The sequence below is a fragment of the Tamandua tetradactyla genome, chromosome 8, assembly GCF_023851605.1.
Source record: "Tamandua tetradactyla isolate mTamTet1 chromosome 8, mTamTet1.pri, whole genome shotgun sequence".
In the NCBI taxonomy this organism is placed as follows: Eukaryota; Metazoa; Chordata; class Mammalia; order Pilosa; family Myrmecophagidae; genus Tamandua; species Tamandua tetradactyla.
Window position 1 is genome coordinate 78,591,205 of NC_135334.1, and position 67,197 is coordinate 78,658,401.

Below are 67,197 nucleotides of genomic sequence, written 5' to 3' on the forward strand. Positions count from 1 at the left end.
AAGTGTGCCAGCGTCAATTAGTTTGTGGCCATATACTGTTAGCCAGGCATGGCTTATTACATCTTTGTGCAGCCAATGCCAGCAAGTTAGAATTTTTTCCAGTCTCCTGAGTAAACTGAAAATCAGTTAGTATAAAGGATTGGTGCTAATTCCTACAAGTTTCATGCAACCAGCATAGTCCAGCACCACTCTTCCAGCCCCTGCATCAGCAATTCTGACCATCCAGGTAATTAATGGCTCACCAGTTTTCTGAGTAAAATGTCTAAGAATGTCAGTTATTTTTGTTCTTTTATAGTGGTTTTGAAAGTAATCTGATTGTCCTTTTTCTTTTCTTTTTGCCTTTATATTGGGCAAGCCTTATTTCTGGAGGCTATTTACTCTTTTCTTTCTGACAAACTTTCTCATCCAAAATATTCCCATCTTTTCATTATCTACTTCATCCCACACATCACCACCCCACTGAGCAGGGTCCCAATCAGCAGTGGCTGTGGCTAATACCATATGTACCTTCCCTTTGTTTACTTTACTTTGTCTCTTTTTTATATTTATATTGGGCCAATAGACTGCAACCCTCTCAGCTACTGACTAATAATTACAATTTTGATTTTCCAAAACAAAATTTTGATTCTGCAGTATACACAGTTTTTCCTGTAATTCTGCCAATTTTTCACAATTCACAATTTTTTCAGAGATTGCTTGATCTTTCTGTTCACACATTTTTAACATTCCATTAGCAAAGCTCATCCTCTTCTACACACCCCAATTATTTCTTTCCCTTTTTTTCTAATGGAATGTTTTCTAGACACAGAGCAACCTGAATGAGCTCTCCAGTTTAATTCTATTTCCCCAACCTTCACAGGGTTGTGTGCATTTTGCCCGTCACTTTGCAAGTGAGGAGTGAGGTAAATCATCCCATCCTGAGATTTCTTGGTTCGTTACTTTGAGCTTAGAGGTCTTTTCCAATAATTACATTATCATCTAATCTATTAGGTGATTATTAGGCTCACTATTAATCTATTTCAAATAAAGTTAGAAGAGAGGTTACTGACTTAAAAATTCCTGAATGTCTTATAGCATTATAAAGTACAAACCAGAGAGACAAACCATTTAAATCCAAAACATTCTGCATACAAGAAGGAAAAGAAACCAGCAACTTTAAATTTATCAAGAATGGTCCTAATAAAGCATTACAATATTCAGAAGAATATAGTCCATATTTTCTGTACAAATTTTTTTACGGCTTGTCTTACTGATCTTCACCACTAGAAGCCATGGTGAAATGCGAATCCTGCTCACAGCACCAATTTTGTCACATGAAATGCAATGTGATATTTGTGGCTGTTTAATTTATAGGTTCAGATTTGTGAACAAACAGACTTCAGTGATATAAAAACAAATTTTATTATCAAAATAATTAAAGAAAATAATAAAAAGATAATAATTAAAAAGGTCCTAAAAAATAAAGCATAGTTACATCACCAAATAAGACGGCAACAACACCTGAAGAGAAGTGCTGGAGAGTTTCAGAAGCAGCATTTCAACTCTCATTAGTTAAAAATTCACAGCAATCTTGGAGACAGCATTCAGTCTCCTTAGTTAAAATCCCTAGCAGAGGGTGGGCCATGGTGGCTCAGCAAGCAAGGATGCTTGCCTGCCATGCCAGAGGACCCAGGTTCGATTCCCAGTGCCTGCCCATGTAAAATAACTAACTAAATAAAAATCCTTAGCAGAGCATAAGATTCTGATGAGGTGCTCTCCCTCGCTCATAAGATTCTTTTCTGTCTTCTTCTCCTAAGTTTCTCCTCTTTCTTTCTCTGACTGCTTGCATGCAGGGTTTTTTTGTTTTATTTTATTTTATTTTTTTTTTAATGATATCTTCACATAATAGTGGCCAAATTCCAATTAGCTTATGTGACCAGGCCCAGTTTGGTCCTCTGGGAACTGGCTAGGGACCAAGAAGAGCTTCCTGGAACCTAGATATTTCTATTAAAGTACACATCCTTCCAGGAGGATAGCCAGTCCACCCAGCTCGAGTGCACATTTCAACTGTTTTTTTTAACCAAGGTCATGCAATGGCAACATCAGTTGTACAGAGTGGACTCTCTTAATGAGATAAATTTTAAAACCCCTACACATATGTTCTCTTCTTACTCTGAAATGTGAAAATTTTAATTTATAAGACAGAGTAATGATAAGCTGTAACCCAAGAGAATTTCTTTTTATCCTCCCTAAAAGTGGCCCACTTTAATTCACACAGTTTCCTAAGTTGGCTGGGAAGCTTCACTCCCCAGTCACCAGTAAAAGCTTTCTTAATGTTAGACATCATGCGCGGCAGTAGTGTCTTACTCACTTCCCTTCTCACATCTGTGGCACCAATGATTAGGGAGAGGGCTTACAGTCAAGCAACAAAGGGTTTTGAATAAACTGTCACTTTGTTCAGTCTGGCCGCTCTCCTAGTGGGGAAGTTGGGCACCTCTTGGCTTTGGTGGTCTGGTATAAACCCCTGGTTGGCCTCCCTTTTGGAGTTGCCCACCCTGAGTCATATGAGGATCACCACGAACTCACAGAATCCAAACTCACTCGTGGCCTGGTGCATGGCTCCTGTGGCCCAGGACTTCCTCTCATTCATGCAATTAAATGCACACATGCCAATACCCCTCCCACACTGCCCTTCCCAAATCCAGACCTGAAGATTTCCATTTCCCCTGGTCCTCCAACTGGAGACCGGTACTCACAGAATCTCTGGGAGGTGATCAAGCTCCCCTTCCACTCAGGGCCCCCTAGCCTTTTACAAATGGGCTGAAACAGGTGCATCTGGGTGCTTACCTGTCAGACAGGTGGTGCTCCTAGGAACTTGATTCCAAAAACTGTCCCAGATCCATCGCCACTCTGGCAGTGACAAGTGCCCTGGCTGGGGAGGTTAGGAATCCGAACGATGGGGAAAAGCCCCATTGCCGGCACTGTCAGGTCTCTGGTCTGGGTGATGCTGCCGCTGCAGGCGAGGGAGGTGATAATGTCACTAGCCTCTCAATCTTGGATGAGAAATGGGCAAAACCAGGGACAAGGCTGCAAGCCTCCAGGAATGTTACATGGAAATAGAACAAACTGGGGCCAAGGCTCCCAAGTTTCAGGAAGTAGGTTTTATTGTCTATGGCCATAGGGCTCAGTCGTGTAGCCCCTGAACTTCTGCGCCCTGAACATCAGTTAACATCAGTTTTTACAGACAGGATGACAAATTAAAGATAAGGTGAACGATTGGCTGATTTAGATCGGGAAGGGCATGAAGCTGGGTTTACAGAAGAAGATGAGTGGTTAGCGGGGAGGGGGCTTCACAGGGACCTCTCTTATCCTGCCTATTGACTGTCCTAAGGTTCTGGAAGATTTTTCAGAAATGGAATGGCCCGAGAAAACAGGGTCCTGCCTGCTGCAACAGGAAGTGGCTTTATCAAACAGGGGCTGCCTGCAACAATAGCCCATCTAGTACAATAGTGGCAATTGGAACTACTACTGTTAAGTTTACTCTCATCCTCAAGGGTCAGTACCATTTTTGTAGGGGTCAGACTGATGAAATAAATGGAAGATGGAAGCAATCAACTTTGAATACTTTTGGCCTTTATGGGTATCATTAACCTCTGTTATTATCTTTCCCTCCCCTCAATGTAATGTTGTATTTGGCCAGTGAGGGAAAATGAAGCAGATGCATAGCAAAAGGCAAGAGAGACTATAAAACACAAATGTGAAGGGAAAATTTGGGTGCCTGATGATGATGCAGTTCCCAGTTCTAGAGGGCACATTTTCTCTTTTGACATTAAGCAACACTATTTTTTTTTTACTAGATTTCAAATTTTGTTTTAAGTGATTTTGAGTGAGTCTATGTTTCCTACAATGAAGAAGATTTATTGGTTTCCAGGCTTGGTATTAAATATTTAGATAGAGCAAATGCTTTTAAATTTATTTCTTCAATGAACATTTGTAGCTGAGAAATTGGGATTTAAGAGATGATTTTGAATACTGAATCATTATATGGATATTCTTTCTTGCTTCCTAGTTTATTGCAGTAGACACAGGAGAATACCTGAAATCCCTAAACTATAATTCAGCTGCCCTGAATTCTGAAATGATTGCAAAAGCCCTGATTTTGTGCTTTTGTGACTGTAAGAGCTGCTACCCCCTTTATATGGCCATTTACTTGTAGGGCAAAGGCCATAATGCTAATGAAGAGTTAGAAGTCAGCCACTAACGAGTTTCAGCTCCAGATATCTGTAAATCATAGTGGCTAGAATCTGCTAGTGAAAGATAACTTGTCTCCCTTCCATTCAACTTACAACTTTAGTAATGAAGTGATAGCTCTGCCTCCCCTCCTTTCAGCTTATGTTTTCCTATTGAAATGTAACACTGTCTCTTCTTTTCTGCTTAGAACTTGCTTTTTGAGATTGTAATGACCTCATGGCCCCTTGGGAAAATCCTTAAAAACATTGAACCCTTTTAGTTAATAAGCTGCCAGAATGTAATATACCAGAACTGGAATGGCTTTTACAAAGAGAGTTTAATAGATTACAAGTTTACAATTCTAAAGACATGAAAGCATCCAGGTTAAGTAAGGCACCACCAAGAGGTTACCTTCACTCAAGAAAGGCCGATGGTCAGGAACTCTTCTGTCATCTGGGAAGTCATAAGGATGACATCTGCTACTTCCTTGCACTTGGGCTCTGTTGCTTTCAGACTCTGTTCCTGTGGCAGGTCCTCACTTTACTTCTCTAGGGCTGGCTTTCATCTCTTGGCTTCTATCACATGGCAATGTCTGCTAGGATCCAAGCATTCCCAAGCATCCACATCTCTGTTTTCCAAGTGTCCACATCTGTGTCAGCTCTGCTGTGAAACTTCTTTTGGCTCTGAGTTTTCTGTCATTTCTGACTCTCTCCAAAATATTTCCTCTTTTAAAGGATTCCAGTAAATGAATCAAGACCCACCTGGAATGGGTGAGTCACAACGCCATCTAATCAAAGGTCATACCCACAATTTAGTGTGTCACATCTCCGTGGAGATCATCTAATCAAGTTTCCAACCTATAGGGATGAATCAGGATTAAAAGAAACAGCTGCCTCCACAAGATTGAATCAGGATTAAAACATGACCTTTCTGAGGTATATAATACTTTCAAACTGGTGCACTTGGGAGATAGATTTTGGGCTGATAGGCCATCTGCTCTCTTACCACCCACCTAGTAATAAACTCTTCTCTCTGGGAAGCCCCAGTATCTCAAAAATTGGTCATGAGTGTGCCAGGCAAAAGAATCCAGGGCCTTTGTCTGGTAATACATTTCCATTTTGTTTTCTTCTCTGTAATGACTTATATTGGGTTTATTTCTGCTTAATCTTCCTTCATTGTTCTCCACATTTACATTTCTTTTTTTTAATTTCATAACTGTTTTAAAAATTCTTTTTTGAGGATGGCATAGATTGTTGGCACTTTTAATTCTGCTTAATGTCATTGTATAAGTTTCAGTATTCCACTTTCCTCTTAACAGAATCTATTTGTATCATATAAAAATATTTTCCTCCTGCATGTTTTTAAAGAAATACATTAGGTAATTTATTAAATTATTTTCTATTTACTGAAATATTTTGTTGTCAATTTTTTCCTTATAAGTTCACAGGGCATTGATGTATTCTCTTTGTGAAGTAAATGAAAATAAACTAGTCATAACAACAGATTCAAAATCTAGAATTTTGTCATTTGATCAGGTACAGATCCTATTTCTCTATTCTATTTGATCAGGAGATCTATAACCCAAGAAAAAAGTTATCTGACCCACACATACCCAATTTATGGAAGGATAACTACAACAACAGTTCTTATTTGACAAGGGGAAAATTAGAGTCACATAGCCTGAGGGCAACAATTCTGAACTCCTACTGGGCAAATGTGGTCCAGTTATTCCCACTGTAGGATTGAAAACTACACCTTATGAGACCCCATCTCTGATCCCTGAGAGTGGCTACCCAGTACTTACTTGGCTTTTGTTCTGTCCTCTGAGATAACTTCCTTCTCTCATCATTCTTTCTGGCTACTTCTGAAGAAGGCACTGAAAGATATGCCCTTAGGGAATAATTCTCTCAGCCTCTTATTCTAGGCTGGCAGCACTTTTCTTACACAAATTCCTTAAAAGATTTTGGACTACGTGTGTGAGTGCAATGAATTCCCTACATCAAAATCCATACTCATCTAATCGCTGCTGCTTTAGGCACATCCAGCTGCTGAGAGACAATACTCTTAATATTTCTTGAAGCCCTGGGGAAGAATTCAGAGAATCTACTAGGTAAAATCTTCATCCCCACAGAGGTCTTTAAAAAAGTATCTTATTCCAAGCTGGAGACATGGGTTCGATTCCCAGAGCCTGCCCATGCAAAAAAAAAGAGTATCTTATTGCCTCACCTGGCCTGTGATATGTATTTGACTTTTGTTCCCCTGATACCCACTTAGGGTTAAGAAAGTGTTTTCTAGTGGGAGAAACTGGTAATAAAACACAATAAAACAAAATTTTTATATTCCAACCCAGCAAATTCTATCCTCTATATTCCTCCTTACAATCTACTTGTAAATTGGATGTTTCTTTAAAAAAGTATCTCTTTTTGTAATACCTTAACATATGCAGCCTAAAACTGATAAATTAAATTTGACACTCTCAACATTATCCTGAAACTTTATCTGCTCTTATACAACTGCTCATTGAATGCACTTCGTACTTCTGAAGTGCTGCAGGTGACATTTACCAAATAGGCCATCATATTTAGGAGCTCCTATAGAAATTTCCTAGCCATTTTCCCAAGCTTTACCTACCAAAACCAATGCCATAATTTTTTAGCTTTATTACAACAGCCCCTAGTACTAGTGAATTTCTGTATTAGTTACCTGTAACCACAATAACTATGAATTGTAAATTACTCCAAAATAATTGTTTTAAAAACAATAAAAAACATGTATTTAGCTCAAAATACTTTGGGTCCATTGCTTTGACTGGGCTATTCTATTATTTTTTTGCATAAAAGTCACAGATCTGGAGGTCAGTCAGGATGCTTCTGAAGTTGCATTAAATATGATACTCGTTTGAATTTTAATTTGAATTTTTAAGCTGCTTAATTTTTATTATGACTAGTTGAGATTTTTTTTTATTATTCTTAAGAATGGTTGTTGAATTTTTAAATGTGATATTTCTAAATGTTCTAGAAAGCATTTTATTTCTATAATCAGTTAGTGATGTAGGAAAAATCATTTTCTAAATGCTGGAACAATATCTTATTCCAAGGATACACTCAACTTGTTCAGATGTATTTATATGGAGATAAACTTATTTAGGATTTGGTTTTCTAATATTTTATTTAAGAGTTTGTGTTACATATATTCTTAAGTCGTGTTTTATTATTGTCATGTTTTCTTGTACTGACCTTATCCATTTTGGCTATTTTATGATTCCAGTTTTATAAAATGAATTCTAAAGTTTTTCTTATTTTCTTCTTCTTGTTATTATTTTGCATTTCCTGAAGTTGTAAGAGAATGGTAGAGTTAATGTGCCTTGAATGCTAGAATTTTAAGAATGATCTGGGGAAGTGATAGTAATGGTTGAATAGGAGTGACTTAGCTTTAACAGGTCTGAGAAAAGAGATAAAGCAAAAGAGAGTTACTATGGCAAAGAGATTTAAAATACAGTCAAGATACTATTTAGGAAATCACTCTTATGTTCATCTCAGCCAGATATAATAGCAGCCATGACTAACCAGCAGAATTCTGAAAATATATTCCTGCTACAACAGAAATCTAAAACCTACTCCTGTTGCAGCCCAATTAATGATGCCTCTGCCTAGCTCAAAGCAAGTTTTCCTTCCCCAACTCCACCCCTTTGACAGCTGGAAGTAGCCAAAAAGAGAACATGACATCCCTCTGAAAACTGCTTCAAGCTAAGCTAAGGCATCCACCCAAATCTAATCCCAGCTCCAGTCAATTTTATTAAAATAAAAAGGTAGGAATGTCAGTTCTCAGAAAATAAAACAACACACAAAATGAATTCTGTGGCATAGGGACCCCTTCAGTTTCTCTCCTTCAGCAGCTCTTCTGACAGGACCTGATGTGACAGCAAGATAGTAAGCACAAATGTGCCAATGCTCCGCCCACCAGAGGCCAAACTAGATAACTATGAGCATGAAGTCATGATTTGCACCAGCCTGATATCTCCTGGTGATGCCTGCAGCCATACATCTTGGGGCAGTTTTTCCTTTAAAATCACAAGCTGTCAGAAACAGAGTTGGAACCATTTTTCTTTTCTCTTTCCCTAGCATTTTTTGTTGGCCTGCTCTTCCTCTGCTCTCAACTGTTTCTCTCTCTTTCAATAAACTATTAAGCGTTAACTAGCTGTCTCATGTGGAATTCTTTAATGAATCCATGCCTAACAATCAGAAACTGCCAAGGTACACAGAATCAAAAGCAACAGTGTTTCTGAGAACATCTGGGCGCCATGAACCAATCACAAGATAAAGAAATCAGTAACCTAATTTGAAAGACTTTGGAAAAATGTCTTTTATATTATGAAATATCCACCAATCATTTTTTTAAACTAATGATTTATATAATCTTCTTTTTCCTTAATAACCCTTGCTCGAAAGCTCCAAGATAGAGCAAAATTTGGGTTGCTACCTGATTCACTGATCCCTGAATTACAATTCTAAGACCCAAACCAACACTTCTGTTGCTTTGTGGGTCAGTTTGCTATTTCTTGATCAATATTTCTGGTGTTTAGGACCAACTGCCACCTTTACTCTACCACCATTGAATTAAATTCAAATCTTTTCTATAAGATCAAAAACATCCTGAAAGGAATACATTTTACATTGCTCCTTAGAAACATCCAAATTTAAACTCCAAAATTGCCTCTCTTCAAGAAACACTTACCACATGAACAAAACAGAGACTTATCTAAATGCATAACTGAACTTGAAAAATTATCTAAAATCTCTAAGTCTGACTAGGCTACCTCAGCTCCTCTTCACTTTCCTGTCTTCCTCTCATTTAGCCTTGCAAAGTGGCTCTTTTATAATAAGGGCCCAGAAATTCCTTTAGAACTGCTTTTTAGCCCCTTTTAGATTCTGAACTAATGCAAGAGCTTCAGCGACTACCTCTATCTTTTACACTCCTTGGGCTAATGCTATACTAAGAGCCTTATCCAAGGAAATTACAAATCCTACAGAGGATATTCCAGAAACAATGGAATGTAACTGAGAAATTAGGATTTAAGGAAAGATTTTGAGTACTGAATCATTACAAATACTAACATTTTTAAATAAATTACTGCTGCTGCCTTGGTGACTAATCAAAGAACATGGACTATTACAAAGAAGTTTCCCAACACTTCCCAATACATAACAGTAAACCTTAAACGAAGATCCATAATCTCAAGCACATCTCTCTAAAAAACAGATTCAGCAAAGTGTCTCCTGCTGTTTTCTTGAAGCTGAATTTAGAATTAGAACTCTTTCAAGCAAGCTGTACACTTCATGAGGTACCTCATCTCAGCTTCCGGTAATATCCTCATCACAACACTCTTTACTTTTATGCAATGAATTCTCTAAATGCTGCGCTTGAGGTGTATGTATGAGATGGGAAGGTTTATGGTCAATCATTTCTGGGAAATATTGGGCTATGGGAATCAGGTCCCTGTATATCACAGGTTAATTTGGAATTTTTAGAATCTATATCCAGGAATGTCTCACAGAATTTTCTCAAGTCTTAAGGTAGGATATCTTTGCCACATGACATTGATTTGCCAAAAGATTTTAGCAGTCTGTACAGTTTCCCTGGATTCACGAATTGTCATAATTTGAACAAAAGCAGTTAAATCATCACTTTCCATATATACATATACGCATATGTAATCACTAAGCAAATAAAACAAATAAAGGCTGGAGCAAGTTGCCCTTAGGTCAGGTACAACTGGATTTAGAGCGCCAGATGTCTTGACAAAGTGTCCCAATCAACTATAGCAATTGACATATGGTCTGCAGGTGTCACATTGCTTTATTTTATGTATATAGTTATGCTATTAAAGTTAAGTAGGTGTGATGCTAAATATGATTGTTATATATTTAAGATGCTAGATTTTATTTCCATTGTAACAAAAGGAAAATAGAAGAAATACATATCCAAATAGAAAAAAGATGGGATTCAATATGGTGCAACACACACAAACGCACAACACAAATACAAAAATAGGCATTAATGGAAGGATTGAGGAATAAAAAAGGTTTAAGACATACAAAGGCTAAATAAATAGCAAAATGGCAGAAAAAAGTCCTGCATTATCAATATTAACTTTAAATTGATTAAATTCTCCAGTCAAAAGGCAGAAAGGATAAAAATCATGGTTCAACTATATGCCATCTACAAGAGACTCACATAAAATTTAAAGATAAAAGTAGTTTTAAAGTGAAAGATGGGAATAAATATGCCATGTGAGTAGCAAACCAAAGTGAGCTGGAATGGTTATAATAATTTCAGGTAAATAGACTTCAAGTCAAAAACAGTTATGAGGGATAAAGATGGTCATTACATACTGATAAAGGGGACAATTCAACAAGAAGATGTAACAAGTATAAGTATATATGTACCTAACAGCATTGCCAAAAATAAATGAAGCAAATACTGAAAGATTTGAAGAGAGAAATTATTGATTCAATATTCATAGTAGGAAACTTTAACACATCACTTTCAATAATGGGTAGAACATCTAGGCAGAACGTGATACAAGACTTGAATGATACCCTTAACCAACTAGACCTAATAAAAAGAGACATATATAGGGCAATTCACCCATCAAAAACAGAATACACTTTCTTCTTGATTATACATGGATCATTCTCCAGGATGACTGGAGACAAAGTTTGATCACAAAACAAGCCTCAATAAATTAAAAAAATACTGAAATCATATAATGTACCATCTTCAACCACTATGGAATGAAACTAGAAGTAATAAAGAAGGGAGAAATGGAAAATTCACAAATATGTGGAAATTAAACAATATATTCTCAAACAACCAATGGGTTAAAGAGACAATCTCAAATGAAATTAGGAAATATCTTGAAATGAAAATGCAGCATATCAAAACTTACATGATGCAAAAAAGGTAGTGATGAGAGGGAAATGTATAGCTTTAAATACTTATATTAAAAAAACAAGAAAGAGTTCAAATCAGAAACCTAACCTCAAAACTGGAAGAATTTAAAAAGAAGAGCAACTAAATCCAAAATGAGCAGAAGGAAGAGAATAACAAAGATTTGAGTGGAGATAAATGAAATAGAAAAATTAAAACAAAAGAGAGAATTGACAAAACCAAAAGATGGTTCTTTGAAAACATCAATAAAACAGACAAACCTTTAGCAAGATTGATTAAAAAAAAAAAAAGAGAGAGGATATAAATAATGGAAATCAGAAAAAAGGGAAATTAATTGTAGAGGATACTATCAATAATTGTATGCCAATAAAATGGCTAACTAGATGAGATGACCATATTCATAGAAGCACGAAAACTACATGCATTAATTCAAGAATAAATAAGATATCTCAACCAACCAATTACTAGTAAAGAAATTGAGTCAGTAATCAAATATCTCCCAACAAAGAAATACCCAGAACCAGATGGCTTCACAGCAGAATTCTATGAAATATTCCAAAGACTTAACTCCAACACTGTTCAAACTCTTTCAAAGATGTGAAAAAGAGGAATCAATCCTTAATTCATTGTATGAGACTAACACCATACCAAAGCCAGATAAAGATACCTTAAGAAAAGAAAACAAAATACCAATATCTCTTAGAATACACATGCAAAAATCCTCAACGAAATACTAGCAAACTGAATTCAACAGCATATTAAAAGAATTATACACCATGATCAAATACCATTTGTACCTGGTATGTGAGGTAAGTTCAACATAAGAAAATCAATTAACATAATGCACCATTAAGAGAATGAAGGGGGTAAAAAAAAAACACACATGCTCATCTCAATTGTTGCAGAAAGGCATTTGACACAATCCAGCACACCTTTTTGATTAAAACATTAAGAACACTAGGAACAGAAGTAAACTTTCTCAACATGGTAAGGTTTAATTCGAAAAGCTCATATATACTATCTGCAAGAGACTCACCTTAAAAAATGGAAAGGTTTCTCTCTAAGATCAGAAGCAAGAGCAGGATGCCCACTGTCATCATTTCATCCTTGTGCTGTAAATTATTATCAGAGCAATTAGGCAAGTAAAAGAAATTTAAAAAATCCACATTGGAAAAAAAGAAGACTTTCCCTATTTGCAGATGACTTCACCTTATTTGCAGAAAATTCTGAAAAATGCCAACAAAGCCCTTACTGCTAATAAATAAATTCAGCAAATGGTAAGGTACAATGTCAACACCCCAATATCTGCAACATTTGGTTATGTACACAACCAAAAAACAATTATAAGTAATCAAGAAAAAAATTGCATTTATAATAGCAGCTATAAGGATCAAATATCTAGAAATAAATCTAACCAAGGATATAAAGGATTTGTACACAGAAAGTTCCAAAATATTGCTAAAGAAATTGAAGAAGACCTAACTAAGTGGAAGGACATCCCATGTTTATAGATTAGAAGACTAAATTTCGTTAAAATGTCAACCCCACACAAAGCAATTTGTATATTCAATTTAATCAAAATCAAGTTCCAACAGCTTTCTTCACAGAAATGAAAAAGACAATCATCAAATTTATATGAAAGGCTGGGGGGCCCCAAAAAGCTAAAGCTACCTTGAAAAAGAAGAATGAAGTTGGAAAACTGACATTTCTCCATATTAAAACTTACTACAAAGCCACAGCAATCAAAACAGCACCGCACTGGTAGAAAGTCAGGCATACAGACCAATGACCAATGGAATTTCATGCAAAGCTCAGAAATCATCCCTACCATTATGGCCAACTTGGTAAAAATAATCTTTTTAAAAACGGTGCTGGGAAAAACTAGATCACCAATTAAAAAAGAAAAAGAGCATCCTATCCCACACCTTTTATAAAATATCAACTTAAAATGGATTAAAGATATCAATACAAGAACCAGAACAAGGGGATGCAAGTGTAGTTCAGTGTCAGAATTTCCCCCTGCCATGAGGGAGACCCAGGTTCAATTCCCAAACAAACAAATAACAAACAAAATTCAACAAATGTGCTGCAATAATGGGATACTCACATGGAAAAATAATGAAATGTGACCCTGCCATACAGCATGCGAATAAAAAGGGGTCAGAATATTCAAAGTCTTAGAAGTAAACATAGGGCCTTATGTTAGGCAATGGGTTTTTGACTTGACGCAAAAAGCACAAACCATGAAAGTAAAACTAGTTAAACAAGACCTCATCAAATTTAAAAACTTTTGTACATCAAAGACTTTGTTATGAAATTAAGCATACATTCTATACAATAGAGGGAAAATATTTGGAAACCACATATCTGTTGATGTTAAATATCCAAATACACAAGAAATCCTTCAACTGCACAACACAAAGTCAAATAACCCAATTAAAAAAGTGGGCAAAAGACTTGAACAGGTATCTCATCACAAAAGATATACAAATAGCTCAAAAGCACATGAAAAAATGCTCACCACCATTAGCCATCAGGGAAATGTAAATCAAAACCACAGTGAAGTACCACTTTATACCCATTTGAAAGGCTACTATTAAAGAATGGAAGATAAGTGTTGGTAGAATGCGAAGATATTGGAACAGTGATTCATTGCTGGTGGAAATGTAAAATGGTGCAGCCAGTATGGAAAGCAGGTTGGTAGTTCCACAGAAAGCTAAGTATATAATGACTCTTGGACCCATCAATCCCACTACTCTGTCTATACCCAACAGGTGTGAAAGCAGGGGCTCAAACAGATATTTGCACACTGATGTTCCTTGTGCCATAACTTACAGTTGCCAAAAGATAGAAGCAATCCAAATATCTATGAACTGATGAATGTATAAACTAAATGTGCTACATCCTCTCAGTAAAGTAGTATTCATCCATAAAAAGGACTGCAGTCTTGATACAGGCAACAATATGGATGAACCTTGAAAATGTCATGTTGAAAGAAATTAGCTCGACACAAAAAGGCAAGCATGTATGATCTCAATGATGTGAAATATTAAACAAGCAAACTCAAAGAGCCGGAAACTAAAATATAGGTTACCAGGGGATGGATTGGGGTTGCGAATGGGCAGTTAAGGCTTAAAATGTACAGGGTTCCAGTTTAGAATGACGGAAATATTTTGGTAATGACTGGTGACGATAATAGCACACCATTAAGAATGTAATTAACAACGCTGAAATATATATCTGATTGTGATTAAAAGGGAAAATGTTAGATATATATAAGATGACACAATAAATTTTTTTAATAAAATCTCTGGAACTGGACTAGTCAAACAGTAAAAACCACGGATTATAGTTAACTCACACAGAACTCACACAGGAAATTAGCATATTTGATCTAAATAATAAAGCACAAACTTACCCTAATTTGAGGGATACAGATAAAGCTTTGTTCAGAGTGAAATTTGCAGTTACAAATATGGCAGGGAATATTTTTATAGCCTTGATGTAGGCAAACATTAGTCAGATAAAAAACAAAATCACAGACCATAACAGAAAAATTTGCTGAGATGCACTTTATCAAGTGTCTCTTTGAAAGGCACCATTAACTACATGCAGTATGAAGAGACAAATCACAGGCTTGGAAAAAACAAGCCTTGCAATAAATGTATCTTACTAATGACTTGAACCCAGAATGTATAAAGGATATTTCCAATTCAATAATACTAAGAAAAGTGACAATTAAAAATGGCAAAATAGTTGAACAGACACCCTATAAAGGAAGATATATTTGGGAGATGGCAATGTCAAATCACAGTGTGATACTTCTATACACACACTAACATGTTAAAAAAAACTGAACGTAACAAGCACGGTTGAAGATGTGGAGTAACTTGAGCACTCATAGGCTGGGAATGAGAAATGGTAAAATCACTTTGCAAAGCACTTTGTCAGTTTCATGAAAAATAAACAGGCAGCTACTCTATGATTAAGCAATTGCACTTCTAGATATCGACCAAATAAAACTGAAAATCAGCTCTACAAAAAGACTCCCTAGTAATGTTCATAGACTATTCATAACAGCCCTCCAAAAGAAACAAGTGAAATGCCAATTAATACAGATGAATGAATAAACAAATTGTGGTATATCCATTCAATAGCACGTTAATTAAAAAAGAACAAACTACTAATGTTGCCCAAAACATGGATGGGTCTCAAAAATACCATGCTGAGCAAAAGAAGCCATACATAGGATATGCAAAATTATCACATGTATATGAATCTCTAGGAAAGATAAAATCTAAAATGTAAGAAGGCATTTCAAGGGCTATTTAAGGGCTTGAATAGTAGTAGTTGAAGATTGACCAGTTGGGGAACAAGGAAATTATGGGGTGGTGATGAAAATGTCTTTATCTTAGTTATAGTAGCAGTTGCACAGGTGTATATATTTGACAAAACTTATTAAACTGTATATTTAAAATATGTACATTTTACTGTATATTAATTATCCCTCTGCAAAGTTGATAAAAATAATCAATATGTGTGGGCCACAGTGTCCCAGTGGCAGAGTTCTCGCCTGCCATGCCAGAGCCATGGGTCGATTCCCAGTGCCTGCCCATGTAAAATAAATAATAATAATAATCAATATACTGTAACCATTATGTTACCAATAAAATAGAGAATAATCATATGTTCATTCCAGTAGATAAGAGTAAATCATAGTATAACATTCAAAATCCATTCCTAAGAAAAATAACTCTAAGTCTTCCTGAAATAGAGAGGAACATATTTTAGCTGATTAAGAATACCAACAAAATCTACAGGAAAAATCACACAAAATGGTGAATTACTGGCTGCTTATTCATGATAATAATCACAATTTTGTTCATTTTCTGTAAAATTTGATTTATTTGACACGAATCAGAATTCCTCTGAAAGTGAAGGTCACCCGTTAAGAACTGATTATCTTCTGATCTGTGAATTTAACTTTCTTGAACAACACAAACAGATATTTCAGGGTAATGGGGGTGGCAGAGAGAGACATATGTGAAAGTCACAGGTAAATTTTATCAACCAGTAGGCACTTGAGCATTATCACAAATTATTTCATGTGGGTATGAACATTTGTCCAAATATGATTCATTGGGAATGTTATTGTACTCCCATTATAAAATAATTTTTATCATTGCGCAGCTTTGCTTCCACACTGTAGCATCAGTCTATGTCTTCGCAGGTTTGCCTAGAGCTAGGTTTGTCTATCCTCTGCAATCTTCTTAGTGCCTCAGTATAATTAGTCATTAGTAATGAAATAGAAAAGTTGTTGATCACTATTACTGTTAAGCATTGCATAAGAGGGAGATTCTAGACAGTGTAATAAAGTGAGAAAAATACATGAGAGGGGGAAAGGAACAAACAAATGGTCATCATTCACAGACAATGTGATGCTGTTTCTTGGTAATACAACATTATGCATAGAAAAATGTTAGTATTAATGAGCTCATTTATCAGGATCACCGAATGGAACTTAAGATCACATGTAAAACTCAATTGTTCGTATACCAGCATTGTTTCATTTTCCTCCAAAAATTGTTTTCAGTACCCATTTTGTGAATGACACTGTGCTGAATTTTGAAAAAGGTAGAATCTGAGTATTTCTCTTAAAAGGATTTAATTCTGAAATTCCAAAATCTTTTCAGACTCTCACATTCTATGTTGTACCTAAAGAGATTAGACCCGCAAAAGTCCTAGACTAAGTTGAGGGACATTATGGGTCCTAAGATAACTCCCAGTGGCTCTTCCAGCATCCTTGGGACCCAGACATATCTAATTCCCAAGCCTACTTTTATCATATTGTAAAAAAGTAACACATGGGAAATGACTTCTCCTCTGAGACCATGGTAGAAAGAGAAAATAACAATATTTTCTCAACCCCCTACCTACAGAATGTATGTTCACTCAACACTAACATCACACACACATACACATTTACACAGAATGGTAACGCTCCTGCTTCCACCTGCATACAGGTCTTATATCTCTCCTGGAGGGCCAAGAGAATCACATGAACTTGATTATGACTTAATCTGTGTATATGTCTTCACAATTTCTGCAGGAACTCTGCTTGCTTTCAGGGTGAACAGATTGCTGAATTGAGGTTGGATTCTTCTTACTAAAGGAGTGGGTGCTGATTATGATATCTGGGTGGAGAAAATGAATCAGAGAGTTGTCAGAGTTATTTTCAGAATATTGAAAAGGCACACTGTACCCTACTGTAAGACTGGTTTTTTATACTGGCTTCTGTTAATATGATCGGAAATTTTGCTGCATTTTCCTACTGATAGATAATCTTTTGGGAGAACTATTCTAGAGACAGTCAATCAGTCTAACTGGCTGTGAAAGTTGAAAACAGTTTCTTTGAGAAAAGCATTTATTCTATGGTAGAAGAAAATAAAGGAGTGATGACTGCGTTCTTCCATAAATTTTTTGTTTCTCACCCACTCTTCCTTTCAGGGAATCATCTCATTTCACATCGTGGTTATGGTATTTGAATTATTTTGGTATTTGACATCTGCTTTGTTGTCTTCATTTAAAAAATAAAGAACTAAAATTTTACAAAAGACATGTGGAAAAGGGAGAACCAACCCTAGCCAACCTTAAATTTCTAGCAAAGGCAGCCTGGAAGGAATAACTGCCATATACCCCTGTCCAAGAGGTAATATTAATTTCAACTATGAAACTTTGCAATAAAAGAATCTATTTATCTCACTGCTAAATAGTCCCCTCTTTAGGATAGCCCCCTTATATTGCCACTTGTACATATCTCCTAAGTCAGCACATAACAACCCAACATAGCCCACTTCTTCAGACTTGTGTATTGTACTTGCATCCAGCCTTGGTCACTACTGTGTCCTTATTTTCTCACTTTATCACATCAAATCTTCTCCTCCTTACTAAGCGTAAGTAGTTTATCCTTCTTTGTACTCCCATATCCTCTTTCTCTATGTACTTTTAAAAAATATATTGAGCATCTGTTTTATGCTATAATAAATTATCTTTGAAAATTATGTAGCCTGTGAAATATCTAATTTTATGGCTCTCTGAATTAGTGATATGGGTAGAAAATACTGTACAATGGTAAAAGGGAAGAGTCATTTAATTTAATTTGATAAAGATCATTCTCTTTGGATTGGATTATTTGTCACTCAATCCTTAGAAAAACAGTAACTTCTCATGAATTATGGCCATTCCCCAAATTCTTCAGTTTATTTCATCCATTCATTGTGATACCAATTTCAATAGTAAAGGAACTAAAGTGGGGTCCTGAAGATACTGGGAAAGTGTTTATTTTTTCACATTAGAGTTCAATTTATGATTCATCTTAAAGAAAGCTGTTGGCACAAGGTGACTGATTTATAATTGTCTGCATTTAAGTGGTTTCTTGCATGCTAGAATATAGAAGTATGGGCTAAAACTGGATTGGAATAATTGTCAGTATGTTCGTGAGGTAAGTCTGTTTAACTTTGAAAGGAAAGGTGAGCCCATAAGAACTATGGAAGATTGTGAACATTTCAGAATAGAAGAGAAATCTCTGATTGCGGTGAGGGGCACCTAGAACATAGCAAATACGTAATTAATACTTGACCAATTAATTGATCAGTTAGTTTCCAATTTCAGCCCTGGGGAATGGACTGCATGATAACAAAAAATCTCAGCCAAACACAGCTAGACTCAGTCGATTTGTCTTGTGAAATTCTAATGCTTAAGGCATAGAGTATATGACACATATTCAACATAAGAGAACAGAGAGGGTTCAGGATGTACAAAAAGGGTACATTAGGTATTATGAAGAAGAAAATCCAACTTGTCAGTTTCTCTGAACTTACTTTTTGTGCTTACAGAGACAATTCTGTAACTACAGAACCATGAACTTCCAATAGTCGTTATGCCATTTCTAAATGCTACCAGCCAAACACCAGCTTCATTCATCCTAAATGGCATCCCTGGGCTGGAAGAAGTGCATTTATGGATCTCCTTTCCTCTATGTACCATGTACAGCATTGCCATTACAGGGAACTTTGGCCTTATGTTCCTCATCTACTCTGAAGAGTCCTTCCACAGACCTATGTACATCTTCCTAGCCCTTCTCTCCTTCACAGATGTGCTCATGTGCACGAGCACTCTTCCCAATACCCTCTGCATATTGTGGTTCAACCTCAAGGAGATTGACTTTAATGCATGCCTGACCCAGATGTTTTTTGTCCACACCTTCACAGGGATGGAGTCTGGGGTGCTCATGCTCATGGCTCTGCACCGTTATGTAGCCATCTGCCAGCCCCTGCGCTATGTCACTATCCTCACTAATTCAGTTATTGCCAAGGCTGGGCTCCTCACTTTTCTTAGAGGTGTGATGCTTGTTATCCCTTTCACTTTTCTCACCAAGCACCTGCCGTACTGCAGGGGCAATGTCATACCCCACACCTACTGTGACCACATGTCTGTGGCCAAGATATCCTGTGGCAATGTGAAGGTCAATGCTGTCTATGGTCTGGTAGTAGCCCTTCTGATTGGGGGCTTTGATATCGTGTGCATCACAATTTCCTACACCATGATTCTTCAAGCAGTTGTGAGTCTATCTTCAGCAGATGCTCGACAGAAAGCCTTCAGCACCTGCACTGCACATATCTGTGCCATCGTCATTACCTATGTCCCAGCCTTCTTCACCTTCTTTACACACCGCTATGGAGGACACACCATTCCTCCGCATGTACACATTATTATGGCTAATCTCTATCTACTCATGCCTCCCACAATGAACCCTATTGTTTACGGGGTGAAAACCAAGCAGATACGAGAATGTGTGATTAAGTTATTGCTTAAGGGAAAGGATGCTTCTTCTCATAACATTTAAATAGAGTCACTTGAAAAGTTGGAGAAAGTCCTCTTAGTTTGAGAAGACCAAGTAATAAGGAACTCTCCCAAGGAAAAAAGATACCTGCTCACAGGAAATATTTTCATGTGATTAGGTTCTTCTTCGTCTTTTGAAAAGATACCATGACGTGCATGTATGACGTGCAATAGGCAGAGATGCTATTTTCTGAAATTCTATGTTTTTCCAAGAATCTTTACTTGTAGGAGAATTCAAAGTTCATTGCATTTAATGTTTTTGGGCGTGGGATGGAACTAGGTAGTGGTGATTCCATTCCATTTTCTTTTTCTTAGCGAACTTGTGGCTTTACAGAACAATCATGTATAAAATAGAGGATTCCCATATACCACACTATTATTAGCACTTTGAATTGGTGTGTCTATTTGTTATAATTGATTAAATGACATTTTAATAATTTTATTAACTGTAACCTATGGTTTAACTTAGAGTTAACTGTGTTTTGTGCAGTTTCATGAATTTTTTTAAAAAATGTTTGTTCTAGTAACATATACAACCTGAAATTTCCCCTTTTCGCCACATTCAAATATATAATTCAGTGCCTCTAATTACGTTCATATTGTGATTTAACTATTACCGCCATCCATTTCCAAAATTTTTCCATTGTCCCAAACAGAAACTCTATATTTTAAGTTTTAACTCCATATTTCTTATCTGCACACCTCCTCCTGGTAACCTATATTCTGGATTCTGACTCTAGGAATTTGCATATTCTTCTTATTTTATATCAGTGAGACCATACAATAGTTATCCTTTTGTGTCTGGTTTATTTCACTAAACATGATGTCTTCAACTTTCATTTATATTTGTGTATATATCAGAACTTTATTCCTGTTTACAGCTGAATAATAATATTACACTGTGTGTATATATATCACATTTTCTTTATCCATATCATCCGTTGATGGACACTTTAGTTGCTTTCATCTTTTGGCAATTGAGAATAATCTGCTATGGATATTAGAGTGCAAATATCTGTTCAAGTCCCTGCTTCCAATGCTTTTGAGTATATACCTAGAAGTGGATTTGCCAGGTTATGTGGTAATTCTATTATAATTTTCTGAGGAAGTGCTAAACTGTCTGCCACAGTACCTGCACTGTTCTACATTCCAAAAAACAATGAATGAGTGTTCTCATTTCTCCATATCCTCTCTAACACTTGTAATATTCCTTTCAAAAAAAATAGCAGCTAATTTACTGGGTGTGAAGTAGTACCTCATTGTGCTTTTGATTTGCATTTCCCTGATGGCACATCATCTTGAACATCTTTTCATGTGCTTTTGGCCATTTGTATATGTTCTTTGGAGAAATTTTCTATTTAAGTCTTTTGTCCATTTTTAAATTTGGTCATCTATCTTTTTTGTATTGAAGGATTTATTTTTGTATTCTGAATAATAAATCCTTTTCAGGCATGTGGTTTGCAAACATTTAGAATTTAACGTCATTAGGCAGAGATCTCTCTCCCACATGACAACCTACAGGTCTTTGGAACACAGGGATGGCGCAATAGGATTGGAGTTGGAGTTTTTAGAAAACCTTCTTGCAAAACATGAGATACTTTCATTAACATCTTTGCTAATTTATTTATCCACTGAAAAATTGTTTTTGTTCATTTTTTATTTTCCATGTTCTGATCTGTGCTGTATCCCAAGTTTGTCATTTGTGTACCAAGTAGCAGTGCAGACATATGTTTACCAAAATGTTTGTCGAAGAAGTTAACAGCAGCACACTCATAATACCCAAAGCTAAAAAAAATACAAAACAAATGTCCATCAGCAGCAATGGAAAAAGTAGTTGTAGCATTTTCTAATATAATACTGAGTGAAAGAGATAAAGGATGCGTACTATATAATTTCATTTGTATGAAGTTTAAAAATAGGCAAAGCTAATTTTTGGTGTAGGAATCAAGATAACTACTACTTTCAAGAATGAGAGATCAGCTACTGATTGTCCAGAAATGAAGGATGCTCCTGAGGTACTTTCAATGATTTAGTTTTTGACCTGAATGGTAGTGATAGGATGTGTCCACTTGATGACATTTCATTAAGTTGTGCATTTATAATTTGTTATATTTTCTGTGCATGTTATACTTAATAATTGCTTAAAGTAATATCTTAAATGCAAAATCTGACCTCTCTAAACTGTGAAACGTTTCTTCCTTGCCTTCTATGTTGTCAGTCTATGGATTACAAAGAATGCGTAACTTCCTCATTTTCAGAAGTATGTTAAATTTAATGTAAACTCTTTATGATGATTTCTATAAATTATAATAAAATGATACAGACAAGATAACCATTCAGAAGAAACAGCTTCCGTTTTGAAAAATTCCTACATGTAGTTCCTTTTTAGAGACAGAATCTTTAAAGCACTGTGTGTATGTGTATGTGTGCTTGTGTGATGTTCTTATGGTGATTTTTGTTTTTACTCCAAGCTATGTTCGAAATTCAATACTCTATTATAAATGAACACTCAATTATATCATTTTTCACCTACCTCTCTTTCAAAATTGCATACACACACATGCACAGGTACAATTGAGAGTGTAGTTTGTGTCCATCTTTTCCCACCATTTCCAACCTCATTCCTTTACTTTTCTATTTTTTAAGCTTGTTACCATTTGCTGTGACTCTGGAAATCTTTCTGGCTTTATTTAGACCTGGATTTTGATCATTGAAAACCAATAAACAGTATTTAAACTACTGAAACTATGTGAATATGAATCACTTTAACGATATGAAACTGATCAATTTATAGCCAGATCTGTATAATATTTCCCTCTCTATTGTTTCAATGCCATGGTCCTTATAATTTTTACAGCAGAGTTTTCCATCAAGTATAAACAAACATCTCTTTTAAACTCCATAACACAAGTTAAAAACTTTCTGCTTGTATTTCTGTCATTTTATTTTATTTTATTTTTTTACACAGGTAGGCACTGGGAATCAATCTCACGTCTCTGGCATGGCAGATGAGAACTCTGCCACTGAGTTCTGTTGCCCGCCCCTTTATTGTCTTTTAAAATATATCTTTATCAAAATATTCATAAAAAGTGATAACTAATGATTATGGTGATAAATACATGATGATATTGTGAGCCATTGATTGTACACCATGTATGGAATATTTATATGTCAAGAATGTGTGTTTGAATGTTAAGTTTTACAATAAAAATACTAAAATAGCATCAGATTTAATGCTATAAATATAAAACCAAAACACATGGCTACAACATCTGCATTGAAACATATTTACTTTTTTCACAGGTTGAGAGTTTGACAGCCTTTGCCTTTGGAGTCAGTCAGTATATCTATGTAGGTTTGAGGGTCTTAGTGAATTACAATCTCTGGTTATTTTCAGTGATATAGATGAGTGTATGTGATCATGTTGGAAGAGTTTTTAAGAAATATAAAAAAAAACCACTTGATATTCACAGACAAAAAAAAATTAAAACGGATAACTGTTTTTTTTTAATAAATGGGAAGGATTTATTCCAAACAGGAATAAACTAATATATCCTACAACGAAATTAAAAAATGGATTAACTAGAAAAATATTTACTAAGGACAGAACCTAGATATACCACACCACTGTGAAATAAAAGAAATCATAAAGATAATAAAACTTCTAGGTAGAAAAGAAATCTTCAGATATCAAGAAAAGCAAGTCACTTTGAAAGAATTGAGAAAGGTCGTCCGCCACCATCTGGTGGATGTCGATGGTGGATGAAAATGGGGCAGTGCGTCTTTAATTTTGAAAATAATCATTAAAAGCCTAGAATTTTGTACCCAACCCAATAATAAAATATGAAAAGAGCAAAGCTATTTTAGATATGTAAAAATGAAGTTGACCTATGTAGGAACTTTTCTTAGAAAAGATGGATTCCCCAACAACGAGAGGAAAAACTAAATCAGACTGATATATGGCATTCAGGAGTTAGTGGCTTCAGGACATAAAAGGAAAGAAAAGAGGATCCCCACAGCACTGAAACAGGGGCAAGAGTACAATGTGGTTGACTAGGGGACACCCAGAATTAAGTTAACCTGGGAAAAAGGAGGAACCTATATATTAGAAATATTTTGTGGACATTTAGATAAAACTTGAGGATGCATTAAAGCCATTCAAGAAAACATATTTTAAAAATATGTGGTAGGGAAAATCTAAGTAGTGATATAAAAAGCATATTAACTCACTCTGCTGAAAACTATATTTTTATCAGCATTTAACACATAGCCAAGAAATATTCTATAAAGGTTTAAAATAAAACATAAACAAAACAAGAAAGAAAATATTTCTTTTCTTGTCCTCTGGGATTCACCAATCTGTTTCTCAATGACTTAAAATGGAACTACTTTTAGCTCTTTAAAATTGCTTTGTTATTATTATTGTCATTACTATTTGAACATAAACTTAGAAGGCTGGTTGATAACTATGTACGTAAGTAGGATTCAATTCCCAAATGTTGTTCTAAATAATACGAACAGAGGGCTATCATTGTCCTGAGGTTTCCCGAAAATAACCAAAGATGGAAGAGCTACAGTGTGGGACAGATACACCCTAGTAAAAGCTAGAACTCTCCCCAGGCAATTCATTTAATTCATTTGGAGAAAAATCCCAGTTATGTATTATTTTTGTTTCTTTGTTTGCTTCTTGGTTTTGGGAAATGAGGTGTTACATTCAATTTAAAAAAATGTATATGTCCTGTGTGGTATTATTATGTTGGTGTGTAGGTGATTCTTGGATTTAAGAGAGCTACTAGCTTTCTGAACACAGAGATGGAGAAAGCTGAAGATGGCGACAGTTTTTCTGCAAGTGAACATTCGATTATTACATTGTTTTTCACCCAACTTTCCATTCATACCATTCCCTGAACTTCCTATCATTACTGTCAGAACTTCCCTTAAGTGTAGTTTATGCTGATCAGTTCCAGTGATCTTTGCAGCTTCTCTTGAGGGCATATGCTGAGAGTGGTTTCTTATGCTTCCTTTCTTTCATTAACACCATCCCACCTTGTTTAATTTCTCCAAAGAACTGGTTGAAATTCTTTCTCTACTCCTAGCCACTTCCCTTTGCTACTTTTCTTAACTCTTCTTCACTATGATGTGTTCTGCCTTCCATTTATAATTGTTAATGTCTGGAGGATACAGCCCTCTCCTTTATTTTAATTCATAACCACATTGTTATTTCCACTTTATTGACAAGGAATAGGTTAGATAAATAATTAAAGAAGGTAATTCGAACAAATCCAGGGAAATGCATGTGTAAGTGATTGAGAACTTATTTGTACTTATTTGAGTAGAAACTCAAAATGTATTTCAAAGTCAATATAATTCAAGCTCAGAATTGCAATTCATAAGAAAGTGAAGAAATAATTTTCCCACACCAAGAAAACCAATGTAGTATGTGATCCCTGACTCTGATTGTGGGTAAGATTGGTGCCACCTATTTCCACTTAGAGACTGCTCTGAGGACTCCCTATTGCTTGGCACCAAGGACTAGAGAAGACCAGGTACACTCAGAGAACCTTACTGAAAGAAGTGAAATGTATACTTGCCATTATTTTCAAGGGCCAGGGCTAGAAAGCTTTTTGAGAAAACTTCTGAATAAATTAGCATTTCGGGTTTGTTATTTTCTTGCATGCTGTATGGCAGGGTCACATTTCATTATTTTGCCATGTGAGTATCCCATTATTACAGCACTATTTGTTGAATTTCTGTTTGTTTGTTTGGTTGGCTGGGATTTTGTTTGTTTTCGCTTGTTTGCTTGTTTTTTGGGATGTGCATGAACCAGAAATTGAACCCGGATCACCTATATGGCAGGCAAGAATTCTACCACTGAATTATCCTTGCACTCCTTAAATTAGTGTATTTTTATTAAACACTTCTGTATCTTTAAATTTCTTTATGGAATTAATCACAAATGTTTTAGTGTTCATTATAATCTTGTTATAATACAATCTATTGAAAATAAACTTCAAGTCCTAAGTTAGAGGAATATTTAAAGGAAAGGTTATAGCCATCTAGTAGAATATTTTGCTCATGTTATAAAAGAGCTTTCGGTGGGAGAAATGTTTATGTTATACTTTTAAATGTAATCAAACTGTTTATGAAATATCCTGTGAATTATGACCACAGTTTTCAGAAACATTATATATATATGGAAATAAGACACCAAAATCTTAATAGCAGGCATTTCTGAGTGTCATAAGAATGTCTTATTGAAAATATCATTTTTGTTATTTTCGTCTTTGTTATCAATCAACATTTACTCCTTTAAATTCAGAATAATATTTAACTAAAATCTTAGTACTCTCACATGCATATACACCTTTCCTTTATGTTTAATTGCCTTAGACCAGAATTTCCAATGTCAAGTCATAATAGAATGGCGTCTCTGTGGCATAGATGTTCTTTGTCATTTTCCTTCTTTAAGGGGCCAACTATGGTTGAGGCAGCTTTTTTTTTGCTTTGATTAGTTGTTGTTGTTGCTTCTTAATTTATACATCTTGGTATCATGCTTTCCATGAATGTTCTCTGGTGTTTCTTAAGCACGCTTTCACACCAAAAACACTCCAGACGCCTACAAATTTAAGTGATTATGACTGTTGCCTTTGGGAATTCAGGTTGATTGAGCAATCCTGGTCCAAGGTCTATACGGCAAAACCAGAGCTCCATTCTCACGTATATTCCTAGACCCTCTCTCTGGCACGAGCACCTTTCACATTTCATCTTGTCTGGAGCTACATTGTGGGTAAGGGGAATTTCTGCCTTTTTTAGATTTCAATCCCAGGCTTATTGAATGACAAAGTCTGGTACTGCTGCAGTCTGTCTGTGTAATGGCAGGATCATGCATCAGTGCCCTACAGAGGATGATTTCTTAGTATGGGAAAAATTAAGAAGGTCATGATCATTCTACTTTCAAAGGAGAGAGAGAACTTGTAATGGCTGTGTTCTCATGTGGCAAGGAAGAAATTAAATGCTCTCAAAATCTTCATAATTAAGACAATTCTTCTCCTCTTATTCATTAAAAAAAATAAAATGTATGGTACCATGCCAGAGACAGAATTAGATAATAATATTCCTTAGCAGCCTTACATCAATGAAAGATGCAAAGGTACATTCTCCTCTCTCCAAGACCATCACTCAACTTACCCTACTTCCTCTTCCTTCCTCACTTCAGCTATAGATTTTATAGCCAGCCAAATCAACCACAACTTTGTGATTATTTTTAGTCTAGGTACTATCCTCATCCATGGGGTAAAATATTTAGGTGGCAAATTTCCTCCAAATGCTAAACATATCACAGATAAAAGATAAGATAAATGAATAAATAATTCTAGCGCAGACTCCCATATTATCATCATCATGAAAGAAGAAGAAAGTACGAAGGCAGAATAGAGGAAGAAAGGCAACTTTCCAGGAGAGAACTGGATTTGGCTTAAAAGAGATGGGGTTACGCCTCACCTCTATCAGTGCAAACAGTGCAGTGTGTCTACTTGGGAAAGTTCCTGGAAATACTGAATCTTGGTTAGATAAGTAACATTGAATTGGTAGGTCATTGTAAGAATGTGATAAAATTCATGAATTCATTAAATAATAGTTGTTAAATATAGACAAAACCAGTACCACTGTTGGTTTTCACTAGGCATGTGGATAGGTATTACAGCTCATATAAAAATTAATTATTTACATGAAATGTAAATTTGAACTAGCACAATAATGAACAAAGAAGCGTTCTGCTAAGTACCAAAAAGCACATTCTCTGGCAAATGAGACATGCTTAATGGAATCTGACTTTATGTTTAGAGCCCATACCCTTGAGATACACAGGTTCAGGGCTAGCACCTGTATACCTGAAATACAGTGTATCAGAGAAGTTAGAACTTTATTCTGAATTCTGTTCTCCAGCCAACTGACATTCTCTCTGGGGTGTTGAAAGTTCCTGACAGGATTCTACTCTATGCACAGCTTCCTCTAAAAATGCTGTTTTTAGCTTCCTCTAAAAATGCTGTTCTAGGCTATCAATAAAGAAGAAGAATATACAGCATAAAATGTAAATGAAATGGTAAGTTACCTCTACTTTCCCAGCTTGCCAGCTGAACCTCATTCATCTTGGATGTTCTGGGATTGACATCAATTGATGTTCCAAAGGAGACGCTTTCCTGGTTTAAACAGCCAGAGGCAACCATGGGACCTGCACAGTTTGCATCAAATGGCTGTCCAGTGTGGGATGAGGACACAGCAGAAGAAGCAACAGTGATGGGATCGACTCCAGGTGGTCCTGGAGGCCTGGACACCTGCATCGGGTAATGGAAATTATTGTCACGAGGACAGAGGAGAAATTGTGATTGGCATGTGGTGGGATGATGCAGCAGGTCTTGAAATGATGTGTTGTTTCCTAGTACAGAGTGTCAGTTGGTCTCATTCATTCAAAAAGTCTCAGTACAGGTCCAAGGCAAGGCCTTGAGTTGTACTTTTCTTTTTGCAACTTCTTGTTATTTTACTTTCAATACATTCCTAAAGTCTTTCTCCCTCGTACTTCCCTATAATTACAGGCAAAAAAAAAATAATAATAAAAGGACAGGAAAGTTTCCTGGCATGTATGAATGGTAATTTTTATAACCATATGTGCTCCACTTTGAAAGAGAAGGTGTGAATAATGCCATCCAATTACATTGTTCTTTCCATGGAAGGTCCTTCAGATGACTGGAATGTTGGGTGAGGGAGAATTCTAAGAAGCAGGAGTTACAGACATCCCAAGTTTGAAAAATGTAACTTCATGTCCTTCCAGAGAGAATAAACAATCAAGTATAGACATAAATAAGTAAAGCATATAAACAAGACGATAAATCACTTTTCCCATAGCTTGTCAGTCTTCAACTTCTGTAATTAATTGCTTTTACAATGGATTTGGTTTAGAGGAACAGGTATGAAAATAGAAAACCTGTATTTGATTTTGAATTAAACTCTAATGGCTTTGGGCAAGCCAGTTAAAAGTCCAATATTGGTCAGGGGATTTAGTGATAATAGCCCATCTCGAATATGCAGTCGTCCTGAAAAAATGTGACCTTCTACCCCTTTTGAAGAAGACTCATCCAGAGAATATAGCAGCAGGACTTACAAAAAGAGGCAAGACACTGAGCAAAGTCAATGTATACACTGCTTTGGGATTGGCTAGTAGTCCAGCTCTGTTTAAGCAAGACATGCCAAAATACAGTGAGTGTATAATTTATCAACCAAACTGCATACTTTCGGGTGCTTAGGAAATGGAAAGAAATAAAATGAAAAGGAAAAGTAGATGTAAATTTTACTTTCTTGAATACCGTGCCAAGGAATTTGAACCCCACCCTCAAAGTAGTGGGAAGATGTTGAAGATTATTAAGAAGTGAATTAAAATGTCTTCAAAATTATGCTATATGACACATTAAATTTGAAATATACAGCCAGCAAAGCAAATAAAAAGGTGGAGGTCTCCTGGTGTCTTTGAAGCAGTGCAAATAGTAATAACAGGGAATGTCTGACACTAGAAAAATTTCTGGATTAAAAATGGGAGCTCCTGTTTGAGGACAGATCACTGATAATAGACACCCTGAGGAGATCTGAATGGAATAACAACTGAGAAATTCTTGTCAAATAAGGAATTATGCTCAAAATAAATTGAAGGAATATCAGAGAAGATTGCAAAGATACCAGATTGGATAATGTGGTGAATGAGAGTACTATGATACAAAAGAGAGAATTCACAGATGTAACAGGATTTTGGCAGAAGCCAGAGGTTGAAGTGGTGGGTTAAGTTTGGAGTATGGTAAATTTAAAAATGTCTATGGAAATTTATGGGAGAAATATACAGCATGCATTTAGAAGAAAGATTCAACAATCATGACATAGTTTATATTATAAAATTAATGGTTGGAAAATTATATCAATATTATTTATATTTGATGTCATGAGAGTGGAGATATTTCCTCAGAGAGGGAATAAATGGAGAGCCTAACAAAGCTGATTCTCAAAAAGTAGACAGAGCAGCACATATAAGGGAAATAGATGTCCTCAATGACATCAAGAGGATTTCAGGGCATTTGAGAAAGGTAATTTTCTCTCTCCAATCACTCTACAAAATCCTGTTTTAGAGCAACAGGTCTGAAAATAAGAAAACCTGGATTTGATTCTGAATTAAACTCTAATGGCTTTGGGCAAGCCAGTTAAAAGTCCTATACTTGGTCAGGGGATTTGGTGATAATAGCTCATCTCATATGTGCAGTCCTACTGAAAAGACGTGACCTTTACCCTGTTAGAAGAAGACAAATTCTAGCAATCAGCAATCATTGAAAGAGTGAGATAAGATTTCAGTTATATTTTTGTCTGAATTTTGCTAGTTCTATTAAAAAAGCACAAATGTTAACAGATGTTTGACATATGACGTGCTCGCAGTGCTCTCTGCACTGTTTTTTTTTTTTTTTGCTATTTGTTCCATTTTTTTTATCTGTCCACATCTACATATATAATCTGTCAAAAGTGGTTGGCCCAATAGTTCTGAAGGTTCTACAGGAGCAAGATGATCTTCACTTTTCTTTTTATTACTTCATCATTTGCTTCCTCTACCTCCCTTTGGGGGACATTAATAGCTTTTATAGTTTGAAAGGAAATGCAGTTCAAGTAAATTGAAGTTTGAATGTGAGTGTCATTGCATACAGAACTTGTGTTCTATATCTAATCAAACCATTTGGGGCTGATGTAAGGGCTGGATCTTTTTTCACCAAGCCCACAGTGGTCTGCCTCACAACGCTTGGTCTATAGGGCAGGAGATGGAATTTGGAAAAGAGAATCCTTTCCCCTCGCTTTCCTTTCCCTATTATCCCACTGCCCAATTTGAATACCAAGAGAGATTTTCTTCTATCAGCATCTACTTTAAAATTATTTTTAAATTTCCCAGAAATTTTTCCTGCTGGTTTAATTCAGTTATGATCTTAGCCTTCAGGGTTATAATTTGTTATGATTACACATAACTTCTTGAGCTTGTAATGGGGAAAATGACATAAAATGAATTGGAAGAGGTGCCTTAAATAAACTTTATTTGTTGAATTTTATTTCTCCAGATTTTCAAGCCTGTGTTCTGGTTTTACCTTTTGTTGCTGTTGCTACTGTTATCCTTGCCCACTTCATCCCACCCCAAATGCACAGGTCTCTTAATGTTATTATTAAAATGGAATGATTTGAGACTCATCCAGTCACTGTTTGCATAGCTCATATTCCTCATCTATAAAATGAGATAATTATATCCATCCAATAATTTCTTTGAGGTCTAGAAATTAACTTTTATTTTAAATCTGCCAGGAACTCCTAGTAGTTATTAGTTTTATTAAAATAATTACATATGGCAAAACAAAGAAGAGAGGTAATTCTATTTCTCTACAATATAAATCATGAGTTAAACGCTCAGCTACTGGCTCCATTGTTCAATATTTTTGTAAAGGATGGGGAGTTGGTAGCGGTAGATTTTAATTCTTGAAAATGTTAAAGCAGCAAAAGAAAAAAAATAAATGAAAGTTAACTTGGAAATATTGTCAAGAATGTGCTAAATGTAAAATCTGACATTTTATATGTCAGCTTGACCTGCTTATAAGCCAAATTCCAAGCTTTGGTACTCAGAAAAAAAAAAATCTCATGAACAACTGTCCCACATTGACTTGTCATCTGTGGTTTATAAAACAGACAAATTTGTTGTTTTTCTTTCAAAATATGGCACAAATGAACCATGACTAATTCACATAAAGAAACAACCAGAATTCATTCATCTAACTGAAATACATCAAAACAAAAACAATTTATTAAAGTATCTAATATGAGAAGTATCTAATATGTGGAGGCTCAACAACACACTCTTAAACAACGAGTGTGTCAAAGAAGAAATTGCAAGAGAAATTAGTAAATACCTCGAGGTGAATGAAAATGAAAACACAACATATCAAAACTTATGGGATGCTGCAAAGGCAGTGAATGCCTATATCAGAAAAGAAGAAAAGGCAAAAATTCGGGAATTAACTGTCCACTTGGAAGAACTGGAGAAATTACAGCAAACTAATCCCAAAGCAAGCAAAAGGAAAGAAATAACAAAGATCAGAGCAGAAATAAATATAATTGAAAACATGAAAACAATAGAGAAAATCAATAAGACCAGAAGTTGGTTCTATGAGAAAATCAATAAGATTGATGGGCCCTTAGCAAGATTGACAAAAAGAAGAAGAGAGATGATGCAAACAAATAAGATCAGAAATGGAAGAGGAGACATAACTACTGACCTCACAGAAATAAAGGAGGTAATAACAGGATACTATGAACAACTTTACGCTAATAAATACAACAATGTAGATGAAATGGACGGGTTCCTGGAAAGACATGAACAACCAACTTTGACTCAAGAAGAAATAGATGACCTCAACAAACCAATCACAAGTAAAGACATTGAATCAGTCATTCAAAATCTTCCTAAAAAGAAAAGTCCAGGACCAGACGGCTTCACATGTGAATTCTATCAAACATTCCAGAAAGAATTAGTGCCAACTCTCCTCAAACACTTCAAAAAAATCGAAGTGGAGGGAAAACTACCTAATTCATTCTATGAAGCCAACATCACCCTCATACCAAAACCAGGCAAAGATATTACAAAAAAGAAAACTACAGACCAATCTCTGTAATGAACATTGATGCAAAAATCCTGAATAAAATTCTAGCAAATCGTATCCAACAACACATTAAAAGAATTATACATCATGACCAAGTAGGATTCATCCCAGGTATGCAAGGATGGTTCAACATAAGAAAATCAATTAATGTAATACACCATATCAACAAATCAAAGCAGAAAAATCACATGATCATTTCAATTGATGCAGAGAAGGCATTTGACAAGATTCAACATCCTTTCCTGTTGAAAACACTTCAAAGGATAGAAATACAAGGGAACTTCCTTAAAATGATAGAGGGAATATATGAAAAACCCACAGCTAATATCATCCTCAATGGGGAAAAGTTGAAAACTTTCCCCCTAAGATCAGGAACAAGACAAGGATGTCCACTATCACCACTATTATTCAACATTGTGTTGGAGGTTCTAGCCAGAGCAATTAGACAAGAAAAAGAAATACAAGGCATCAAAATTGGAAAGGAAGAAGTAAAACTATCACTGTTTGCAGACGATATGATACTATACATCGAAAACCTGGAAAAATCCACAACAAAACTACTAGAGCTAATAAATGAGTACAGCAAAGTAGCAGGTTACAAAATCAACATTCAAAAATCTGTAGCATTTCTATACACTAGTAATGAACAAGCTGAGGGGGAAATCAAGAAACGAATCCCATTTACAATTGCAACTAAAAGAATAAAATACCTAGGAATAAATTTAACTAAAGAGACAAAAAACCTATATAAAGAAAACTACAAAAACCTGCTAAAAGAAATCACAGAAGACCTAAATAGATGGAAGGGCATACCGTGTTCATGGATTGGAAGACTAAATATAGTTAAGATGTCAATCCTACCTAAATTGATTTACAGATTCAATGCAATACCAATCAAAATCCCAACAACTTATTTTTCAGAAATAGAAAAACCAATAAGCAAATTTATCTGGAAGGGCAGGGTGCCCCGAATTGCTAAAAACATCTTGAGGAAAAAAAACGAAGCTGGAGGTCTCGCGCTGCCGGACTTTAAGGCATATTATGAAGCCACAGTGGTCAAAACAGCATGGTATTGGCATAAAGATAGATGTATCGACCAATGGAATCGAATAGAGTGCTCAGATATAGACCCTCTCATCTATGGACATTTGATCTTTGATAAGGCAGTCAAGCCAACTCACCTGGGACAGAGCAGTCTCTTCAATAAATGGTGCCTAGAGAACTGGATATCCATATGCAAAAGAATGAAAGAAGACCCATCTCTCACACCCTATACAAAAGTTAACTCAAAATGGATCAAAGATCTAAACATTAGGTCTAAGACCATAAAACAGTTAGAGGAAAATGTTGGGAGATATCTTATGGATCTTACAACTGGAGGCGGTTTTATGGACCTTAAACCTAAAGCAAGAGCACTGAAGAAGGAAATAAATAAATGGGAACTCCTCAAAATTAAACGCTTTTGTGCATCAAAGAACTTCATCAAGAAAGTAGAAAGACAGCCTTCACAATGGGAGACAATATTTGGAAATGATATATCAGATAAAGGTCTAGTATCCAGAATTTATAAAGAGATTGTTCATCTCAACAACAAAAAGACAGCCAACCCAATTACAAAATGGGAAAAAGACTTGAACAGACACCTCTCAGAAGAGGAAATACGGATGGCCAAGAGGCACATGAAGAGATGCTCAATGTCCCTGGCCATTAGAGAAATGCAAATCAAAACCACAATGAGATATCATCTCACACCCACCAGAATGGCCATTATCAACAAAACAGAAAATGACAAGTGCTGGAGAGGATGCGGAGAAAGAGGCACACTTATCCACTGTTGGTGGGAATGTAAAATGGTGCAACCACTGTGGAAGGCAGTTTGGCGGTTCCTCAAAAAGCTGAATATAGAATTGCCATATGATCCAGCAATACCATTGCTGGGTATCTACTCAAAGGACTTAAGGGCAAAGACACAAACGGACATTTGCACACCAATGTTCATAGCAGCGGTTTTTACAATTGCAAAGAGATGGAAACAGCCAAAATGTCCATCAACAGATGAGTGGCTAAACAAACTGTGGTATATACATATGATGGAATAATATGGAGCTTTAAGACAGAATAAACTTATGAAGCATGTAATAACATGGATGGACCTAGAGAACATTATGCTGAGTGAGTCTAGCCAAAAACTAAAGGACAAATACTGTATGGTCCCACTGGTGTGAACCGACATTCGAGAATAAACTTGGAATATGTCATTGGTAACAGAGTCCAGCAGGAGTTAGAAACAGGGTAAGATAATGGGTAATTGGAGCTGAAGGGATACAGACTGTGCAACAGGACTAGATACAAAAACTCAAAAATGGACAGCACAATAATACCTAATTGTAAAGTAATCCTGTTAAAACACTGAATGAAGCTGCGTCTGAGCTATACGTTTTATTTTTTTTTTACTATTATTATTACTTTTTTCTCTATATTAACATTCTTTATCTTTTTCTGTTGTGTTGCTAGTTCTTCTAAACCAATGCAAATGTCCTAAGAAATGATGATCATGCATCTATGTGATGATAAGAATTACTGATTGCATATGTAGAATGGAATGATTTCTAAATGTTGGGTTAATTTCTTTTTTTTCGTTAATTAATAAAAAAAAAAAAAAACAGCAAAACTCAAGAATAAGTCTAAATTAACCCCATAGGGCATTACTGGTTATCCAGCAGTGCTTGAAAACGTTTTTCTGACAATGATGCATCCCTGGCTATTTAAAATTTGTCGGAAGAAATCATTTCTTAAAGCTGCACATATGTGTATCACCACATCTTTCATTCTAGAAGTTTGGGACCTACCAATTACGCAGGCAAGCAGATGCGTACCGCGCTGTGGCTTCGGATCGCACACTGAACAATTTAAATTATAGCAGAATTTTTTATAGGGACATTTCACTGGGGTTGAAAACATTTCCAAGTTTTAACATATGAAAATACATTTCCAGGGTTTTCAACAATTACAGTTTCAGGCCTGGAATGTTTTAGTCCATATGGGATGACACAGACAAATGAGCATTAAGGCATTGTCCTTTTGAGACAAAGCGATTTGGCTAAGCCCACGTTATAGTGTATTTTGAGGGAAGCAAAGCACTTACTGGAATGACAATGCACACATTTTATGCATAGTTTGAGTCACATAAAATAAGTTAACATTGTCTAGTAAAATGAGTTTTTTTAAAAATAACATACGATTTTTTAATAGAAGCAATTAAATTTATTTAGGTTAATTAAAAATAAAAAATTGCATGGGAAAGGTCAACTGGTTTTCTGACCACGTTGGAAAAGCTGCCAGTTTCTTTCATGCTTTGGTTCTGAGGGTGAGGATTTATGCAAAACACCAGCACGGAGAATATCCATTTGATCAACAGAGCAACTAGCTGTCAGAACGCGGCACTGGTGTCACTTTCACCGTCTCGACTTCAGCTATGTGCGAAGACTTCTGTATGATGCACTGTGGCCCCTGCAGTTCGTCCTTGTCCTTTCCCTGAGCAGGGCTTATTAAGGCCATCACCACATCACTTTCCTTCCAGTACCTTCAGTCCGCTTGGCCCCCTTCTTTTAGTGCACTGTCACCCTTACCGATCCATTTCCCCGAGTGTCTGAATGATAGACACCGTTGCCTTCAGTTTCCGAGGACGACGATGGAGACACCAATTCATTGGAGCTGAGTGAACCCAAATGGTTCCTTTGCCTGACTTCTCTGTCGTGGCAGCGTCTGTGGCCCGGGCATGTCTCAAAGAGTCATTAAGGTAACGCTGCTCTTTTATTTCAGGGGTGACACGTCGTCCTTGTTGCACCTGACTCTGGTCTCACACCAGTTTTTATCACCGAACTCTCACTTTTCATCACAGAATGGTGAACTGGCTTGTCATAGCCTCCTTCGTTCACGTGGTTTCTTGGAGGATTCTCGGTGTCTTCAGAACATGAATCGTCACTGCTTATGCTGAGCGTCTCAGCGTTTCCTTGAACATACTTGTGGTACAAGTTTATCCTTAAAGCCCAGCTTAAATCTGGCTGCTGCTTAGCAAACAAGTCTGATGCCTGCACTAGCGTCCTCTGCAATCCAAGGGCCAAGGGCATCTTTTCAGCTGGGTTCGGGTTGTCCGGGTGCTTGTGCAGCCATTGCTTGGGGGCCAGGCCACGTCCTGCAGGGACTGTGGCTTGTGCCACATCTTGCTGCCTTGCTGCCGGGCCCCAGCTCTCGGGGGTCTCAGGCAGAGGCTGTTCTTGAGGGGTGGGCCATCGGCGATGCCCCCCTCAGGGCAGGCCGCCCAGCTCCGCTTGGGGTGCAGCCGTGCTCACCAAGCCCTTCCGAAGCAGACACGATGATGTTCCTGGGGTGTGCGGGCAAGGGGTGCCGGTGTCGCCACACCGCCTCGGGGCGGTGCGCAAGGAGCCCCGCCCGACTTGGCTCTGGGCTGGCTTTCTTGTGTCTGGGCTGGGCGCTCCCATCCCGAACGCCAGTTCCCCCGCGGGCTGCAGCATACTCACACCATCCCATAATTTTGATTATGATTTTGAAATAATATATCTGGTATTTTTGAAGCATTTAGTACCTGACAAATTGTACATTTTCAATAAATATCATTTTAGGAAAAGTGATTTCTTAATCTGTTTGACATAGTTTTGGTTCAGTTTCAGTGAAAATATCTCATGGACAAACCTTACCAAATCTCAAAAATCATCTTCCAAGATATAGCAGTTCTATTGATGACATGTTATTTAGCCTACAATTTTTGTTACATAAGCTTGCTTTTATAGTGTCGGTGGTTTAAAAACTCAAATTTTGTTTATAAACATGTGAAAATTGTATTGTAAAACTACATGGTGTGATTAATATATTTCACAATCACTTGCCCATAAACAACATGAGATTAAAACATACCATTTTTGTTAGCAGGTGATAAGTGTGGAGGGCCAGGAGCAATCAATCAGACCCAAGCAGGGAAAGTCCCCACAACATTGGGGCGGAATGTCCCCAAGAGTTAAACAATAACCAATGTTAGGAAACTGAGAGAACGGGATGTGTTTTGGCAACAGCTAATGGCGCTTTTCTGCTTCTATGATACACTTGCTTGCTAGCGACTGCAAAACCACAGCATGATTTTAGCCTTTATAAGCACACCTTGAAAACCTCTGGGGGCTGCTCTCTGAATCTTCCTTCTTGGAAGTTTCCGAGGCAGTTGCTGGCGGGCTAATAAAGACTCCAAATTGGCTTGCAGTTTTGAATTATGTGGTCTCTCTTTCAGTGCACCCCACGACATTTGGAGACCCCAGCAAGATCATCCCTAACGGGACATTTGGTGACCACAGGTCCTGGGGATCACCCCTGGTACTAAGGTCTGGCCTAGGGGAAGGCCTCGGAGAGACGTTTCTCTGCCCCAGGCAAGGACCAGGAACCAGGACGGTTCTACAGGGCCCTTCGAAATTATCCAAAATCTGGTGGAGTCATCTGTTTCTGGGAACCTCACCGGTGAGTACAGGTCTGTTACTGAATTCAGGTCAGGGACCTCTGGAAGGGTGGACGCAGCATTACTTCCAAGGTCAGGTCCTGGAGCAAGACGTTGCCCGGGGCTTCTGGTTAGGAATCAATTAAGGATAAGGCTTTTGTGCATCTTGGTTTAGTTTGTCCCTTCTCTCATCTGTCGGTCTCGTCATATTCTGTGTTGCTCTGTCACATTCTGTATTGTTCTTGTCATTTGCCATGGGTCTGTCAAGCTCATCTGTCTGTACTTCCCTTCAATGTTTTTTGAAAAATTTCCAGGAATTTCAGTGGAAGGCTGGAGACTATGAGGCCCCTGCCAACGCCTTCAACTTGAAAAAATTCTGCTCATGGGAGTGGTCAATTTTGGTTCTGGGTGGCCTCCTGAGGGAACCACAGATCTATCTGTGGCTTATAAAGACCAAAGAACAATTTTTGGTAATCCATGCCACCCTGACCAAATCCCCTATATACTAATTTGGATTGAAATTTTAACAGAAAAACCCAAATGGTTATGGTCTTGCCTGGAGTCCCAAAAAGAAAGAACTCCCCAGAGCCAAAATGGCCCTCTTAATAAAAACCTCTCAAAAAGAAAGGACTAATGGGATCCCAGTATTGACAGGACCATCAGAGGATCTGCTCTTGATGGACCCTCCCCCATACCCAACACCCCTCCTGCCACCTCTAAGACCAGAGGGGGAAAACGGCCAAGAGGCAGCAACCAGCCTTTGTGATAGCCGAGAGGTGACCTTTAGTACCCCCCATACCAGAAGTGGCTCTGCTTACCACCCTTCTTCTGGTGCACAGTCACCGGATTCTTCCAGAACTCCAATTTTAACCTTGAGCCAGGTTGGCCCTGCCCCAGGGGACGACTGCCCACCTTTCATGGTCTGTATCCCCTTTTCCTCTAGCACTCTATATGATTGGAAAAACCAGAACCCCTCTTCCTCTGAAAAGCCCCAAGGGCTCATCTCCCTCTTGGAGACTGTCTTTTTTACACACCAGCCCACCTGGGATGACTGCCAACAGCTCCAGGCCCTCTTCACCTCCAAGGAATGAGACCGAATCAGGAGAGAGGCGAGGAAGTTAATTCTTGGACCTGATGAACAACCTACTACTAAATCAACCTGATTAGAGGCTGTGTTCCCCTCCATCCATCCCGGCTGGGACCCCAGCACTGATAAAGATAAGGAGACTCTCAATTGGTATCGCCAGACTCTGCTCCAGGGAATACAAGTGGTGGCCAAGAAGCCAGCCAACTTGTCTCAGGTAAGCGAAACCATACAAAAGCAAGACGAATCTCTGGCCGCTTTCCTTGAGTGCTTGTACGCCCCATAAATCCAGAGGTGCCCAAAAATAGGCGAGCCATAAATACAGCATTTGTCAACCAGTTGGCCCCAAATATAAGAAAAAAATTACAGAAATTAGAAGGATTTAAAAGTAAAGTGCTGTCTGAACTGATAGAGGTTGCCCAAAAGACTTTTAATAACAGAGATGACCCTGGGACCATGCAGTCCAAACAATAGCCAAAATTTTAGTATCCACCATGGCTGAACAGGAAAAACAAAAAAGTAAATGGAAAACCATTGAAAAAAGAAGGGGAAACCAAGGAAAAAAGGTTGGGCCTAGGTGCAAACCAATGTGCCTACTGCGAAAAAAACAGACATTGGAAAAATGAATGCCCTAAAAGAGAACTTAAAGGACTGAAACTGGCCCTCATTCTAGTTCAAGAGGTGAATTGATGGGGCCGGGGCTCTATTCCATTGAGCTCCCGGGAGCCCAGGTTCACCTAAGAAATTGGGGGGCAAGCCTATAAAATTTCTTGTGGATACTGCAGAGACCTTCTCCGTCCTCCAGAAGGCAGAAGGGCCCATATCTAAGGAAAAAATCCCCATACAGGGAGCAACGGGAAAAACAAAGTCTTACCCATGGACTAAGACTAAGGTCCCTAACCTTGGGGAAGGAACTGTCACCCACTCATTTCTTGTAATGCCAGAGTGTCCGTACTCAGGCAGGCCAGTGGTACCCAGAGTGGCAGCTCAGTGCACACTCAGCACTGAGATTTATTGTGCATGTAGGATACTGCAGAAGCATCTTGCAGAAAGGTATTCACTACAACACTGAGGGCATAAAGAATACAAGCTAAATTTCTATTAGTAGACAGACTCCTCACCTTTCCCCCCTGAAATGGCAGGGAGCTTTTTAGAGTCAAATGCAGAGTTAGTCTGGGCATAATAAGAGCCCAGAGAGCCATACATACTGTCCCTTGAGGTATGGGGGTTGAAATTTTGGGTGACTCCTATATCTCATGGGCTTAGGATTCCCAATCAATGTGGCTACACCCCCCAGACCATGGCCAATTAACTTTATTTTCCCCAATATGTAATACTTGAGGAGCAGGCAAGAGCAAGTTACTTTGATTACCTCATTGTGGCTGCAGCATTGCTGGTCCTTTTTGTGAATTTGCAGCACTTGCAAAGGTCCCACTGTTACCAGTTTAACAGGAGTGGGAACAGCTGCTCAGGGCTGTGAACCAAGGTTGGTAAGGAATGGATACAACTGGCGTGTTCACTGCTGCAGATATTGCTTATTATCTTTTAGCTGCTCCTTTAAAAGCCTATTCCTTCTTTTAATTAACCTGCTGCTATGGGGTTGTAAGACAAATAAAATGCCCATAATATGTCATGTTCAGTAGCTGAGACTTAGGTTTGTTGCCCAGTAAAGGGGGCCCCTCTATCAAGGGCCACATGTGCGGGGACCCTGAAGAATGCACTTAGCTTTCCTAAGCTATATATTGTAGCTCTTTGTATAGCTTTCCTTACTGGAAAGGCCAGCAAGAGCCCAGTGGCTATATCTACATCTGTAAAATTTTGTACCTCCTGATAAGGGAAGGGACCCAATATAATCTACCTACCACCTGGTGACCAGAATCTGCTTGCAGTCAATGTGACTGAGTTGATGACAAAGCACCCTTGGGCTTCACAGCGAACAAGAGGGGCAGCCATCCATAACTTCTCTCCATTATTGTCTGGTGATGGGCAGCTGGAATTGGGCCAGTCTCCAAAGAGTCTGGTACCCTTTTTGTCCTATCTTTCTGTGCAACCAATCAGCAGCCTCATGTGATGTTGGCTTTAGAGTGAAATTGTCCTAAAGCATCTGCTTCAATATTGCCAGGTAAAGAATCAGTATTATTGATAGAGACATGAACCATAATTACCCTTCGCTTATGACAGATAGTCCTGATGTCTTCCCACATTTCTTTTTCTTTTAAGGGGTGGCCGGCAGCAGTCCATTGCTCTTGCTTCCATGTGACATCCATACTGTCAGGTACTGCTAGACTACTCAATTGTCAGCACAAATAGTTAATGCATCTCTTGGTTCATGAACAACGTCTGCTTATACAGCCCTTAATTTAGCTTTTTGGCTGCTTTGCATAGTCCAAGTTTCCCACTATATAGTGTCCTTATGGGGCTCCATGGCTACATCCATCCAGGTGTCAGGCTTCCCATTTGCTGATGCATCAGTGTACCAGGCAGAAATAAGTATACTGACATATCTGTCAACAGCTGGAACGGAGACAGCCATCTTGGGAGGATGAGCAAGGAGGGGAAAGCATTGTTTTCCCACATAGGAAACTGGTCTCAGGAAGTCATGCATTTCTACACTTAAGGGGTTGTTTTTGAAAATGCTGTTCTGTAGCAGATAAGCTTTCTATTTCATTAACATGCTCAATTGTGCATTGCCAGAGTGAGGCTTATTGGCACTGTCCTATATTTACCCCTGTATGGCTGTTCAAATGAGAGTTTTTAGATTTAAATGTTCTGATCATTCTGTGAATTTTGTGGCAAAGTATCCATAAGTAATTTCTCCTGACATGACCTCATGTTTGTTAAATTTTGCACTTGCTCTCTTCCTCTCTATATATTTTTATCTTTATTTTATATAGACAGTTATGTATCATAGATTTATTTAATATTCAAAGTATCTTTCTCTCTAAGAAATAATTAGATCACTCCTTCATATATCTGCTTGGTCTTCACTCCATACACAATAGGATTCAAGGTGGGAGGCAACAACAGGCAGAGGTTGGCAATTAAAGATGTGGATATGGTGGGGTACAGTACATCCCCCAAAGCAACGAGTAAAGGAGTTGAAGAAGGCTGGGACATAGGTGATGACAATAGAACATATATGCGATGTACAGGTGCTGAAGGCTTTGTGGCGAGCATCTGCAGAGGACAGATTCACCACAGCTCGGATAATCATAGTATAAGACGTAGAGATACAGAAAATATCAAATCCTGCAAACAGTACAGCAGCTACAAGACCATAGATAGCATTAATCTTGATATTGCCACAGGATAATTTGGCCACAGACATATGGTCACAGTAGGTATGGTGGATGAGGTTTCCCCTGCAGTAGGGAAGACGCTTGATCAGGAAAGTGAATGGGATAGTGATCAACACACTTTGCATGAAGGTGGGAAGCCCAACCTTGGTAATTACAGTGTTGGTAAGGATGGTGGAATAACGTAGAGGGTAGCAAATGGCCACATAGCGGTCCAGAGCCATGAGCATAAGCACCCCTTACTCCATGGCTGTCAGCATGTGAATGAAAAACTTCTGCACAACATATTGGGGATAAAAGAAGTGCACCCACTAAGGTCTGTAAAGGACAGCAGGACTAGGAAGTAATACATGGGCCAATGCAGGGCCTCCTCATGGATGATGAGGTAGATAAGCCCACAGTTCCCCACCACAGCGATGATGTACATGAAGCAAAATGGCAGGGAGATCCAGATGTGCACAAGTTCCAGCCCAGGAATCCCATTCAGGATGAAGAATCTTGGCATCAGACCGGAGCTATTGGCCCCATACATCTTCAGCAACTGGGGGGCATTTTTTTTCAGAACCATTAAAGTGTGCTATACAAGAAAAGAATAGCAAGGCTATTTTCAGTCAGATACAAAAGATGAACAAATATTTTGCACAACATAAAAAAGGAAAATCATTCTATTGAGTGATTGGGACTGCTACTGAATCAACAGAATAAAAACAGAGTGACAAAACCCTAGACTGGTTTTGTTTTACATTGCAAACTCTGTATACATATAGTTGCTCATACCACCTAACCAGTTAGTAATACTTACTTTGCCCCCTTAACTAATACGCAAATTATGCACCTTTTTTATTAATGCCAATCCTCTCCACTCCCCCACATAATTGCCCTTTCTCCAAAAGTCCTTTCATTTATGTCTAGTGTGTTTATATTCAATAAACTTATGTGAGTACTTTATTTTATGTAGATATATTATCTATTATGGCACTTAGCCTGATATATCTAAAAGCCTATAACTGGCGTGTCTGAATTTACAAATCAGAACTATCAAGGACCGAAATCTCACAGTCCAGACAGTTATATGATGTTAACTAGATGAGATGACCATATTCATAGAAGCACAAAAACTACATGCATTAACTCAAGAATAAATAAGATATCTCAACCAACCAATTATTAGTAAAGAAATTGAGTCAGTAATCAAATATCTCCCAACAAAGAAATACCCAGAACTAGATGGCTTCACAACAGAATTCTATGAAATATTCCAAAGACTTAACTACAACACTGCTAAAACTCTTTCAAAGATATGAAAAAGAGGAATCAATCCTTAATTCATTGTATGAGACCAACACCATACCAAAGCCAGATAAAGATACCTTAAGGAAAGAAAACAAAAGACCAATAGCTCTTAGAATACACGTGCAAAAATCCTCAACGAAGTACTATCAAACTGAATTCAGCAGTATATTAAAAGAATTATACACCACGATCAAATACAATTTGTACCTGGTATGCGAGGTAGGTTCAACATAAAATCAATTAACATAATGCACCATTAAGAGAATGAAGGGAAAAAAAACACACATGTTCATCTCAATTGTTGCAGAAAGGCATTTGACACAATTCAGCACACCTTAAAAAACAGAAAGCTTTCTCTCTAAGGTCAGAAACAAGAGCAGGATGCCCACTGTCATCATTTCATCATTGTGCTGTAAATTATTGTTAGAGCAATTAGGCAAGTGAAAGAAATAAAAGACATCCACATTGGAAAAAAAGAAGTAAGACTTTCCCTATTTGCAGATGACTTCATCCTATATGCAGAAAACCCTGAAAAATGCCAACAAAGTCCCTAGTGCCAATAAATAAATTCAGCAAATGGTAGGGTACAATGTCAACACCCCAATATCTGCAATATTTGGTTATGTACACAACCAAAAAACAATTGTAAGTAATCAAGAAAAAAATTGCATATATAATAGCAGCTATAAAGATCAAATATCTAGAAATAAATCTAACCAAGGATATAAAGGATTTGTACACTGAAAGCTCCAAAATATTGCTAAAGAAATCAAAGAAGACCTAATTAAATGGAAGGAAATCCCATGTTTATAGATCAGAAGACTAAATTTCGTTAAAATGTCAATTCCACACAAAGCAATTTATATATTCAATTTAATCCAATCAAGTTCCAACAGTTTTCTTCACAGAAATGAAAAAGGCAATCATCAAATTTATATGAAAGGCTGGGAGGCCCCAAAAAGCTAAAGCTACCTTGAAAAAGAAGAATGAAGTTGGAAAACTAACATTTCTCCATACTAAAACTTACTACAAAACCACAGCAATCAAAACAGCACAGCTTGGTAGAAAGTCAGGCATACAGACCAATGACCAATGGAATTTAATGCAAAGCTCAGAAATCATCCCTACCGTTATGGCACAGTGGGAAAGAATAATTTTTTTAAAAAATGGTGCTTGGAAAGACTAGATCGCCAATTAAAAAAAAAAGGAGCATCCTATCCCACACCTTTTATAAAATATCAACTTAAAATGGATTAAAGATATCAATATAAGAGCCAGAACAAGGGGATGCAAGGGTAGCTCAGTGTCAGAATTTTCTCCTGCATGAGGCAGACCCAGGTTCAACTCCCAAACAAACAAACAACAAACAAAATTCAGCAAATGTGCTGCAATAATGGGATCCTCACAAGGAAAAATAATGAAATATGACCCCGCCATACAGCATGCAAAAAAAAAAAAAAGGAGCCAGAATATTCAAACTCTTAGAAGAAAACATTGGGCCTTATGTTAGGCAATGGGTTTTTGACTTGACGCAAAAAGCACAAACCATGAAAGTAAAACTAGTTAAACAGAACCTCATCAAATTTAAAAACTTTTGTGCATCAAAGATTTTATCATGAAATTAAACATGCATTCTATACAATAGGAGGAAAATATTTGGAAACCACATATGTATTAATGTTAAATATCCAAATACACAAGAAATCCTTCAACTTCACAACAAAAAGTCAAATGACTCAGTTACAAAAGTGGGCAAAAGACTTGAACAGGTATCTCTCCATAAAAGATATATTAATCGCTAAAAAGTACATTAAAAAATGCTCACTGCCATTAGCCATCAGGGAAATGCAAATCAAAACCACAGTGAAGTACCATTTTATATACCCATTAGAAAGGCTACTATTAAAGAATGGAAGGTAAGTGTTGGTAGGATGTGAAGATCTTGAAACAATGATTCATTGCTGGTGGGAATGTAAAATAGTGCAGCCAGTATGGAAGGCAGGTTGGAAGTTCCACAGAAAACTAAGCATATAATGACCCTTGGACCCATCAATCCCAGTACTCTGTCTATACCAAACAGCTGTGAAAGCAGGGGCTCAAACAGATATTTGCACACTGATGTTCCTTGTGCCATAACTTACAGTTCTCAAAAGATAGAAGTAATCTGAATACCTATCAACTGATGAATGGATAAACTAAATGTGCTATATACACTCAGTGGAGTAGTATTCAGCCATAAAAAGGAATGAAGTCTTGATACAGGTAGCAACATGGATGAGCCTTGAGAATATCATGTTGAATGAAATTCGCTGGACACAAAAAGGCAAGCATGTATGATCTCAATGATGTGAAATATTAAACGAGCAAACTCAAAGAGCCAGAAACTAAAATATAGGTTACCAGGGGATGGATTGGGGATAGGGAATGGGAATATACAGGGTTCCAGTTTGGAATGATGGAAATATTTTGGTAATGAATGGTGGCAATAATAGCACTCCATTAAGAATGCAATTAATAATGCTGAAATATATATCTGATTGTGATTAAAAGGGAAAATGTTAGATGTATATAAGGTAATGCAATAATTTTTTAATAAAATCTATGAAACTGGACTAGTCAAACAGTAAAAACCATGGATTATAGTTAACTCACACAGAACTCACATAGGAAATTAGCATGTTTGATCTAAATAATAATTAAAGCACAAACTAATTTGTGCTTTAATTTGAGGGATACACATACCCTAATTTGAGGGATACAGATAAAGCTTTCTTCAGAGTGAAATTTGCAGTGATAAATATGGCAGGGAATATTTTTATAGCCTTGAAGTAGGCAAACATTTGTCAGATAAAAAACAAAATCACAGACCATAACAGAAAAATTTGCTGAGACGCACTTTATCAAGTGTCTCTTTGAAAGACACCATTAACTATATGCAGTATGAAGAGACAAATCACAGGCTTGGAAAAAACAAGTCTTGCAATAAATAGATCTTACTAATGGCTTTTTCCAAGAATGTATGAAGGATAATTCTAATTCAATAATACTAAAAGAAATGACAATTAAAAAAGGGAAAATAGTTGAACAGATACCCTATAAAGGAAGATATATTTGGGAGATGGCAATGTCAAATCACAGTGTGATACTTCTATACACACACTAACATGTTAAAGAAAAGCTGAACGTAATAAGCACTGTTGAAGATGGGGAGTAACTTGAGCACTCATAAGCTGGAAATGAGAAATGATAAAATCACTTTGCAAATCACTTTGTCAGTTTCATGAAAAATAAACAGGCAGCTGCTCTATGATTCAGCAATTGCACATCTAGATATTGACCAAAAAATAACTGAAAATATAGCTCTACAAAAAGACTCCCTACATAATGTTCATGGACTGTTCGTTAACAGCCCCCCAAAAGAAACAAATGAAATGCCAATTAATACAGATAATTGAATAAAGAAATTGTGGTATATCCATACAATGGCATGTTAAAAGTAGTTTAAAAAGAACAAACTACTAATGTTGCCCAAAACATGGATGGATCTCAAAAATTCTATGCTGAACAAAAGAAATGATACAGAGGATATACAAAACTATCACATGTATATGAATCTCTAGGAAAGATAAATAAAATCTAGAATGTCAGAAGGCAGTTCAAGAGCTATTTAAGGGCTTGAATAGTAGTTGAAGATTGACCAGTAGGGGAACAAGGAAATTATGGGGTGGTGATGAAAATGTCTTTATCTTAGTTGTAGTAGCAGTTGCACAGGTATATATATTTGATAAAACTTATTAAACTGTATATTTGAAATAGGTGCATTTTATTGTATATTAATTATCCCTCTGTAAATTTGATAAAGATATCAATATACTGTAAACCATTATGTTACCAATAAAATAGAGAATAATCATATGTTCATTTCCATAGACAAGAGTAAATCATAGTATAACATTCAAAATCCATTCAGAAGAAAAATAACTCTAAGCCTTCCTGAAATAGAAGGGAACATATTTCAGCTGATTAAGAATACCTACAAAATCTACAGGAAACATCATACAAAATGGTAAATTACTGGCTGCTTATCCATGATAATAATCACAATTTTGTTCATTTTCTGTAAAATTTGATTTATTTGACACGAATCAGAATTCCTCTGAAAGTGAAGGTCACCCGTTAAGAACTGATTATCTTCTCACCTATGAATTTAACTTTCTTGAAAACACAAACAGATATTTCAGGGTAGTGGGGGTGGCAGAGAGAGGCATATGTGAAAGTCACAGGTAAATTTTATCAACCAGTAGGCACTTGAACATTATTACAAATTATTTCATGCAGCTATAAACATTTGTCCAAATATGATTCATTGTGAATGTTATTCTACTCTCATTATAAAATAATTTTTATCATTGCACAGCTTTGCTTCCACACTGTAGCATCAGTCTATGTCTTTGCAGGTTTGTCTAGAGCCAGGTTTGTCTATCCTCTGCAATCTTCTTAGTGCCTCAGTATACTTAAGACATTAGTAATGAAATAGGAAAGTCGTTGACCACTACTTCTGTTAAACATTGCATAAGAGGGACATTCTAGACAGTGTAATAAAGTGAGAAAAATACATGAGAGGGGGAAAGGAACAAACAAGTGGTCATCATTCACAGACAATGTGATGCTGTATTTGTAGGTAATACAACATTATCCATAGAAAAATGTTAGAATTAATAGGCTCATTTATGAGGTTCAGCAAACGGAACTTAAGATCACATGTAAAACTCAATTGTTCATATACCAGCGTTGTTTTAGTTTCCTCCAAAAATTGTTTTCGGTACCCATTTTGTGCATGACACTGTGCTGAATTTTGAAAAAGGTAGAACTTGAGTTTTTCTCCTAAAAGGATTTAATTCTGAAATTCCAAAATGTTTTCAGACTATCACATTCTATGTTGTACCTAAAAAGTTAAACCCGCAAGAGTCCTAGACTAAGTTGAGGGACATTATGGGTCCTAAGATAACTCCCAGTGGCTCTTCTAGTATCCTTGGGACCCAGACATATCTAATTCCCAAGCCTACTTTTATCATATTGTAAAAAAGTAACACATGGGAAATGACTTCTCCTCTGAGACCATGGTAGAAAGAGAAAGTAACAATATTTTCTCAACCCCCTACCTACAGAACGTATGTTCACTCAACACAAACATCACACACACATACACGTTTACACAGAATGGTAACGCTCCTGCTTCCACCTGCATACAGGTCTTATATCTCTCCTGGAGGGCCAAGAGGATCACATGAACTTGATTATGACTTAATCTGTGTATATGTCTTCACAATTTCTGCAGAAACTCTGCTTGCTTTCAGGGTGAACAGATTGCTGAACTGAGGTTGGATTCTTCTTACTAAAGGAGTGGGTGCTGATTATGATATCTGGTTGGAGAAAATGAATCAGAGAGTTGTCAGAGTTATTTTCAGAATATTGAAAAGGCACACTGTACCCTACATAAGACTGCTTTTTTATACTGGCTTCTGTGAATATGATCAGAAATTTTGCTGCATTTTCCTACTGATAGATAATCTTTTGGGAGAACTACTCTAGAGACAGTCAATCAGTCTCACTGGCTGTGAAAGTTGAAAACAGTTTCTGTGAGAAAGGCATTTATTCTATGGTAGAAGAAAAGAAAGGAGTGATGACAACTTTCTTCCATAAATTTTTTGTTTCTCATCCAGTCTTCCTTTCAGGGAATTGTCTCATTTCACATCATGATTTTGGTATTTGAACTATTTTGGTATTTGACATCTGCTTTGCTGTCTTCTTTTAAAAAATAAAGAACTAAAATTTTACAAAAGACACTTGTGGAAAAGGGAGAACCAACCCTAGCCAACCTTAAATTTCTAACAGAGACAGCCTGGAAGGAATAACTGCCATATACCCGTGTCCAAGAGGTAATATTAATTTCAACTATGATACTTTGCAATGAAAGAATCTATTTATCTTACCCCTAAACAGTCCCCTCCTTAGGATAGCCCCTTTATCATGCCACTTGTATATATTTCCTAAGTCAGCACATAACAACCCAACATAGCCCACTTCTTCAGACTTGTGTATTGTACTTGCATCCAGCCTTTAGTCACTACCGTGTCCTTATTTTCTCACTTTATCACACCAAATTTTCTCCTCCTTACTAAGCGTAAGTAGTTTATCCTTCTTTGTACTCCCATATCCTCTTTCTCTATGTACTTTTTAAAAATATATTGAGCGTCTGTTTTATGCTATAATAAATTATCTTTGAAAATTATGTAGACTGTGAAATATCTAACTCTATGGCTCTCTGAATTAGTGATATAGGTAGAAAATACTGTACAATGGTAAAAAAGAAGAGTCATTTGATTTAATATGATTTAATTTGATAATCACCATTCTTGTTGGGCTGGATCATTTGTCTCTCGAACCTTAGAAAAACAGTAACTTCTCATGAATTATAGCAATTCCCCAAATTCTTCAGTTTATTTCATCTGTTCATTGTGATACCAATTTAAATAGAAAAGGAACTGAAGTGGGCTCTTGACGGTATTGGGAAAGCATTTATTTTTTCACAGTTAAGCTCAATCTATGATTCATCTTTAAGAAAGCTATTGGCACAAGGTGGCTGATTTATAATTGTCTGCATTTAAGTGGTTTCCTGCATGCTAGAATATAGAAGCATGGGCTAAAACTGGATTGGAATAATTGTCAGTATGTTCATGAGGTAATTCTGTTTAACTTTGAAACTAAAGGTGAGCCTATTAGAACTATGGAAGATTGTGAACATTTCAGAATAGAACAGAAATCTCTGACTGTGGTGAGGTGCACCTGGAACGTAGCAAATATGTAATTAATACTTGACCATCTAATTGATCAGTTAGTTTCCAATCTCAGCTCCAGGGAATTGACTGCACGATAACAAAAAATCTCATCCAAACACAGCTAGACTCAGTCGATTTGTCTTGAGAAAGTCTAATGCTTAAGGCATAGAGTATATGCCACATATTCAACGTAAGAGAGCAGAGAGGGTCCATGATGTACAAAAAGGGTACGTTAGGTATTATGAAGAAGAAAATTCCACTTTTTAGTCTCTCTGAACTTACTTTTCATGCTTATAGAGACAATTCTGTAACTACAGAACCATGAACTTCCAATAGTCGTTATGCCATTTCTAAATGCTACCAGCCAAACATCAGCTTCATTCATCCTAAATGGCATCCCTGGGCTGGAAGAAGTGCATTTATGGATCTCCTTCCCTCTATGTACCATGTACAGCATTGCCATTACAGGGAACTTTGGCCTTATGTTCCTCATCTACTCTGAAGAGTCCTTCCACAGACCTATGTACATCTTCCTAGCCCTTCTCTCCTTCACAGATGTGCTCACGTGCACCATCACTCTTCCCAAAACCCTCTGCATATTGTGGTTCAACCTCAAGGAGATTGACTTTAATGCATGCCTGACCCAGATGTTTTTTGTCCACACCTTCACAGGGATGGAGTCTGGGGTGCTCATGCTCATGGCTCTGGACCGTTATGTGGCCATCTGCCAGCCCCTGCGCTATGTCACTATCCTCACTAATTCAGTTATTGCCAAGGCTGGGCTCCTCACTTTTCTTAGAGGTGTGATGCTTGTTATCCCTTTCACTTTTCTCACCAAGCACCTGCCGTACTGCAGGGGCAATGTCATACCCCACACCTACTGTGACCACATGTCTGTGGCCAAGATATCCTGTGGCAATGTGAAGGTCAATGCTGTCTATGGTCTGGTAGTAGCCCTTCTGATTGGGGGCTTTGATATCGTGTGCATCACAATTTCCTACACCATGATTCTTCAAGCAGTTGTGAGTCTATCTTCAGCAGATGCTCGACAGAAAGCCTTCAGCACCTGCACTGCACATATCTGTGCCATCGTCATTACCTATGTCCCAGCCTTCTTCACCTTCTTTACACACCGCTATGGAGGACACACCATTCCTCCGCATATACACATTATTATGGCTAATCTCTATCTACTCATGCCTCCCACAATGAACCCTATTGTTTACGGGGTGAAAACCAAGCAGATACGAGAATGTGTGATTAAGTTATTGCTTAAGGGAAAGGATGCTTCTTCTCATAACACTTAAATAGAGTCACTTGAAAAGTTGGAGAAAGTCCTCTTAGTTTGAGAAGACCAAGTAATAAGGAACTCTCCCAAGGAAAAAAGATACCTGCTCACAGGAAATATTTTCATGTGATTAGATTCTTCTTCATCTTTTGAAAGGATACCATGGCGTGCATGTAGGCAGAGATGCTATTTTCTGAAATTCTATGTTTTTTGAAGCATCTTGTAGGAGAATTCAAAGTTCATTGCATTCAATCTTTTTTGGGGGTCGGGTGGGACTGGGTAGTGGTGATTCCATTCCATTTTCTTTTTTTTTCTTAGCAAAGTTGTGGCTTTACAGAAACAATCATGTATAAAATACAGGATTCCCATGTACCACACTATCATTAGCACTTTGAATTGGTGTGTCTATTTCTTATAATTGATTAAATGACATTTTAATAATTTTATTAACTGTAACCTATGGTTTCACTTAAAGTTAACTGTGTTTTGTGCAGTTCCATGGATTTTTAAATATGTTTGTTCTAGTAGTATATACAAACTGAAATTTCCCCCTTTTAGCCACATTCAAATATACAATTCAGCGCCTCTAATTACGTTCATGTTGTGATTTAACTATCACCACCATCCATTTCCAAAATTTTTCCGTTGTCCCAAACAGAAATTCTATATTTTAAGTTTTAACTCCCTATTCCTTATCTGCACATCTCCTCTTGGTAACCTATATTCTGGATTCTGACTCTAGGAATTTGCATATTCTTCTTATTTCATATCAGTGAGACCATACAATAGTTGTTCTTTTGTGTCTGGCTTATTTCACTAAACATGATGTCTTCAACTTTCATTTATATTTGTGTATATATCAGAACTTTATTCCTGTTTACAGCTGAATAATAATATTACATTGTGTATATATATCACATTTTCTTTATCCATACATCCATTGATGGACACTTTAATTGCTTCCATCTTTTGGCAATTGAGAATAATTCTACTATAGACATTAGTGTGAAAATAAATTCTCTGCTTCCAATGCATTTGAGTATATACCTAGTAGTGTATTTGCCAGGTTATGTGGTAATTCTATTCTTAATTTTCTGAGGAAGTGCTAAACTATCTGCAACAGTACCTGCACTGTTTTACATTCCAAAAAACAACGAATGAGTATTCTCATTTCTCCATATCTCTCTAACACTTGTAATATTCCCTTTAAAAAAAATAGCAGCTAATTTACTGGATGTGAAATGGTCTCATTGTGCTTTTGATTTGCATTTCCCTGATGGCACATCATCTTGAACATCTTTTCATGTGCTTTGGTCATTTGTGTATGTTCTTTGGAGAAATTTCTATTCAAGTCTTTTGTCCATTTTTTTATTTGGTTGTCTTTTTTTTGTATTGAAGAATTTATTTTTATATTCTGAATAATAAATCCTTTTCGGGCATGTGGTTTCCAAACATTTAGAACTTAATGTCATTTGTCAGATATCTCTCTCCCACATGACAACATACATGTCTTTGGAGCACAGGGATGGCTCAATAGGATTGGAGTTGTAGTTTTTAGAAAATCTTCTTGCAAAACATGAGATACTTTCATTTACGTCTTTGCTAATTTATTTATCCACTGACAAATTGTTTTTGTTCATTTTTTGTTTTCCATGTTCTGATCTGTGCTCTATCCCAAGTTTGTAATTTGCTACCAGGTAGCAGTGCAGACATATGTTTACCAAAATATTTGTAAAAGAAGTTAATAGCAGCACACTCATAATACCCAAAGCTAAAAAAAAATGCAAAACAAATGTCCATCAGCAGCAATGGAAAAAGTGGTTGTAGCATATTCTAATATAATACTGAGTGAAAGAGATAAAGGATGCATACTATATAATTTCATTTGTATAAAGTTTAAAAATAGGCAAAGCTAATTTTTGATGTAGGAATCAAGATAACTATTACTTTTAACAATGACTGATCAGCTACTGATTGTCCAGAAATGAAGGATGCTCCTGAGGCACTTTCAATGATTTAGTTCTTGACCTGAATGGTAGTGATAGGATGTGTCCACTTGATAACATTTCCTTAAGTTGTGCATTTATAATTTGTTATATTTTCTGTTCATGTTATACTTAATAATTGCTTAAAGTAATATCTTAAACGCAAAATCTGACCTCTCTAAACTGTGAAACGTTTCTTCCTTGCCTTCTATGTTGTCAGTTTATGGATTACAAAGAATGCATAACTTCCTCATTTTCAGAAGTGTGTTAAATTTAATGTAAACTCTTTATTATGATTTCTATAAATTATAATAAAATGATACAGACAAGGTGATCATTCAGAAAAAACAGCTTCCATTTTGAAAAATTCCTACATGTAGTTCCTTTTCAGAGACAGAAACTTTAAAACACTGTGTGTATGTGTATGTGTGTTTGTGTGTTGTTCTTATGGTGATTTTTTTTTTACTCCAAGTTATGTTTGAAATTCAATACTCTATTATAAATGAACACTCAATTATATTATCTTTCACCTACCCTCTCTTTCAAAATTGCATACACACACACATGCACAAGTACGCTTGAGTGTGTAGTTTGTTTCCACCTTTTCCTACCACTTCTGACCTCATTCCTTTACTTTTTTGTTTTTAAGCTTGTTACCATTTGCTGTGACTCTGGAAATCTTTCTGGCTTTATTTAGACCTGGATTTTGATCATTGAAAACCAATAAACAGTATTTAAACTACTGAAACTATGTGAATATTAATCACTTTAACGATATGAAACTGAGCAATTTATAGTCAGATCTGCATAATATTTCCCTCTCTATTGTTCCAATGCCACGATCCTTATAATTCTTACAGCAGAGTTTTCCATCAAGTATAAACAATAATCTCTTTAAAACTCCATAACACAAGTTAAAAACTTTCTGCTTGTATTTCTGTCATTTTGTTTGCTTTTTGTTTTTTATTTTTTTACCCGGGCAGACACTGGGAATCAATCCCAGGTCCCGAGAACTCTGCCACTGAGCCACTGTTGCCCGCCCCTTTGTTTGTCTTTTAAAATATATCTTTATCAAAATATACATAAAAAGGGATAACTAATGATTATGGTGATGAATACATGATGATACTGTGAGCCATTGTACACCATGTATGGATTATTTATATGTCAAGAATGTGTGTTTGAATGCTAAATTTTACAATAAAAGTATTAAAATAGCATCAGATTTAATGCTATAAATATAAAACCAAAACACATGGCTATAATATCTGCACTGGAACATATTTACTTGTTTTCAAAGGTTGAGAATTTGATCTATTTTCAAAGGGTGAGAATTTGACGTATTTCTATAGCATGTATTTCTATATGCCTTTGGAGTCAGTCAGAATATCTATGTAGGTTTGAGGGTCTTAGTGAATTATAATCTCTGGTTATTTTCAGTGATATAGATGAGTGTATGTGATCAGGTTGGAATATTTTTTAAGAAATATAAATAAAAACCACTTGATAGTCACAGACCAAAAAATAAAAAATAAAAAGAAAGAAAATAAAAAGGGATAACTATTTGTTTTTCTTAAAAAAATGGAAGGATTTTTTCCATACAGGTATAAACTAATAAATCCTACAACTAAATTGAAAAATGTATTAACTAGAAAAATATTTACTTAGGACAGTACCTAGATATACCACTGTGAAATAAAAAAAATCATAAAGTAATAAAACTTCTAGGTAGGAAAGAAATCTTCAGATATCAAGAAAAGCAAGTCACATTGAAAGAATTGAGAAAGGTCGTCCACCACCATCTGGTAGATGTTGATGGTGGACAGAATGGGGCAGTGCGTCTTTAATTTTTTTTTTACAATTTTTTATTAATTAAAAAAAATTACGAGAGAAACTCAAACATCCTTAATATATGCTCATTCCGTTCTACATATATAATCAGTAATTCACAATATCATCACATAATTGTGTATTCATCATCATGATCATTTCTTAGAACATTTGCATCAATTCAGAAAAAAAAATAAAAAGACAACAGAAAAATAAAACAAAAATAGGAAAAAAACACAAAATTTTACATACCATACTCTACCCCTCCCTTTCATTGATCACTAGCATTTCAAACTAAATTTGTTTTAACATTTGTTCCCCCTATTATTTATTTTTATTCCATATGTTCTACTCGTCTGTTGATGAGGTAGGTAAAAGGAGCATCAGACACAAGGTTTTCACAACCACACAGTCACACTGTGAAAGCTATATTATTATTCAATCATCATCAACAAACATGGTTACTGGAACAAGCTCTACATTTTCAGGCAGTTCCCTCCAGCCTCTCCATTACATCTTGGATAACAGGTGATATCTACTTAATCTACTTAATGCATAAGAATAACCTCCAGGATAATCTCTCAAATCTGTTTGGAATCTCTCAGCCATTGACACTTCGTCTCATTTCACTCTTCCCCCTTTTGGTTGAGAAGGTTTTCTCAATCCCTTGATGCTGAGTCTCAGCTTATTCTAGGATTTCTGTCCCACATTGCCAGGAAGGGCCACACCCCTGGGGGTTATGTCCCATGTAGACAGGGGGAGAGTGGTGAGTTTGATTATTGTATTGGCTGGAGACAGAGGCCACTTTGGAGCACAGAAGAGGTTCTCTTGGGGTGACTCTTAGGCCTAATTTTCAGTAATCTTGACTTATCCTTTGTTGGGTTAAGTTTCATGTGAACAAACCCCATGACTGGGGGCTCAGCCTATAACTTTGGTTGTCTGCACTGCTTGTGAGAATACCAATAATTCAACTTGGGGAAGTTGGATTTTCCCCTGTTCTCACCATTCCCCAAAGGGGACTTTGCAAATACTTTTCCACTCACTGATCAAATCACTCTGGGATTCATTGGGGCATTACTCTGGACAAACCAATAAAATCTAATGTCCTACCCAAGGTTCCATGTACTTATGTTGTTCAACCAACTATCTACATAAGTTATATTAGGAGATGCACTAGTCAAAATATAAATTTTCTACCAAATAAACATTTTTTGATTTAGTCTCACTCATAAGTTGAAATTTTAAAATGTTAATTACCATCTATTTCAACACCCTACAGTAATGACATTACTTTGTTCTTCCTCATGCAAAAACATTTTTAAATTTGTACATTTAGTCATTATCATTATACACTCTAGGTAATCCTAGATTATACCATCTCAATCTTTATCATCTGTCTTCTTTTTGATTTCATTTATGCCCCCAGCCCTCCTCCCTCTATCATTCTCACATTCAGCTTCATTCAGTGTTTTAACATAATTGTATTACCGTTAGGTAGTGTTGTGCTGTCCATTTCTTAGTTTTTATATTCAGTTCTGTTGCACAATCTGTACCCCTTCAGCTCCAGTTCCCCAATATCTTACCCTATTTCTATGTCCTGATGGTCTCCCTTAGCAACAAAATATTCCAAGTTTATTCACTAATGTCAGTTCATATCAATGAGACCATACAGTGTTTGTCCCTTTGTTTTTGGCTAATCACACTCAGCATAATGTTCTTAAGGTCCATCCATGTTGTTACATACTTCATAACTTTATTATGTCTTAAAGCTGCATAATATTCCATTGTATGTATATGCCACAGTTTGTTTAGCCACCCGTCCATTGATGGACATTTTGGCTGTTTCCATCTCTTGGTAATTGTAACTAATGTTGCTATAAACATTGGTGTGCAAATGTCCATTTGTGTCCTTGCTCTTACGTCCTTTGAGTAGAGACAGCATATAGATGGCTCTTGTTTTTTAATTCATTCTGCCATTCTATGTCTTTTGATTGGGGAGTTTAATCCATTAACATTTAGTGTTATTACTCCACAGGTAGTACTTTCTTCTACTATTTTGCCTTCTGGATTTTATATGTTATATCTAATTTTCCTCCTTTTTACCTCTACTCATAGTCTTCCTTTCTACATTCTTCTCCACACCTCTCTCTTCTGTCTTTCCGTATCTGTCTCTAGTGCTCCCTTTAGTATTTCTTGCAGAGCTGGTCTCTTGGTCACAAATTCTCTCAGTGATTTTTTGTCTGAAAATGTTTTAATTTCTCCCTCATTTTTGAAGGACAGTTTTGCTGTATATAGAATTCTTGGTTAAATATATCACCCCACTGTCTTCTCGCCTCCATGGTTTCTGCTGAGAGATCTATGCATAGTCTTATTGGGCTTCCCTTGTACATGATGGATTGCTTTTCTCTTGCTGCTTTCAAGATTCTCTCTTTCTCTTTGACCTCTGACATTCTGATTAGTAAATGTCTTGGAGTACATCTAGAGTACATCTATTTGGATCTATTCTCGTTGGGGTGCACTTTACTTCTGGGATCTGTAATTTTATGTCTTTCATAAGAATTGGGAAATTTTCAGTGATACTTTCCTCCATTAGTTTTTCTCCTCGTTTTCCCTTCTTTTCTCCTCCTGGGTCACCCACAACATGTATATTTGTGCACTTCATATTGTCTTTCAGTTCCCTGAGTCCCTGCTCATATTTTTCCATTTTTTCCCCTATATTTTCTTTTTCTTGCCAGATTTCAGATGTTCCATCCTCCAGGTCAGAAATCCTATGTTCTGTCTCTCGAAATCTACCATTGTAGTTTCTGTTTTTTTTTTTTTATCTCTTCTGCCTTGCCTTTCACTCCCATAAGTTCTGTAATTCATTTTTTCAGACTTTCAATTTCTTCTTTTTGTTCATTCTTTGCCTTCTTTATATCTTCCCTCAATTCATTGATTTGGTTTTTGATGAGGCTTTCCATGTCTGTTCGTATATTCTGAATTAAATGTTTCAGCTCCTGTATCTCATTTGAATTGTTGGTTTGTTCCTTCGACTGGGCCATATCTTCAATTTTTCTAGTGTGATTTATTATTTTTTTGCTGGCATCTAGGCATTTAATTACCTTAATTAGTTTATTCTGGAGATTGCTTGCACTTCTTTTACCTAGGGTTTTCTTGCTGGATGAATTTGTTGTCTATCTGTTCTTTGACATTCAATTCAGCTTGATCTGGACTTCTAGCTTAAGTTTTGTTAAACAGAGGAGAATTTTTCAGTTCTTGTTTTCTCGTTTTTGCCCTGCTTGCATGGTGCTTCCCCGCCCCAATACTTACTTAGATATTATAGACCCCAGCTGGATTTTCCCAGACCAAACTGGCCTCCTATCAGGAGGAAAGAGTCACCTGTTTCAGTTTTCCTCGAGGGTGAGACCAACAGGTTGAAAGACTTTCCTGTGAAGTCTCTGGACTCTGTTTTTCTTATCCTGCCCAGTATGTGGTACTTGTCTGCCTGCAGGTCCTACCCACATAAGATGATGTGGTACCTTTAACTGTGGCTGGGGGCATTTTGGAGACAGAGGAGAGGTTGTAGGCTGGTTTTAATGGTTTCAAATTAGCAGGCCTTGAGGTCTAAATTCCTTGAGAGAGGGATTCCACCAGAGTTGTGCTTCACCCCTCCCCTGGGGAAGGCACAGACTCCAGATAAGCCCTCAAACGAGTTTGTTTCTGCCTATGCTTGGGGCAGTTGCAGCCTGAGGAGCCCTGCTGCTGTATCCAAAGGCAGTCAAGCCTTTGTAGAAACACAGCCACAAAAACCTCTGTTTCCTTTTTTTTTTTCCTTTTTCCATCAGCCCTGCTCCCTTGGTGCCAGGGCAAAAATGAGCGACCTCCACTTTGACCAGGTTCACCTGAGCTGGGGGTCTATTTTTAGTAGTCAGAATTTGTTAATTAATTACACAACTGGTGTTTGGTTGGGCTCAGAACCTGTTGCTGGTAAAGTCTCTTTACTTTCCCCTCTGGGGAGCAGCCTGTGGGGGAGGGGCGCCAGCCGCCACAGTTTGGGGAACTTACGGTTCTGGGGGGGCTCGCAGCAAGTCCAGCTGGTCCAGCTTGGGGTACGCTGTGTGTCAAGTCACTGACATGGCCCCAGGAGTTGTTCTGTATTGTTTCTGGTTATTTAGTAGTTGTTCTGGAGGATGAACTAAAATGTGCACATTGTTAAGCTGCCATCTTGGCCTGTCTTCAATTTTGAAAATAATCATTAGCCTAGAACTCTGTACCCAACCCAATAATAAAATATGAAAAGAGCAAAGACAGTTTTAAAAATGAAGTTGACCTGTGTAGGAACTTTTCTTAGAAAAAATGGATTCCCCAACAATGAGAGAAAAAATAAATTGGACTGATATATGGCATTCAGGAGTTAGTGGCTTCAGAACATAAAAGTAAAGAAAGGAGGATCCCCACAGCACTGAAACAGGTGCAAGAGTACAATGTGCTTGACTAGGGGACACCTAGAATGAAGTTAACTTGGGAAAAAGGAGGAACCTATATATTAGAAATATTTTGCGGACATTTAAATACAACTTGAGGATGCATTAAAGCAATTCAAGAAAACATTTTAAAAATATGAGGTAGGAAAAATCTAAGTAAGGATATAAAAAGCATACTAATTCACTCTGCAGAAAACTATATTTTATTAGCATTTAACACATAGCCAAGAAATATTCTATAAAGGTTTAAAATAAAACATAAGCAAAGCAAACAAGAAAATATTTCTTTTCTTGTCCTCTGGCATTCACCAATCTGTTCCTCAATGACTCAAAATGGAACAACTTTTAGCTCTTTAAAATAGTTTTGTTATTATTACTGTCATTACTATTTGAACGTGAACTTAGAAGGCTGGTTGTTAACTACATATATAAATAGGATTCGATTACCAAATGTTGCTCTAGAGAATATGAATAGAGGGCTATCATTGTCCTGAGGTTTCCCAAAAATAATCAAAAAAGAGCTATAGCGTGGGGCAGATGCACCCTAGTAAAAGCTAGAACTCTCCCCAGGCAATTCATTTGGAGAAAAATCCCAGTTAATATTATTTTTGTTTCTTCATTTGCTTCTTGTTTTTGGGATATGAGGTGTTATATTCAATTAAAAAAAAATGTATATGTCCTGTGTGGTATTCTTATTATGTTGGTGTGTAGGTGATTTTTGGATTTAAGAGAGCTACTAGCTTTATGAACACAGAGGTGGAGAAAGTTGAAGATGAGGACAGTTTCTCTGCAAATGAACATTCAATTATTACTTTGATTTTCACCCAATTTTCCATTGATACCATTCCCTGAACCTCCTACCGTTATTGCCGGAACTTCCCTTAAGTGTAGTTTATGTTGATCTGTTGCAGTGATCCTTGCAGTTCCTCTGAGGGAATGTGCTGAGAGTGGTTTCTTATGCTTCCTTTCTTTCATTAACACCATCCCACCTTATTTAATTTCTCCCAAGAATTGGTCGAAATTCTTTCTCTACCCCTAGCTACTTCCCTTTGCTACTTTTCTTAACTCTTCTTCACTATGATGTGTTCTGCCTTCCATTTACAATTTTTAATGTCTGGGGGACACAGCCCTCTCCTTTATTTTAATTCATAACCACATTGTTATTTCCACTTTATTGACAAGGAATAGGTTAGATAAATAATTAAAGAAGGTAATTCGAACAAATCTAGGGAAATGCATGTGTAAGTGATCGAGAACTTATTTGTACTTATTTGAGTAGAAACTCAAAATGTATTTCAAAGTCAATAAAATTCAAGCTCAGAATTGCAATTCATTAGAAAGTGAAGAAATAATTTTCCCACACCAAGAAAACCAATGTAATATGTGATCCCTGACTTTGATTTTGGGTAAGATTGGTGCCACCTATTTCCACTTAGAGACTGCTCTGAGGACTCCCTATTGCTTGGCACCAAGGACTAGAGAAGACCAGGTACACTCAGAGAACCTTACTGAAAGAAGTGAAATGTATACTTGCCATTATTTTCAAGGGCCAGGGCTAGAAAGCTTTTTGAGAAAACTTCTGAATAAATTAGCATTTCGGGTTTGTTATTTTCTTGCATGCTGTATGGCAGGGTCACATTTCATTATTTTGCCATGTGAATATCCCATTGTTGCAGCACTATTTGTTGAATTTTTGTTTGTTTTGTTGGCAGGGATTTTGTTTGTTTTTGCTTTTTGGGACGTGCATGAACCAGAAATTGAACTCAGATCTCCTATACGGCAGGCAAGAATTCTACCACTGAATTGTCCTTGCATCCCTTAAATTAGTGTATTTTTATTAAACATTTCTGCATCTTTAAATTACTTTATGGAATTTATCACAAATGTTTTAGTGTTCATTATAATCTTGTTATGATATAATCTATTGAAAATAAACTTCAAGTCCTAAGAGGAATATTTAAAGGAATGGTTATAGCCATCTAGTAGAATATTTTGCTCATGTTATAAAAGAGTTTTCGGTGGGAGAAATGTTTATATTACACTTTTAAATGTAATCAAGCAGTTTATGAAATATCCTGTGAATTATGATCACAGTTTTCAGAAACATTATATATATATATGTGGAAATAAGACACCAAAATCTTAATGCAGGCATTTCTGAGTGTCGTAAGAATGTCTTTTTGAAAATATCATTTTTGTTATTTTTGTCTTTGTAATCAATCAACATTTACTCTTTTAAATTCAGAATAATATTTAACTAAAATCTTAGTACTCTCACATGCATATACACCTTTCCTTTATGTTTAATTGCCTTAGACCAGAATTTCCAATGTCAAGTCATAATAGAGTGGCGTCTCTATGGCATAGATGTTCCTATGTCATGTTCCTTCTTTAAGGGGCCAACTATGGTTGAGGCAGCATTTTTTGTTTGCTTTGATTTGTTGTTGTTGTTGTTTCTTAATTTATACATCTTGGTATCATGCTTTCCATGAATGTTCTTAAGCACGCTTTCACACCAAGAAGACTCCAGACTCCTACGAATTTAAGTGATCATGACTGTTTCCTTTGGGAATTCAGGTTGGTTGAGCAATCCTGGTCCAAGGTCTGTACGGCAAAACCAGAGCTCCATTCTCACGTATATTCCTAGACCCTCTCTCTGGCATGAGCACCTTTCACATTTCTTCTTGTCTGGAGCTACATTGTGAGTAAGGGGAATTTCTGCCTTTTTTAGATTTCAATCCCAGGTGTATTGAATGACAAAGTCTGGTACTGCTGCAGTCTGTCTGTGTAATGGCAGGATCATGCATCAGTGCCCTACAGAGGATGATTTCTTAGTATGGGAAAAATTAAGAAGGTCATGATCATTCTACTTTCAAAGGAGAGAGAGAACTTGTAATGGCTGTGCTCTCATGTGGCAAGGAAGAAATTAAATGCTCTCAAAATCTTCATAATTAAGACAATTCTTCTCCTCTTATTCATTTAAAAAAATAAAATGTATGGTGCCATGCCAGAGACAGAGAATTAGTTAATAATATTCCTTAGCAGCCTTATATTAATGAAAGATGAAAAGGTACATCCTCCTCTCTCCAAGACCGTCCCTCAACTTACCCTACTTCCTTTTCCTTCCTCAACTCAGCTATAGATTTTATAGTCAGCCAAATCAACTACAACTTTGTGATTTTTTTTTAGTCTAGGTACTATCCTCATCCACAGGGTAAAGCAGGTGGCAGATTTCCTCCAAACGCTAAAAGAGTTCACAGACAAAGTATAGGATAAATGAACAAATAATTCTAGCACAGACCCCCATATTATCATCATCATGAAAGAGGAAGAAAGTATGAAGGCAGAATAGAGGAAGAAATGCGACTTTCCAGGAGAGAACTGGATTTGGCTTAAAGGAGATGGGGATATGCCTCACCTCTATAGGTGCAAACAGCGCAGTGTGTCTATTTGGGAAAGTTACTGGAAATACTGAGTCTTGGTTAGATAAGTAACATTGAATTGGTAGGTCATTGTAAGAATGTGATAAAATTCATGAATTCATTAAATAATAGTTGTTAAATATAGACAAAACCAGCACTACTGTTGGTTTTCACTAGGCATGTGAATAAGTATTACAGCTCGTATAAAAATTAATTATTTACGTGAAATGTAAATTTGAATTAACACAATAATGAACAAAGAAGCCTTCTGCTAAGTACCAAAAAGCACATTCTCTGGCAAATGAGACATGCTTAATGGAACTTGACTTTATGTTTAGAGCCCATACACTTGAGATATACAGGCTCAGGGCTAGCACCTCCTTTCTTTAAAGTTCTGGACCTGACTTTTCTGGAAATACAGTGTATCAGAGAATTTAGAACTTTGTTCTGAATTCTGTTCTCCAGCCAACTGACATTCTCTCTGGGGTGTTGAAAGTTCCTGACAGGATTCTATTCTGTGCACAGCTTCCTCTATTTTTAGCTTCCTCTAAAAATGCTGTTTTTAGCTTCCTCTGAAAATGCTGTTCTAGGCTATCAATAAAGAAGAAGAATATAACAGCACAAAATGTAAATGAAATGGTAAGTTACCTCTACTTTCCCAGCTTGTCAGCTGAACCTCACTCATCCTGGTTGTGGTGGGACTGACATCAATTGATGTTCACAAGGAGACGCTTTCCTGATTTAAACAGCCAGAGGAAACAATGGGACCTGCACAATTTGCATCAAATGGCTGTCCAGTGTGGGATGAGGACACAGCAGAAGAAGCAACAGTAATGGGATCGACTCCATGTGGTCCTGGAGGCCTGGACACCTGCATCAGGTAATGGAAACTATTGTCACGAGGACAGAGGAGAAATTGTGATTGGCATGTGGTGGGATGATGCAGCAGGTCTTGAAATGATGTGTTGTTTCCTCGTACAGTGTGTCAGTTGGCCTCATTCATTCAAAAAGTCTCAGTACTGGACCAAGGCAAGGCCTTGAGTTGTACTTTTCTTTTTGCAATTTTGTTGTTATTTTACTTTCAATACATTCCTAAAGTCTTTCTCCCTCGTACTTCCCTATAACCACAGGCAAAAAAAATAAAAGGACAGGGAAGTTTCCTGATATGTATGAATGGTAATTTTTATAACCATATGTGCTCCACTTTGAAAGAGAAGGTGTGAATAATGCCTTCCACATTGTTCTTTCCATGGAAGGTCCATCAGATGACTGGAATGTTGGGTGAGGGAGAATTCTAAGAAGCAGGAGTTACAGAGGTCCCAAGTTTGAAAAATGTAACTTCATGTTCTTCCAGAGAGAATAAACAATCAAGTATAGACATAAATAAGTAAAGCATATAAACAAGAAGATAAATCACTTTTCCCATAGCTTGTCAGTCTTCAACTTCTGTAATTAATTGCCTTTACAATGGATTTGATTTAGAGGAACAGGTCTGAAAATAAGAAAACCTGGATTTGATTCTGAATTAAACTCTAATGGCTTTGGGCAAGCCAGTTAAAAGTCCTATATTTGGTCAGGGAATTTAGTGATAATAGCTCATCTCGAATATGCAGTCGTCCTGAAAAGACGTGACCTTCTAACCTGTTTGAAGAAAACTCATCAAGAGAAGAATATAGCAGCAGGACTTACAAAAAGGAAAAAGATACTGAGCAAAGTCAATGTATACACTGCTTTGGGATTGGCTAGTAGTCCAGCTGTGTTTAAGCAAGACATGCCAAAATGCAGTGAGTGTATAATTTATCAACCAAACAGCATACTTTTGGGTGCTTAGGAAATGGAAAGAAATAAAATGAAAAGGAAAAGTAGATGTAAATTTTACTTTCTTGAGTACCGTGCCAAGGAATTTGAACCCTACCCTCAAAGCAGTGGGAAGATGTTTATAGATGTTTATAGTAGATGGGAAGATTATTAATAAGTGAATTAAAATGTCTTCAAAATTATGCTATATGATACATGAAATTTGAAAAATACAGCCGACAAAGCAAATAAAAAGGTGGAAGTCTCTAGGTGTCTTCGAAGCAGTGCAAATAGTAATAACAAGGAATGTCTGATACTAGAAATATTTCTGGATTAAAAATGGGAGCTCGTGTTTGAGGATAGATCGCAGATAATAGACCTGAGGTGTTCTGAATGGAGCAACAACTGAGAAATTCTTATCTAATAAGGAATTATACTCAAAATAAAATGAAGGAATATCAGAGAAGATTGCAAAGATACCAGTTTGCATAATGTGATGAATGAGAGTACCATGATCCAAAAGAAAGAATTCATAGATGGAGCAGGATTTTGGCAGAGGCCAGAGGTTGAAGTGGTGGGTTAAGTTTGGGGTATGGTAAATTTAAAAATGTCTATGGAAATTTATGGGAGAAATATACAGCATGCATTTAGAAGGAAGATTCAACAATCATGACATAGTTTATATTATAAAATTAATGGTTGGAAAATTATATCAATATTATTTATATTTGATGTCATGAGATTGGAGATATTTCCTCAGAGAGGGAATAAATGGAGAGCCTAACAAAGCTGATTCTCAAAAAGTAGACAGAGCAGGACACATATAAGGGAAATAGATGTCCTCAATGACATCAGGAGGATTATAGGGCATTTGAGAAAGGTAATTTTCTTTTCCTTCTCTTTCTTGGGAAAATTACATTAGATAGGCATTAATGGCCACTCTCCTGGTATTTCATATGCACCTAGCACCTACATCTGCATTTTGAAGTTTTAGTGTTTCCAAATAGCCCACTTACTGTACTATGAGTGAAATATACCTCTTACTATTTTTCAGAACTCTTGCAATAGACTTGCAATGTAAATGAACAACTGTGCTTCAACATTGAAGTAAATCTCAGCAAGTCACGCAACTGGTACAGAGGGAGGTGACATTTAAAAGAGGTCTTATTTGGTAGAAAAATACATTATCTTCCAATATTATATTGGCTACAAAAAGTAATATCATAGACCAATTCCAGGCAATTATGCAAATGCAGTACTTGCTGTCAAAGTATATGTGTTATGTCAAGCCAGGATGTACAAGAAAGAGAATGCCTGAGATTGGGATTCCTACATGAACACCATTTATAACTCTGAATCTAGTTGTATGACATTCAATGTTTAGTCAGTTTCTCTGTGCCTCAATGTCTTCTCCTACTTGATGACAAAAAACAATGTAAATTTTTATTTACAGCTTACAAAAACACATGTAAACTCTTTAATACTTTTCAAATATTACCTGCTATGTGCCATTAATCAATAAAAACTGTATTTTCATAGTCACTATCATTAAAAATTGTTGGTACTATTATTATTGTAATTTTAGTACAAATTTATTTTTGATTTGCATGGAACTTTCCA

The 67,197-nt window shown here is 36.7% G+C and overlaps 2 protein-coding genes and 2 pseudogenes across 2 annotated transcripts; 2 read left to right on the plus strand and 2 right to left on the minus strand.

The window, feature by feature from the left end:
- The first annotated feature begins 19,099 nt into the window (after positions 1-19,099).
- On the plus strand, positions 19,100-20,065 carry LOC143643583 (olfactory receptor 52N1). The gene has a single exon (XM_077112195.1). The coding sequence runs from the start codon at positions 19,100-19,102 to the stop codon at positions 20,063-20,065; it is 966 nt and encodes a 321-aa protein (XP_076968310.1).
- A 16,138-nt stretch (positions 20,066-36,203) lies between these two features.
- Positions 36,204-37,315, minus strand: LOC143645197 (homeobox protein Mohawk pseudogene; annotated as a pseudogene).
- A 5,001-nt stretch (positions 37,316-42,316) lies between these two features.
- On the minus strand, positions 42,317-43,192 carry LOC143643584 (olfactory receptor 52N2-like; annotated as a pseudogene).
- A 7,941-nt stretch (positions 43,193-51,133) lies between these two features.
- On the plus strand, positions 51,134-52,099 carry LOC143645198 (olfactory receptor 52N1-like). The gene has a single exon (XM_077114766.1). It carries the CDS (start codon positions 51,134-51,136, stop codon positions 52,097-52,099), a length of 966 nt encoding a protein of 321 aa, XP_076970881.1.
- Positions 52,100-67,197: the final 15,098 nt, after the last annotated feature.

What these genes read in the sequence shown, in the direction of transcription:
- LOC143645198 (XM_077114766.1), top strand. Translation starts at nt 51,134, where the DNA reads ATGCCATTTCTAAATGCTACCAGCCAAACATCAGCTTCATTCATCCTA.
- LOC143643583 (XM_077112195.1), top strand. Translation starts at nt 19,100, where the DNA reads ATGCCATTTCTAAATGCTACCAGCCAAACACCAGCTTCATTCATCCTA.